Here is a 72,089-nt window from a genome sequence, read left to right as displayed (position 1 = left end):
GATCAAATAGATGCTGAACAAGAATACTATAGCGCCTCTTCATCTAATGAGGAATATGTGCCTGAAGAAGGTGATGAGGATTGGACTGAATCAGAAGATAATAATGAAGAAGATGCTCAGTCAGATGACGATAGTGAAGCGAACAAAGTCAACGAATTATCGAATTTAATGAAGCGATAATGGTAATGAAGCGAACACGTGAAAAAAAACGAAGGTTGCTAGATTTATTTCAAGTTAGGGAAGGGCAGTTAGGGTATTAAGTAAAACATTGACGTTGGTGTGATGGGGAGAAAACAGAATGGGTTTATGTCTAAGGAATCATACAATAGGGGGTTTAGTCTAAACATGTATATAAAATGGGGGGTTTAGTGTAATTAACCCGTTTTTAAAACTTGATTAAAACAATTTGTTAGGAAATTAAAACGGGTTAGCGACGAAAACATGAATCACGATTTGTTAGAAAATTTATATATGTATAGTTATTATTGTTTAGCAAGTTTTTAAAAGAGCACATGCGTATGCACGGATCTACTTTCTAGTAAATTATTTGTTTGTGCAAAATGTTGTACTCGTTTACGCTTCTATGTAAAACCGTTGCCTGTTAGAGTAGAGTCTAAACTAGTTAGTGTCATGTAATGCTACAAATGGTAAAGACGATTCCCAAAATCAATTACACCATAAAGGAGGGCCGGTACTAGACAACTCAAGTATAGCCACTATGCAAAAAAAATCTTTCATTCACATTAAGCCAACGGTCATTACAAGTCCACATTAGGTCAATAGTTGAGGCTAATGCATTTGAGAAGGAGAAGGGCTAAGGGGCTTTCTCAGTACTTAGAGCATCTCTAGGTCGTAGTATCACTTCCAAATTTGCATTGCCTCCACAATTCGGACTTTTGCAAAAAACCATCTCTAGGTGGAGGCAAATCTGGAGTTATTACCTGTCTAGCCGCATCCATTGATGCAAATTTATGATTTCAGATGCGGATACGGCGCGACAGTGGTAATGTCGCGCGCCACTCCTAATGTCGCCCATACTTTTTTTTTACTTTGACCAGCACACCACGCCATTGCCAATGTCGCGTGGGTTTTTTTTTTTTTTTTTAACTTTTTTAATTTGGCATGACAGTGGAAATGTCGCGTGGCTTTTTTTTTAAAACTTTTTTCAACTTGGGGTGACATTAATAATGTTGTGCGACAGTATCAATGTAATTGAGGAAAAGAATGAAGCATCAACAGACAAAGAGCCAGCTCATCAAAGGTAGTTCTAGAACATTCTTTTGTAACTAACTAACTCACGTAAGCTAATGACTATATAAAGGTGTAATCAAGATTGTTTTGAGTAATGAGAAAAATATTCTATCATTGTATCAGAGCCATTACGCTCAGTGCGATTTGATCCACCATTAAAGATCTTTTGAAGCCTTGTCTCAAATTGATTTCTTCATTCAATTTGAATTAATCATTCAATCATTCGTCTTCATCTAGATTCATATCAGTTTCTTATAGTTTCTGTGTATCAATATCAAGAAATCATCAAACCCTAATTCTTTCAAGAAAAATGGTTCGAACCAATCAAAATCAACAACCTTCTTCTTATACTGATGCGGTGCTTATTCAACAAACAATGGATCAAATAGCTCAACATGAACTTAATCATCAATCAAATGATCAAAGCAATCCGGTTCAATATCAACAAATTCCAGGTCAGAGAAATCAATTTCTATATCAAGATCGTAGTCATTCAATAATCAGTGATCAAGGTTTGAATTCAGTTAACTTCTCTATTCCAATGGCGGTTCCAACGTGTAATACATCATATTCATTTCAGAACATTACAAATCTAGTTACTCTGATGCTTAATAGGGAGAATTACTTGCTGTGGAAAACAGTTATCATGCCAGTTTTCATCAATTTCGATTGATTAGGACATATAGATGGTACAGATGTTTGCCCTTCTCGTTTTATTATTGATGAATGTGGAAATCCCACAAACAAGATCAATCCTATTTTTACTACATGGCTCAAAAGAGATCAATTGTTAATGACATCCTGATTACTGGCAATTTTGCAAGTGTATATCAAAATATTATTTCTCAGCTAGGCAATTGTTTTGCATTGAAAGATCTTGGCTCTCTCCATTATTTTTTGGGTCTAGAGGCTAAAAGAAACTCTACAGGATTGTTTCTATCTCAAACAAAGTATACCTTTGATTTGTTGACAAAAGCGAAGATGTTAGATGCTAATATAAGCCTATTGCTACTCCTCTTGCAACCAATTGCAAACTTGACAATCACACTGGAAAACTTCTACCTGATCCCATGGAATACATATCACTTATGGGTGGTTTACAATATTTAACATGGTGTAGACCCGACATTTCATTTGCAGTTAATATGGTTTGCCAGTTTATGCAATGCCCAAGAGCTCCTCATTTATCAGCGGTGAAAAGAATTCTCAGTCACTTAAAAGGGACTATACATCATGGCAAATGGTTTACAAAGAGCAATCTCATAATACAAGCATATAGTGATGCAGATTGGGCAAGTCGTCCCAATGGATGACGTAGGTCAATTACTGGGTTCTCAGATTTACATTGGTCATAATCATTTATCTTGGTCTACTAAGAAACAAAAGATCGCTGCTCGATCGTCAACCAAGCGTAATATCGTGGCTCTAGCTCAAACCGGTGTGAGATCTATTGGATTTGTGTACTTTTAAAGGATCTCAGGATTTCTCTACCTTCAGCTCCATTGGTTCACTGTGATAACATTAGTGTAATTTCCTTAGCTCACAATCCTGTATTTCACACAAAAACAAAACATGTGGAAATTGATTACCATTATGTCAGAGAATTGGTCACCAGTAAACTTCTCGATGTTCAGTGTCTCAACACCAAGGATCAGATTGTCGATGTCCTTACTAAAGCTCTTTCTTCTCAACGGTTTCATTTTCTTACCAGCAAGCTTTCAGTGCTTTCTAATCCCTTCAGCTTGAGGGAGGGAATTAAGCAAAAGAATGAAGCATCAACAAACAAAGAGCCAGCTCATCCAAAATAGTTCTAGAACATTCTTTTGTAACTAACTCACAGTCAGCTAATGACTATATGAAGGTGTAATCAAGATTGTTTTGAGTAATGAGAAAAATATTCTATCAAATGTCGCATGATATACCCTACTCCAAATTTGCGACTGATATTTACCTCCACCTAGAGTTGGTCAAAATTTGAGAATACTTTCTTCAATTTTCAGCCTCAAACATGTAGGTGATACCATAGTACAAAATATCCCGATATATCGCGATATTTAGGAATATCTATCTAGATTTCAGATAAAGATATATAAATATCACGATATGTTCATAGATATATACGACTGCAAATATCGGCGATATTTTGACGATATTTACAATATTTGTGATATTTGGAGATATTTGGCGATATTTTGTGTATATAACAATCTTATTTAATATTTACTATTATATTTCAAATAAATATAAATAATGTATCATGATATATCAAGAATTATCTACAATATCCATAATATTTGTCGATATTTTAGATATATCCACGATATTTGCATGTGAAACAATGTCAAATATCCCCAAAGAGGGAGATATATCCACGATACATATCCAGAAATTGAATATCAATAAATACCCATATCCTAATATTTTGTACTATGGGTGATACTACCACCACCTAGAGATGCTCTTAGACATTATTTTCTTAGCAGGTTGTTAAGTGAAAACACGACTATTAGAACTCTCCATGATCGCATTTGCATTGCACGAATTCGTAATCTACCTCGCAATTTCATTTTCACTAATCGAACAAACTACTTTGCATGGAAAGTTGAAACTCAATACGATCTATTTTGACTTGCAACGCAAGATCTCAATGTAGAACTGGTCAACCGCTTGCCTTCCAAGCGTAATTTAAGAAGTTAAATGTCTTAAATTGTTATCGTAACCCAAACTGGGGTTTTAGGCAGTCCCTGATACCATTAAATAACAGATACCATACAACCCAACCGTTTGCCATCTGCACATTAGCTTCAGTGCAAAGAAAAGGATTGCTACCAATGTTTTGAAAGTATTGTTACAAGAGCAAGGTGTAGCAAGACAGTCATCACGCTCTTGTTAATGTGAAAATAAGAATACAGGGTCATTGCCATCAATTAAAGTTTTCCAGTCATGCATTTGATTAGTTTCAAACTTTCAATTAAGATTGAAAAGTCCTCGTCACATTGCCATCAACTCTCGATGTTGGCCAAGTCAGCAAAGTAAGGGTGCTCCAAAGCATCCTTCGCAGAAATCCGCTTAGAAGGTTCATACTGCAACATCTGCTGCAATTAATAACTAGCACAACATAAGCCTTATGACAAAAAGGAGAACCATGAAATTAGTATTATTACTTAATTAATAACCACGCCAGAAGTGGTTAAATTAATCCATTGAATTCTCTAAAATTACATCTCAAATCATTAAATACAAACAGGTATGCAAGATCATAAAATTGTACATTGTATTCCCAAAATACCCAGCCCTCTCGTAACCAAATCGATTAAGGGGCTATTTGTTTTTTTGGGTTAAGTTATAAGAGGGTCTTATAAGACCATGTGTTATAAGAGGGTCTTATAAGATAGTCTTATAAAGTGGTTTGTTTTTCATTTTAAGTTCCTCTTACAAGTACTTGTAAAAATAGAAAAAACAAATACATGACATCTTATAGATGGTTATTTGACAAATATAACCCTACTTTACATCACATTTAACTTGAATAGATTAATTTGAAACAAGCGTATAGTTTGATTTTCGATTTCAAATCAATTTTGATAATTAGAATATCAATTTCAGAAAACTACCTTAATTGGCGGTGGTGGTAGTGGTCTTAATAGCACGGTGGTAGTGGTAGTAGTAGTGGAGGTGATGATATTGGTCTTAATAGTACGGTGGTGGTGGTGGATGTCTTAATAGCACGATGGCGGCGGCGGTGATAGTCTTAATAGTACGGTGGTAGTGGTGGTGGTGGTGGTGGTAGTAGTAGAGGTGATGATATTGGTCTTAATAGCACGGTGGTAGTGATGGTGGTGGTAGTAGTAGAAATCGTGGTGGTTTTAATAGCATGGTGGTGGTGGTAGTAGTAGTAGTAGTAGAAGCGGTGGATGTCTTAATAACACGGTGGTGGTGGTGGTGATAGTCTTAATAGTACGGTGATAGTGGTGATGGTAGTAGTAGTGGAGGTGATGATATTGGTCTTAATAGCACGGTGGTAGTGGTGGTGGAGGTGGTAGAAGTGGTGGTGGTTTTAATAGCACTGGTGGTGGTGGTAGTAGTAGTAGTAGTAGAAGCAGTGGATGTCTTAATAGCACAGTGGCGGTGGTGGTGATAGTCTTAATAGTACAGTGGTGGTGGTAGTGGAGGTGATGATATTGGTCTTAATTGCACGGTGGTAGTGATGGTGGTGGTTTTAATAGTACGGTGGTGGTGATAGACTTAATAGTACAGTGGTAGTGGTGGTGGAGATAATAATGGTGGTGGTAGTGGTGGTGGTGGTTTTAATAGTTTGGTGGTGGTGATGGTGATAGCCAGTGGTGGGTAGGGAAATAGAGTTATTTGGAGAAGAAGATAATGAAAAGAGAATAAGAGATAAATGAGGCTAGAGGTATATGGACGGGGGTGTTTGAGTCATTTTTCAAGTTATAAGACTTATAGAATTGAAGTAGGTCCAATTTTGGTACTTATAGAATTGGAACATCTTATAAGACATTTCTAGTATAATGCCTCTTATAAGAGGCAAAAAACAAACTAAAAAAATGTCCAAAATCACTGGGCCACATCTTATAAGAGGTTATAAGACCTCAAGGTCTTATAAGAGGCAAAAACAAATGACCCCTAAATGGAAGTCTCCACCCAATCACCAACGTAACTAGGACCAGGCCCTAATTTCTTCCAACTCTTCCAAAAAATGCAACCTGGCTTTCAAAGTACACTCTACTGACAAAGTGAAAGCACTAACAAGCTATCGATCTGGAGAAATTTTTGATTGGTTGTAGTGCGGATTAAGGAGCTGCTCCTCCATCCGTGTGGGAAGTGAAGGTGGGGCTGCCTCTCGATATAAGGCGTAAGCCACCGAGCTATCTGCGCCAAGTGTGTCGATTGAAAGAGGAGGGAGACAACTCAAATGCCGCCAGAGAAATAGAAAGAGTCGTGCCGCTCAAAGTGGAATTCTTCTAAGATCCATTGCTTTCGATTTTGCATGCTCTGCTCCCAAAATGCGAGAGACTTGCAAGGGCGATCCAGTTGGTTGGTCCGGAAAGTCATGGGAGAGACGGGCTAAGTGAAAGAATAGACCGGTGCCACTATAGAATCTTATGAATCACGACGGCACACTTTATATATCTCCTCCGTCCTACAAGGTAAACCGCTTAGCTTACAAAGACAGTGTGTATTCGCCACCACACCGGGCCGGTCGGTGCATTGGTCAGCCCGATAGGCATGACCCTTCGATTAGAACGCCCCGTATCTCGTCACACGCGGAGTGTGGCATTTCCTTTGAAAAAGTCCGTATAACTTCTAACCAAAGATGCATTCTTTATGAAGAAAGTACCATTCTAAGAGTGCATTGCCTCTTTGAGTGAAGAAGAGAAGGTCTTTGTATAGACACTCTTGAGCCATGTTCGTCGACCTAGGCTCACCATTATTTCATTTCATTTATTCTATTGATATAATTCTGTTCCGTCAGGGTTCTAGCTCCAAAGAACATATGCATGGAGCTATGTCGACTTACGTACGTCTCGTTAACCACCCGATCAGGTATACCACGTATCATCCCCTCTTTCCATAGAGGAGAGATAAAGAAAAATAAAAGATATAGTGATCGTGCCGTAGACCTTGTTTGTTTCTACTTGACGTTCGTTATTTTCCTAGGTTTTTTAACATTATAGCCCATGGTGCGGTCAGCCGTGATATACTCAACTTCTTATTTAGTAGGTTCATCTACAACATCTGGTGGTGCCCTCGTGGTCACGTTCTTCTCTGGGTCGGTCTGGTCTAATCGAAGTCAACTGACTCACATGGAATACGGGCTGAGTTTGAACCGAGCTGGTCGCTTGAGTCTATAGGCTACCTTGGCCAAGCCTGTGGGTTGTTTAAGTAGGTTGGGCTAGGTTTGGTTGATTTTTTTGGAGTTATCTCCAAGAAGGGTCGTCGCTCCCTTCATACGCCTTGCTGCTTCATCTAAGTAGATTTGGGCTAGGTCGTTGCGCTCCTGCCACCTCTTGGCAAAGTAGGTTGATGGGCAAGCCCCCTCCTGATGTGTAGATAAGACTTTTTAGCGTAGAAAGGCAGTAGGAAGAACCCTAAATCTAGCATTTCAAAATCATGCTCAAACTTCCATAAGACTTATAAAGGCTGCTCCAGAACTTTGTATCCAACTGACTTCCCTAAGGCACTTTTACAAAAATAGCTCTTCGCCACGGCTTCCACAAGTCTTTCCTCTCCTCTCACTGAGCAAGATCCAAACTTTAGGCCGTTAAGGGCTGTTGACTCCAGATTCTTCAGCTTCCTCCCCCGTGGGCATGTTCTCTATCCCCATGTCATCCAGACGGTCAGAATCGTCTGCACCATCATATATAGGCGGTTTGGATTTACCCTGCTCAAGAGTCTCTTTGAAAGTTCGTGTACCCCAAAAAGAGCTCAAATTAGGTGGTTGCGGATTGGATTCCTCCATCATAAGATCGGAACTAGGGGGCAGAGGTGAAGACATGTTCTCCATTGATATTGATGCGGGGATTAAACTCCTTCGTGCTTCACAAAAGCACTAATGGGCGCAGCTTTCTCGATCACATAGATTCCTAATATAAGAAGAAGAGAGAAGTTTTCTTTTTCTTTGTTAGACGATAATTCAAAAGTAAAATTCAAGTATCTATTTATTGAACTGACTCTTTTCTAGAAGGGAGATAGAAGGGGGCCACCTCACCACTGCCCTTCCCCTCAGATAAATTTTAATTCATGAAAGAAAAATGAAATGATTTAGATGGAGGCGCTCAAATAGTTCTCAGGGGCCACCTTCAAAGTAAAAACTAGACTAAAAAAGCAGACTTTGATTTTGTTTGGACAAATCCGTCATGAGCAAACTAAACATATAGAGAAAGACACAATTGCCACATTGTCAGTGAAAAATCCCATGAAACCTGGTCGAAAAGATTCAAGCATTCGATCTATCAGGCTGGAAAAGTAATAAATCATCCAGATAGATGATCAGAGGGGAAAGACAAAGCTTAGGCTTGCTAAGCTCCCTTCGATATGGGCCTGCCTTCGGTTGGTGAGTTCAATTCCTCTTAAAAAGTAAGAAGTTGGATACCAAGTGCAAACAAGTTGGAATGCATTTGCGCTTACCAGCATTCCTATCAATGAAAGAAAATGGAATCTAAGCCTCGCCGTCCTCTTGATCGAGAACCCGGATTGCTCGAGTTGGTGAGAAAGATGGTTCTATAGATGCAAGAGCCTGTACGAAGATGGGTGCCTATCGACAAAAAGAGACTTTGTGGATGAGCCGGGGGAAGAACCTTTAGATGCAAGAGTTCGATTCAATAGTAGATTTCGAGGCTAAAAATACTTTCCCTTGGTGGAAGAGCCAGAAGCACCGGACAAGATCTTTCGGGGTCTCCTTCCTTCAAGTATATTGAGAGACTCCTATCTCAAAGAAATGACCGATCCTCGGATCGTCTCGAAAGCCTTTGTCATTCGCAGTCAACTAAGTAGGGCCGAAAAGCACTTCAATTATGGACATCGGGAAGGCTTGTCACCGTGGCCATATCGAACTCCCCGCCTAATGAAATGAGTCCCTTTCCATGATTTCCTATCGCCAAACACTCGGATTTGCCTTTGCCTCAGACAGAAGAAAAAGGGATTGAACAGGACAGGAAACCCAGAAAGGGAGATCCATTTAAGACAGAAATCGTGTACTGATTGCCGATATGCTAATGCTGTATATAAGATTAGGTACTATATTGGGGGAGACCTCTCTCTCTGTATCATACTCCATGCTAACTCATTCAATTAGGAAAATAGCTGAGCGGAAAGATCTAATACAAGGACAATCCATTCTTAACAAAGCATTTGATCTTTCAGACGAATGGGCAATCTCATTAAAATCCCCGAAGCGAATGAGCGGATTGAGCATCAGCAATACTGCTCATCTCCCCCCACAAACGAAGGCGAGAGTCCGGGTTGGGGCTCGGCTCCCATACACGCCGGTCAACGATTAATCTGGGTGCAAGCGAACGACTGCATTCACAACCTGACTAAACGCTGCAGGGATGTCCACCCACTAGGCCACAAAAGCCAAATCCCTCCATTGAATCCAAGCGAAATAAGTAGCCTGGACTGCGCAGCATTCATATCGGAAATAGGAAAAAGAATAATAACGATCCCAGGTCGATCTTGCACAATAAGTTCATGGATCCTTTTTCTAAACTGGTCACCACCAGTAATCGAAGAAAACGCACACATTAGCTTAGCTGCAAGAAGACTAAAGCGCCTTAGTAACTAAGGCCCAAGAAGAAAGCTTTATTATAGCTATACAGGGGCGACCATACACGATAATTTTGGTCTTTTCTTTCGTTTGGGCATATAGGGACTCTCCTCTACAAGGCGCACGCCGCCTATCCTGTTCCGTCTCAACCGCATGTCATGTGTGGACCTCCTTTGGGCTGTCTTTCGTAAACCCGCTAATACACAAGCTCAAAGGGGGATTGAGCTCGTAAACTATCTAGCAAATGGCCGGAATTTGTACTAATCCTAGAAAAAAAGTCGATAGACTAATCCTCTTGACTACAACTTCTGGATCCCAGTACTTTTGTTTCATCGCACTCATTACACAATTTTCCATCATTCCACTCTGCAAGTGCTCAATCTCTCTCTATATATGTATGTGTCAATCTTGGTTGACAGATTTCAGTGTTAAATGATTCAGGTTCTCGTCTTTTTTTGGTGGTGGTTGTGATTAGTTTTTTTTTTTTTTTTTTTTTTTTTTTAATAAGTGAAAATTATATTGATAACGAGTTTTACAAATAATTAAGGCAAGCGTGCAACAAACTGTGTCGGAATAAGTGAAATTTTTATTTTTTTAATGTGGACTTTTTAGTTTAGAAATCTATTATAAGGCATTATTTGGCAGAAAAGTACTTATGCATTACTTGACGTCATTTAAGTTATGCAAATATTTGATGTATTACTAAAAGGATTAATGTTGAATATGCTATCACTTGGTTTAGTACTTTAACTTTAGCTACCATAGATATGTACCTTTTTTATATTAATATGATGTATTTTTTTGGGTACATAAATTTTGGCGTTCTGGTTTATTGTTGGCTTTCGTTGATTGGATTGTTTGAACTTTGAAATGTGTTTGCAGGTACAAACTTCATTTATCCACACCACGTTGCGTTCTACTTTTAGTCAAAAGGACTAAAGAGATCTATTTTTTGAGATGTACACATTAAAGAAACATCAACCTGCAATTTCTTCTTCTTCCATTACTAGGATCACTCACTTAAATAGTAATTTATTGGCTGAGATCATAAACAGACTGGCTATAAAGCATATGATTGCCTGCCAGTGTGTATCTAGATCATGGCACCATGTGGTTTCTACTATATGCATTCCAAAGATAACATCATTGCCTGTGTACGGTTTGCTTTTCAACACTCGTAGGATTTTAGATGGCCCCGGCATCGAAAAAGGTCCTTGGAGTTTTGCTTGCATAAATGCTTTTAATGAGAAGGTATCATTGCCAAATACCTCTTTAGTAGAATCTTGTCTTGGTAGAAGCTTACCTTTTGATCCTTCTCCAGATAGTTTTCTCGATTGTTGCAACGGAATGCTCCTCTTCTTTGATCGATCTTCTATGCAGTTTTATGTTTGTAACCCTTCCACCGAGCAATATATTGCTATTCCTAATTGCCCTTGGAGTCGTTTTGCCCCTGTTGATGGTGCTTTGTTTTTTGATCCGCACTTCAAAGTTGTAAACATCTTAGGCTCACATCCAAGATTGAATATTTTCTCTCGAGCTACTGGCCAGTGGTCGGTATATAACATACATTTGGATCCTTGTGTTAGTGATTGCTTTTGGTCCCCACGCTTTGTTTTCTTAGATGGATCACTCTATAAACTAGCCATGAGTGGACATCTGATGATAATTGATGTAGAACAGATAGCTTTTCGGGCAATCAAACTTCCTGATATTGTGCTGGAAAATGATTTTATTGGGTGTTTAGGGGTGTCGCAGGGCATACTCCATTATTCTTGGACTGACGAAGAAAGCTCAAATTTAAGAGTTTGGATGCTCGTTCGGAGATGTCACTCGGATGAATGGGTCTTAAAGCATACATTCTCCCTCGAGTACTGCTACACACATCCACTCTATAATTTTTCATGGTTCTCTGTCTTTGCATTTCATCCAACTTCAGATATGCTTTTTGTTAGTAACCTAGCGGAACTATTTTGTTATGATCCGGGTACGAAAAAATTGGAGAGAATTTGCAGACTAAGAGATGATAGTGTCCTATTTAGCGGCCAGTTTCTTGTTTTTCCTTTCTCAGTCAACCTGACTCCTCTATGTGCTTCCGAGAAAGAAATAGCTGGTGAGACAAAATATGTTTTTATTTTTATTTTTACTTTGAACTTAGTTCCTTACTTGCTTGCTTTAAATGCTTCAGTTTTGTCTTTTCTTACTGTATTATGTGCACTTAGGTATTTCTACCCATTCATTGTTAGTAGTGTTCTTAAAAACGGCCTAGGCAGCTTTCTTGGCAGTGCCCAACCTTCTCGCCTAGGCCTGAATTCGGTTTACCAAATGGTGGGCCGATTAGGTGGGTGTAGATGGATGACCAGTCAAGCTAGCAGACTTGGTCTAGGGTTTTTTTTTTGTACTGTCCACAAGAAAAGGCCAAAGAATGATTAAGATTTGAATTTGGTTTAAAAGACTAAAGCCCAAGTTGTTAAAACTTAAAAGATCACAAGTTTTTAAGGGATCAAAAGAGAGAGTGCATGTTTCACTTTGTCCCTCTCAAAATAGATCATATTCTTCAGTCCTTCGTTCTCTTTGTTCAACTTGAGTAATTGGCATTTCTTCCCATATAAAGTGTGTGTGTTGGGGGGAATGTATATGGTGCTCTTCCCTAAGAGATTGTTTAGACTTAGGAATTGCCATGCTTTTCTTTAACGAAGTGCATACGATGTGTAAGGTATCATTGTAGTTCTTACCCTGAATTGTGAAGTGGTTGTACATATTTTTTTATTGATAAGTTGGAACTTGGAACATGTTGTCCTGGTGTTGATAATGGAGTGGTAATTATGTTTCCATACTATTAAAAATGGACATCCAAGTTAAAACCAATTTGTGATAAGTAAAGAGGCCCCAAAACTTATATATTATTATGCATGTTTAACATATTTCATGTGGGACTAAACATCTTAACAGGTTCACATGTGACATTACTTAAGCCTAACACATGGACAAACATATTTAGATTATGTAGAATAAACAATGAGCTATTTGGGCCAAACACACTAGTTTGATACCATATTAAAGATGGATATCCAACTTAAAACTAATTGGTGATAAGTAGAGAGGCTTCAAAAATTATATGTTTTTATATGTGGCTTAACGTATCTCATGTGAGACTAAACTTCTCAACACAAATTATGGTTAGTTTGACACTTATATGGTTAGAATCTTTTTCTACATATATATTAGGATTTACATGGTCAATTTTGTTAAGCAATAAACAATAAATAATGATATGCATTGTTTTCTCCTTTGATTGATAATCATCCTTGTTTCTTTAGAAATTGTTTTTTTAAATTGATTGGCTAAAGCTGTGATTTTTTCAAGTTTCTTATATATTCTTCATGGGTGGTGATTCTCATAAGCTCCTTTGCAGGTAGGGAAGGACGAGTCAAATGGGAAATTGAAATTTGGTGGACTCAAGAATTTGAAATATGATTGACTGAGAAATTTGAGGTTGTGGCTACATTTGTTCTCTTTTGGAATTGAACAAGTTGCTAGTTTTAGTGCAAAAAAAGGCTCACGAAACTCATCTATATATGTTGTAGGAGGGAAAAAAACAGCAAGTCTCTTTATATGAAATATAGGGGGAATTAGTGATACCCCCCACATTTAAAGATCTCTTTTGCAATACCCCCCACATTTGAAGATCATTTGCAATACTCTCCATATTTACAATTTCTGTCAGTCAACAGTTAGTTGACCGAGTCAAATCGTAAGAAAAAAACCCAAAAAACTCGAAAAAAAAAAATCAAAAAAATCAATGGTATATGGTATGTAGCATTTCAAATAATGGATTGTATATAGTATGTATCATATTTATTTTGGCAGACTAAAATTTTCAGTAAGAATGGTGAGAACCAAGTGATAATGGTGCTCAAATTGATGATATATGGTATATAACATTCCAAATAATGGATGGCATATGGTATGTAACATTCTAAATAATGGATTGTATATAGTATGTATCATCTTTACTTTGGCAGACCAAAACTTTCAATAAGAATGGTGAGAACCAAGTGATAATGGTGCTCAAAGAGATGGTATATGGTATGTAGCATTTCAAATAATGAATGTTATATAGTATGTATCATCCTTACTTTGACACGTGGAGGGGTATTTTGGTAACCTCTACTATTTAATTAGGTCGATTTTATTTTTTTTTTTTTTTTTTTTTTTTTTTTTCGAGTTTTTTGGGTTTTTTTTCTTACGGTTTGACTCGGTCAACTAACTGTTGACCAACGGAAGTTTCAAATGTGGGGGGTATCGCAAAAGAGATCTTTAAATGTGGGGGGTATCGCTAATTCCCCCTTAAATATAAGTCTTAGGTTAGGAGGAAACTAGGAATATGAGTTTACGTTTTTCAGTCGTTTTTGAATTATTTAGTATAATTCTCCACTATTATCTATATTCTATATAATAAAACAGTTTGGTCTTTAAGGGCTTTGGCTTTGTCTGAAGCCTACATCTGACGCCTAAAAGTTTATACAATCAATACATCTCGCGGTACAACACGATAATATAATAATACAATTAAGAGATAATCGACTTACTCTTAATTTTAGGAAATGCACTTAAATAGGAAACAATCTTTAGGAAATGTATGCAAAGAAACGTACTCAAAGACGTATTCAAAGAAACCTAAAAGTTTATACAATCAATATATCTGAGGGTACAACACGATAATATAATAATACAATTAAGAGTTAATCGACTTACTCTTAACTTTAGGAAACATACTTAAATAAGAAACGATCTTACTCAAAGATGTATTCAAAGAAATGTACTCAAAGAAAACCCTTCGTTTCAAACAGAAGAAGCATGCAGGCTTTCTCCTTCTTTTTTGATAGTGTTGGTTCTATAACTCCGAAACTCTCCACGCCGTCACGTACCACCCACACTAAAGCTACAAAGTTTGGAGTATCCTATTTTCACGCGATTCACAGATCAAAGGTGTAGTACTGCTTGTGCCTCTTAAATAAGAAAAAAAGTATATCTCTTAATATAATTAAACCCCACATAAGAACTTCGACCTTTACTCTTTCCCAAGTTCCAAAACAACCATTACTTTTTTTTTTGCTTCCACACCTATGATCTAACGTTAACACCGATGGATTTGATGACGGTTAGTTGTAATGTCTTCGTTAATGCTATAATCAAATTCTTTCCATTTGTCCTTTGTTAGTTGCTTTTGTATTGAAGCTTTGCAATTATATTATAACGGCTTTGTTAGTTCACTTTTGCGTCTAAGCGAGGCTTACATGAATTGCAGCACCTATTCCTATGCAAGATTGTCGTTACTGACTCTTCACTTCAAAGAATTTGTATTTTTATTCGCTAATATCTACATTCAAGGTCTTGGTTGGGATACTGCAATTTTTTACAGTCATGAGTGCATAAAATGTAGTTTTGTGCGACATATTTTTTACATACTACTATTAACCTAACATACTTTCTTGATAAAATTTCCATACGTTCTTGATAAATTTCTATACCTTGGTGTCAATAACACAAACTATCTCTTTAACTCAAAAGAAGGAAAAAGAAAGAAAAGAGGGTCGTAAACCAGATGCCCTCTCTCTAGTTATTGGCTTTCCATTGACTATGTTAATAACTCCGCATAAAATCCTTAGCCTCTTTAACTATTTTTGTCTTTCTGCGAGCTTCTTGGCATGGAACAAGACTTCCACGTCTTCCCTCTTCAGCAAAGCAATATTACTTATGCAAAATTTGTGTTTAAGCACAATGTCAATTATTAAGTTTCATTCTATCATATTAGGCAAAGGCATGATCGACGGTTTATTGTCAAAGCGCTTCAACACTTATGTTTGGTTGAGTTCTACAACCTATCTTCTCCAGCACATCTTCTTTGATGAGTGTTGTTGATGTCAGCGTGAAAATCAAGTCACCCATCATGCATTGTAGGGGTGTGCATAAAACCGATGTATCCGACTAAACCGACCGACCCGATCCATACGGGTCGGTTATCCATTTAAGGCGGTTCGGATCGGTTTGTTAAATTGCAAAACCGACAGGGTCAGTTTGGTGCTCACTTTGGATTTGGTATAACCGACAATAACCGACCCGATCCGCAATATCTTAATATACTAGAATTAGTAGAAAATTAGAAATGTATCGTACCAAACTACCAAATTACCAATTAGTAAAAACCCATTAACTAGGGCTGAGTCGCTACATCCCCCCACCAGTCTAGCCGCCACCATTCCTTCACCACTCTTCCATCAGTCATCACCATCAACAAAGGTAATAACTAATTATTTTTATTTTTTTTTATTATTTTTTTTTTTCGTTTCTGTGTTTCTCTCAAAAACAGTAGAGTAGTAGACCAATCCAATTAATGAATTAACAACAACATCTGAATGAGCCAAAAGCATTGATGGCGTGTTTCTACAACAATATTCCCACATCTGAAATCCGGCCAAGTTATTATTGTTTCGTTTTTACTTTTCCCTCCACACTTGTTTGTTGAAACTTAAAAGTGGTAAAATAGTTTGCAGACTTGAAGTATCGTATTTGTAGTTTCTTATCAAAGTAAGTACAACTCAAAGAGGCAGAGTCCCAACTATCAAGCACAATATTTTTTTAAGGTATTTGACAGTGAAAGATTGGATGTGAATGTATTAATCAATTAGTTGCTTTAGGCCTTGGGGGTATTATTTTTTATGAAATCAAGTGTTGGCCCCTTTCTCATTGATATCTCATTGAATTCTAAGTTGGTTTATTAATATCAAAGTCTAGATAAAGCTTTTTGTTTTGATTTGAGCTAATTTACAAAAGCAGGTGGTCCTATTGTCACTTTATACTTTTAAAGAGTTATTATTCTATTTCCTTTCTTTATGAAATGGTGACCCCTTTCTCATTGACTACATATCTCGATTCAATTTATTTGTCACATGGTTCCCCACTTCCCACAATTAAATATAAATGAATGCACTTTCAGTCTTTCACACTTGCTAAATTTATCGATCTGTCACAGGCTTTTTGTTTTATCTCGATTGCTAATATGTGTCATTTTTATTAGATGGCTTCTACTGAGGTTCCTAGTGATAGTCCATCTCTACAGTCAACTGGCGAAAATCCTACGGATACGGTCGATCCTACTATGGCAGGTAATAAAAGAAAATCCTTATCTTCTCCTGCTTGGGATCATTTTCATAAGATAGAGGGTTGTGATCCCAAAAATCCAAGAGCCAAATGTAATTATTGCCCTGTTAGTTATGCTTGTGCATCGAATGGTAGTGGAACTTCTAATATGTTGAGTCATATGAAAGTATGTAAGAAGAATCCTAACAATAAGGTGGTGGCTGATAAATCGCAACAAATATTGTCTTTCAAAGATAAAGAGCTTGTTGCTGTTAGTTTTAGCTTAAAAGCTTGTAGAGATGCTCTGTCTAGAATGATTATTATTGATAAGTTGCCGTTTAGTTTTGTGGAGGGTGAAGGGTTTCGACATTTTGTGAAGGTTATACAGCCCAAGTTCACAAATTTGTCCTATCGGACTCAAGTTAGTAGGGATTGCATTGAACTTTACATGGAAGAGAGAAGAAAGTTAAAGAGTTTTCTACATGGTAATAGAATATGTATAACAACTGACACTTGGACATCTACTCAAAACTTAAATTACATGGTTTTGACTGCTCATTTCATCGATAGTGATTGGAACTTACAAAAAAGGATTTTGAATTTTTGTCTAGTTCCAAATCACAAAGGTGAGACCATTGGAAAGATGGTAGAGAAGTGTTTTCTTAATTGGGGTATCCATAGTCTTTTTACTGTAACTGTTGATAATGCAAGTTCTAATTTTGTTGCCATTGATTACTTGAAGAAAAGTAAAAAAATTGGGAAAGACACCGTTATGGAACATAAGTATTTACATATGAGATGTTGTTCTCACATCCTGAATCTTATTGTTTGTGATGGCCTGAAAGATGTAATGATGCTATTTTTCGAGTACGTACTGCAGTGAGGTATATGAGATCATCTCTATCTAGGTTGGCCAGGTTCAAAGAGTGTGTGTAGGAAGAACAAATAGAGTGCACCAAACTTTTATGCTTAGATGTGGCAACTAGATGGAATGCGACATTCATGATGTTAGAAGTTGCTGAGAAGTTCCAAAGTGCCTTTGAGATATTAGAGCTTAGAGACCCACAATACACCCTTTACTTTGATGATGACAAGATCAAGGGGCCTCCAACCTTAACTGATTGGAATAGTGCTAGATTATTTGTGAAATTTCTAAGAGTTTTCTATAAGGCAAAATTGCGATTTTTAGGTTCTCCTTATGTTACCTCGAATAATTTCTTTAGTGAAATTTTAATTGTTCAGAAGAAATTGATTCAGTTTAATGGAAGTGAGGATGCACATTTGAGATCAATGGCGCTGCGTATGCAAACTAAATTTGATAAGTATTGGGATATGGATAAGATTAACATTTTGTTATATGTTGGTGTTGTGCTTGATCCCTGCTTCAAGATGAAGTATGTGTCGTATTCCTTCAAACAGTTGTATGAAGAAACTAAAGCTAATGATGAAGCAAAGAAAGTGAAAGTTGCTTTGGTTGCGTTGTATGAGTGGTATGTTGGGCACTATCTTTCTTTAAATCAGCCACATATTGATGCGAACGTGAGCCAAACAGCAAGCTGAATGGATGTTGATGATGATGAGCAAGATCCTACTATACTAGCTGCCGAATTTCAGCAACACTTGCTAGAGGAAGCTAACTTACAGAATAAGTCTGAGGTTGAGAGGTTTTTGGCTGAAACTAATGAAGTTGGTGGGGATAAGTTTGACATTTTGGGTTGGTGGAAGATCAACGCTTCTAGGTACCGGTCCTTTTCTCTTGTTGCACGTGATGTTTTGGCAGTTCCGATATCTTTTGTAGCTCCTGAGTCTGCATTTAGCACACGGGGGGGGGGGGGGGCGTATACTTGACCCTTTCCGTAGTTCGTTAGCTCCTAACACGGTGGAAGCCCTTATTTGTGCACAAGATTGGCTTCGTTCTCCATCAATTCCAATTAATCTTCGACAGTCAATGGATGATATCGAGCAATATGATAAACTAGATGGAGGTAATAATTTGCATTGCAATATTTAGTCTACCATTATTTTCTTATGTTAAAATATGTACTTGTGTAGTTCGACTTACGTATGTATATGCTTGTGTTCTTTTTTTTTTGCAGAATTATTTGGATCGACTTCTTATGAGCCTAATGTTGCGGAGAATTCATTGGTAATCAGGTTTTTAAGTTTATTTTTTTGTGAAGTTCATTCACTATGTCTATTTGTGAACTTGAATAAGTTGGATTATTTTTTTTTGTTATGAAATGCAGTTGTGCTTAGAGCTTGATGGTGTGGATAGGCAGATAGATGTGGATCATGTGGATAGCTTTTGTTTTGATAGCTGTGGTTTGTGTGGATAGTTTTGGCCTTTGTGGATGCTATTGGTTTTTGGTTTTATAGTAAGTTATTTTTTGTTTAATAATGTTTACAGTGAAGCTGATTGGAATGGAGCATTTGATTTTTCGTCGAATTTGGATTTTTTATCTAATTACATTGACAAAACAGGTTTGTACATTTTCTACTAAACTAAGTTTAATTAATTACGGTCTTAATACGGAGTTGTGCAGTTGTCTCATACATAGTACAAAATATCACGATAAATATCGAGATTTCAGAGATGGATATATAAAAATCGCGATATTAGTTTGGATAAATATCAGTGTAAGTATCGACGATATTTGTTGATATATCTCGATATTTCGACGATATAAAAAGTTTTTGTTTTAATCACGATATTTTCGGATATAATTGGTGGTGGTGGTGGTGGTGGCGAGGAAAGAAACTTGGGAGGAGTATGTCCATCGAGCACCTAGAGTTGCTGACCATACGGAATATTGGACATTTGAACAAATATCAAACCTTAAGATTGAGGTACCTTTTTTGCCTATTTCCACTGCTATTCTCTGTGGTCTAATTGTCACCTTCATGCGTTTGTGCAGTCTAACCTTTTCTTCGGGTGTCCTCAGGCAATTGCAGACACACCGTCTTTTATATTCCTATGGGTTGGTGATGGTGTGGGTCTTGAGCAAGGCCGGCAGTGCCTAAGAAAGGTAAGTATTGTTTGGGTATATAAACATATATCATCACATGCGTAAAACACATTTTCGTAACTGGATTTTTGAGTTTGATATTCTCGTATTCATTTCACTAGTCGTTAAATCAAACATTCAAACCAAGAACTCTTAATTAGCAATTTTCAACATGTCCTCCGTCCTCTTTAATAGTTAGTGACTCAGTGCCAACATTTTTTTCTCTTGGACTATTTAGACATACAGAGAAATATTTCTTTTTATGTTTTGTGAGTGTTTTTGTCTCGAAATCTCCGGCCCTCTCATTGTATTATTTCGGTAAAGACCATCAGGTTTCACAGTATTACTGTTGGAGTTTCAGTAACTGGGTTTTAGCTTTTAAGTGTGATATATTTTCTCATACTCATTTTACAAAGTCCATATATCAAATAAGGAGCTCTTAGTCTATGAAGCACCAACACTCCTTTAGGGGCAACCGGCAACGTATCCGACACCGACACGCCGCGAACACGTGTCTGATACTCAATTTGGAGTGTCGGATTTAATAATTAATTTTTAGAATTTTAGACACTCTGTAGACATGCTGGGGACACTTCTACAGTTTATTCTTATTTTTTAAAAAGTGATTAAAATACTTAAAAGAATACATGACTTGGTAGGGGTTTTTGAAATAAGAAAAATGAGGCACAATGCACGATTGCACTTGATGATTGCCAATTCCCTTTTATATATATTTGTTATGAATCTTCCATAATTGTTATTTCTTTCGTTGGCATTAGCTTGCATTTTTGGACATGTCCAAAACTAGAGTTCATATTTTGATTTAAATTTGTCCATGACGTATCCGTGTCCTATCTTTTTGAATGATGTCGTGTCGTGTGTCAGTGTCCGTGCTTCATAGCTCTTAGTTAGCCCATTTTTAACATCACAATATGGGTTCTCTTTAGAATTTTAATCGTTCATGTCAATGATTCTTCTCTTGGAATATTTTGCTGTTTTCTTTTGTACCTCTTGTGAGAATGTCTTATCACAATTGCCCTCTGGCCGCTCTTCTCTTTTTGCATTATATAGCAAAGTGCCATAAGGTTCACAACAGCATTGCTGTTGGAGTTTCCTGATGGAAACAATGAACTCTCTTTAATTCTTATTATAATCCTAACTGAAAATGATTTAGATTTGATGGAGTCACCCACCATCATTCTTGGATTGGAATGATTCCTATGACCAAATTGGATATTATTTATTGGATACTTGGATAGTACTTCTGTACTCTGTAATTCTGTATATAAATTGTAATGTTGTTTATGCAGTGGGGATTCCGGAGGTGTGAGGATATATGTTGGGTGAATACGAACAAATCTAATGCAGCTCCTGGTCTGCGGCATGATTCTCACACTTTGTTTCAGCATTCAAAGGTTGGTTATATCTTCTCTTATGGTTTTTGACATTTGTCATTATTGGCTTCCACACATAGAAGTGTTGTTATCACTCTTCAAGACGACTCATTTATTACTTTTCGAAAGTCTCTTATCTGTAATGTAGGAACATTGCTTCAAGTTATATATGTTTTATATTTCACTCCATTGTGTATCAATATTCTGCTTATATTGCTGCTGAGCATGGTGCAGAATTTTGTAACCAATTGAATGGCAGGTTCAAGTAAAAAACCGGAAGATATGTATCGGATTATTGAGCATTTCTCCCTTGGGCGCAGGAGACTTGAGCTGTTTGGTGAAGATCATAACATTCGGTCTGGTTGGCTGACTGTAGGAAAAGGATTATCTTCTTCAAACTTTAATGCAGAGGTAAAGTATCTAACGAACCCACCTATCTTTCCTCCGAAGAGCATGACACAAGATCAATTGCATGTTTAATCCTAGGGAGTCAAAATCTGATTTGCTAAATCTTTTTGGTTGTACTTGTATCTTGTGTCTGACTTGGAAAGGGCATGACACAAGATCAATTGCATGTTAATCCTAGGGAGTCAAAATCTGATTTGCTAAATCGTTTTGGTTGTACTTGTATCTTGTGTCTGACTTGAAAAGGGTTTTCCCTCAAAAAATGCAGGGTTATATCAGGAACTTTTGTGACAAGGATGGGAAAGTTTGGCAAGGAGGAGGAGGACGGAATCCACCACCCAAAGCACCTCATCTAGTGCTGATGACAACACCTGATATAGAGGGCCTCCGACCTAAGTCTCCAATTCAGAAGAATCAGCAACAACCGCTGTCATCGTCCCTCTCCCAGACAACAGTCACTTCAGTCAACAAGAGACTTGCAGCAACCTCTCCACAGAATCGCACTATTATGAGCCTGAACCAAGAAGGTTCCAACTGAAACGCTTCAATGCCGGTCCAGTGGACATCACCAATGGTTGGCATTAAAGCACCAGATACAGTGAACGTGGTCCGAGATGACAAGTCGTTTGATGGTTATGGATATGAGCCATCTGGCGGACAAGCAATTGGAGACCAACTAAATTTTGTATCTCAAGGAGCCAGTAATTTGTTGTAATTTAAACTATAGTATAGCACCCAAATGATGTGCTATTGAGGCTGTAACTCTTTTTTCCTGATAAATGAATGGGAAGAAAGCCCTTTGTATCCATTATTAATTTTGTGCGTCTCTGCTATTTTGCTTTTTGTTGGTGATCATTTTCCTCAAGGATTAGAACAACCAAAAGAATCACAGGGGAGGCTAGTGAATCTCCTGCGCAGCTTTACTTTCTCCTCGGGGCGAAAATATGTTAACTTTGTCATTTTAAGGCGTTATTTCCCAAGTCCTTGACCGTCATTTCATTTTGTGAGTCCAGAATGTTACCAGAGTAGTAATTTGTTGTATCTCATGTACTGTAATTTCATTTTGTGTAACTTTTATTTATTTTATTTCATGTATTTTGTTATGGAAGTGGATATTTAATATGTTTGTTGAATATCTTGGAAGTGGAGTATATATATATATATATTGTTGATAAAGTGGAATATATATATACATATCTTGGAAATGTTGAATCAATGAGAATTGTATTATTTTGATTTTCAGGTTATGACAGGATTTACGTGTTTTAAATGTCGAAAATACTGAGGAGATTCTGCTGGATTTTATAAAATAAAAATGATGATTTATCATTGATTTTAATTAATTAAAATTGAACATAGTCCTATTAACGCCTTGTAATATTTCTTTAATCCTCTGAGGCGTTACAACCAGTGTAGTAATTTGTGTGACTTTTTAAATATTTGAAATTTCGAATATGACTTTATAACAACATATAATCATTCTAAATATGTACAAAGAAAATATTAAAAGTATGACCACATTCAAAGAAAATATAGATGATTTGTGGATATTTTTGCGATATTTGTCGATATATCACAATATATCGTAATATATCCATGATATTTGCAGTTAGCAATACCCACACACAGTTAAGTGATATTTTGCAATATTTGTCGATATATCTCGATATATCCACGATATTTGTAGATATCATAATGTAATATATCCACACAGAGGGAGATATATCCACGACATATATCCATAAATCAGGAGTCGATATTTTGCCATATCCTGATATTTTGTACTATGATCTCATATATTGTTTTGTGCGTGGTTTATGAATCAGCTGATCTTACACAACGATCTGTACAGCAGCGGAAATTAAGTTCTACTTCGGGAATTTTTTCGGAGGGGGTTCAAAGAGTACGATGGAGCTTAATCAGAATTGTAATTTCACATCATGGAAATCTGGATGTGAACCAGGATGGACTTGTAGTGTTGCCTCTAGTGAGAAAGTTGACCTTGAAAATTCTAAGAACATCCCTGTAAGGACTCTTGATTGTCAGGCTTGTTTTGAAGTTGGGCTTAAGTTGTTGTAGCTATTTAAACTTCTTCAGTATTATGGTGTTGGTATACTATCTGTTTTGCTTACTGTATATATTTATGCCGTTGGAATCCTCTTAGGCTCTTACCATATTATCATGTATTGTGTGCTGTTATTATTGGAAAAAAATGTTGTGTTGTGAAATGGTTAATATTTGAGACTCAGATGCTTAAATCTATTCTAGGACTGGACTGTCACAGATGCTTTTTTTCTTCACTGCTTTGATGCAGCATTCACATAAGAAATAGTTGGTTTAATGGCATTAGCCATAACACTGCAAATTTGTAGCTCCTATAGTCCTATCCCTAACCGAATCTTTGCTCAATCGGAGTTCACTTTTGCATGTCCTGATGTCCAGCAGAAGAGGGTACACCTATATGATTCTCTTCTATCGACTTGAAGTTGTATATCTACTTCCTTGTAGAGACTAACTTCCTCAATCCTCATGCAAGGTCTGTATCCTTTTTTCTTTGTAGTAATAGTGTATTTAGATATGGATCTCTCAAGTGTCAAACGTATACTTCACAGTGAAGTTGTCGTCAGCAAAGGTTGGAAAGCTACTGAAAAAGTGACCTTGTAAATAATCACAACTACTAGGATGACTCAATCCTTCTTCCTTATCACCCCCAACTATCTTAGTCTCCAAATCAACAACTGAAACAGACCCCAAATATTCACTACTTAAAGGCACACCACCCTGTCTTAGACGTCCCCTTGGCAAAATCTGACACTCCGCAATAGTACCCACATTGCCTTGTTTCATCCCCATCTTCACCAAATTCTCAGTATGCTTACCACCTCGTCATCTCTCCACAATAGACCCATCCACATTGTCTTGTTCCATCTCCATCCTCTCCAAATTTTCACTACTTAAAGGCATACCGCCTCATCTAAGATGCCCACCTTGCCGACTCCAATTCACTACAATAAAAGGTTTGAGTATTTAAAGGCGTTGAAGTATACACAGTCTTGTTTCTTCTCTTCAGATTCCACTTGAAGAATGACAACGATTGAAGTGACTTCACCAATTCTAATCAAATCCCCATCTCTAAGACTCATCCACTTTTTCGGATGAATCAAACAATGATTCAAAAGTGTGCCATTTGTGGAGCACAAATCACAAATAACCCATTTCCGAGACTTATCATCAAACTCAATTAATAAACTCAGATACTCCTTCCTCCTTGATTTTCAAACTGTTTTTCCGTACTCTACCAATTCGAATCCTCTTGGAAGAAAAACTGGGGTCACGTAATAAGGTTGCTCCTTTTCTTGGACCTTTTACCACCTCCAATTTCAAGACTGGTCCTCGTTGTTTTCCTCCTCCTTCCATCTAACCACGGTTTAACCCAAGTGGAGAAAGAAACGACATAATTTGCTTTTATCTTTTTTAGTTCAATAACTTCTGTTATAATCGGAATTTGATCACAGAGAGGTTATAAGAATTTGGAGTTGGGTCGGTTATAATCGGGTAAACCGACCAACAGTAGGTTTTGGTCGGGTAAATCGACAATCATCTAAAAAACATGGTTCATCTATCCGACGGCCATTGTTCTTCAAGCATCATCAACACCCATAACCATCGTCAACACCCATAACCGGCCGCCACCACCACCTCCTACTATGCTAGCATCAACAAGAGCAATGCTAGCATCCTTTCGACATTAGAGATCAAGTGGTCAAGCCAAATCAGGTCGCCGAAGAGCTGTTCCTGCTACATCCTAGAAGCTCGATCGTATATTTTGTTTTCAGCATGCACACGTCGAGAATTTTTTAGGAACAACAACATTGTTGAGAATCGAATCAAACCCTCTAAGCAAAAACAAGCAATCTTCTTTCCTCAACCTTTTCCTCTTCCCCAATCCTCCATTCTCCTATAAAACCCACAAAACAAAAACCACCAAACAAAATTATAAAAAACTGAACTTGAAGAAATATTCTCACAGATGGAGCTTGTAGATCGAGCTTGCGGTTTTCAAGAAGGGTATCGACACGATTACGAAGATTACTCCAATACTGTTTCTCTGAAGTGGGACTGAAAACTAGAGAAGTAGAGATTCTGTTGTTGTCCTGTAATCAATATTTAATATAATAATTCAGCAAAACCAATATAAGGGTACTAAAGCAAAACCAATATAAGGGTTCTATTGTTTGACCAAATTGGGTTGTTGGAGGTGGTGGCGGCGGCGGCCGGTTATGGGTGTTGATGATGGTTGAGGAAGATGATGCTTGAAGAACAATGGCCGTCGGATAGATGACCCATATTTTTTAGATGGTTGCCATTTGACCGTTGGATCATTCCCTTAGATATAAAAAGAAGACATCTGAGACATCATGTGAGGGCAAAAATGCCATTAAATTTTTTTGGATGGGAGAGATGACGTGGATTTTACGGATTTTACACATGTAAAAATGATAGATGCCACATAGGAAAAGAATTTGACACGTCGACATTCTGGTGCCGGAATTTTGAGTCCCAATCGGAGCTGCTTGCGTATTACAAGTACAAGGTTAAACTGCCTAAACTAAACTTCAGGGTCACCACTAATAATGTGTGTCAAGTTGAGGGTAAAACTGCTTTTTTCCCGATCCTCAACGCTCAAAGTACAGATCATAAAATAATGAATTCATGGTATATCCACTATTGCTCTTTAGAAGCACGCTCATAAGGAATCCGGCCTATAACTTGAATATTCATCAATTAAGTTGTTTCTTAATGCCAAGGCATGAACATCAATATAACAACTCAATTAAGTAGTACCACAATTGGACTTATTAGAAAATTAATGTTTTTAAAGTGGCATCCACGCTATGAAGAAGGTTGCATATTCCCTGTTAAACTCCAGGAAAATCGACTGTATCCGAGTGATCGGTGGTTTCTCAATGCCACATGACATGCCATGACATGAACATCAATATCAAAAGAGAAAAAACACATTGAAACTAACTAGCACCACAAATAATATTAATATTAATTAATAGTATTATTTTTAAGTGGCATCCATGCTATGAAGAAGGCAGGTGGTTGCCCATAGCCCTAGATTGTGTTGTCTTCAAAGTGGTTACCAAGTCAACGAGTGGAAGTGAAATCATCAATTTATGGTCATAGACTCATAGTAATTAGACATGCTATCAATAATAGCATGAGTGAGTGTCTCTGCTTATGAGTGAACAAATTATTCTCAAACATACATCTATCAAAGACCATTAATACTCAGTAGTTGAGAATGCTCCCAGTGACCCACGTCAGCCCCCCTTTTTTCTCTCACACTGACACATCAGATTTTATCTAAAAAAATGAATTCTACGCTCTTTTTCAATTGTTCGTAGCCCAAAATAGTTAAAAACCTATTTCTATACTTTCAAACTCTCTCTCTTATTCTTCTTCCAAAATAATTGAACTCTGAAGAACAGACAATAATTTCTTATGAGAAGCTACCACAAAGATCAAGTGATGAAGAAGAATGCAACTTTCAGGGAAGAGATATCTCCACCACCTTCATCTTCAAGTCCAGAAACACTAGAAACATTAATTCAAACTCTCTCAAGATGACGCCTTTCTCAGAATATCCTCCTCTGAAAGGATTGACGCCTTTCCACCACCTTCATCTTCAAGTCCAGAAACACTAGAAACATTAATTCAAACTCTCTCAAGATGACGCCTTTCTCAGAATATCCTCCTTTGAAAAGATGACGCCTTTCTCAGAATATCCTCCTCTGAAGTGTTCTTAATGACTTTGCGAAAGTATGATGACGCCTTTCTCAGAATATCCTCCTCTGAAAAGATGACGCCTTTCTCAGAATATCCTCCTCTGAAGTGTTCTTAATGACTTTGCGAAAGTATGAAAGCATGAAAGCATTATTGAAGGTGAAAAAAGTTCCTGTGCCTTATAACTGGTATTGCCCTTTTCTCTCTTACCTGCGGTCGTCTCGGACTCTCGGTCAATTGGATGCTCACCTATTTATGCTCTTTAAAAACAACGATTCAACTGTCTTAACACTTTTGCTAGGTATCACAATCAGTATCTACAAAATGCCTTGCAACAGTTAAGGTTAGAGTACCCTAATGTGGCAATATTGTATGCTGATTACTATCAAGCTTCTGAATGGGTTCTTACCAATGGTCCACAACTTGGTAAGTTTATACACTGAATATGTCTGAAGCAATGTCAAGTTCTAATTAATTAATTCTAATATTAACTTTGTTTCTTTTTCTGAATTTTAGGATTTGAGGATGGGTATGTTGGAAATCCTGAGGATTATGTGGATGCAGCTGGATATGAACAGTTGTTGCAGAATTTAGCTGAGCTTGATGGAGCTAGAAAAGGAGTTCCACCTGCGTCCAAGTCAGCGGTTTCGCTAAAGAAAGAATGGTGATTGCATTTGAGGAAGAGGGGTTGATGTGTTCTATATGTAAAGAAGGTGTGCCAGTTGGGGAGAAGGCTAAGAAAGAAATGCTGTGTGGGCATGGGTATCATGGAGATTGTATTGATACTTGGTTGGGGTCGAGGAATACTTGCCCTCTTTGTAGGTTTGAGTTGCCTACTGATGATCCTGAGTATGAAGAGCAAAGGAAGAAGAGGTCATCGAGTAGTTCTTCTGCAGTTGGTGGTCATTGGGTGTGTGAATTGATATGATGAAATTGTAGTATTGTTTAAAATGGATAGGTTCCATTACATGGCCATGGCAGATAACAGGCAGAGAATAATGCCCATGCCAGATGACCGGTTACCAGGGCGTAGTGAACCACTTGCGTATCCTGAAGCTGTTCTCTTGACTAATCCCATCAATCCTGATCTTAAAGGAGAGGTATTCTTTTTCTGCTGTATCTACCCAAATTTTGACAACTTTTTATTTCATATTTAGTCAAGCCAGATGAAGCATAATTGAGGCTCATATATCAATGCCTGCCTGAACCGTTGTATTCCGAATGCATTCATTATACATGAGAAATCATCCTACGTCTGCACATCTAAAAAACCATTATAATTAAGTTCAATGGTTTTGGCACTGAGACCTGTTGTATTTCAGAGTTCTTCATCACCTTTGCACATTATTTTGTTCTTTATGATATAAAGATGGAATTGTTGTTCTACACAAAAAGACGCACCTCTTGGTACTGGTATGAAGCTGCCAAAAGAGGTTCTTGGGTCCAAGTAGATATAATTAAGATGACATGCCTGATTTCATTGGGTGTGTGAATTGATGGCAGTTGAGCATGTGAGGGAGAGGCCAAACTTTTTAAGCCAATAGTATCGAGGAGCGTTATGATGTCTTTAACAAGAGGGAGACTCTTTATGATATAAAGATGGAATTGTTGCATGAGGAGGCAGAAAAGAATGATCAAGAATCGCGAGTCAGCAGTTAGGTCAAGAGCAAGGAAGCTGGTGGGTTTGTCATCTGTGGAATTACTGAGTTATTCATAATCCTGCTCATTCTGAACCAAACAAGCAACGGTTTCAGCGAAGTATCTGAAAGGTTTGTTTGGTGATGATTTTATTACTGAAGAATGGGAGCTGGACAGGTCGTTTTATGGCTATGGTCCCTTTTCCAACTGGTATCTTGGCGATGATGATTCTTCCTTGGCTGAACTGAGAAAATATTATAAGGAAGCAGGAATCTGTCAAGTGCTGGGGTGGTTGCTGGTATATATGTGCTGTAGATACATGCTTAACATCAGTATATTGTGATAATGACAGGCCTATACCAACCAACTGGAACATGAAGTAGCACAACTGAGGAAAGCCAATAAGATGCTCATGAATGAGAAGGTATGTATGTACTTTAACTAGCAGTTAGAAATGTCGAATTGTTCTTCCATCGAAAATGCAACCATTATTGTACTAAGTATACAATTTACTGTAGTGCAGAAGTGTGATTCCTCTTGATTTTAAACTAAGTTCAATCTACGTTTATAAAGTTACAATGCTTTCAGCTTCATGGTATCAGTAGTCTTCTCTAAATACAGATTGTAGGGTTGATTGAATTAATATCGTGTGACCACAAAATGGTGTAATTATTTATGAACCAATAAATAACTGTTTTTCTGTTAGTTACCACACAACTTTTCTATTAACTCACAAAACTATTTACATACAATCATTGGTTAGATTCAAGTTATTTGCAGTTCCACTGACAAAATATCCAAAAGATGTTTATACCAGAGGCTGTGATGGTGTTGTGAATGATAAGCATAGAGTTAAGCATGTTGAAGGGTCTTCAAATCATGTTTCTTTTAACTAACATATAATTTCCATCTTGAAGGGCGGCGGACGTGAATATCAAGCTCCTAGGTACCCTGCTCAGCCAACTCCTTCTAGGTATAGCCATTTCAGTTTCTTTACACAAACCTTCTATCCTCAGAAAATTCAATTTTCTATCTTCTGATAAGTTGTTCTCATCTCTCTCTTTCTTTTATCCAGGTTTCCAAATATTAGCAGCTCCATGCAGATTAGAATTCCTAACAGTACAATAAGCTCTGTTCTTGGAGCTGGTGGAAGCAATATTTCGAATATCGGACAGGTAGGCTTATTGTTGATCTTTAATCTTACGGAATAGGACAAAATGTGGTTGTCAGTTTCTTTTAGAAGTAATTTCTCTACAGAACAAAGTATGGGTATTGTTGAGATTTTGAAAAATGATATCTCAGCATATCCCCTTCTAATTTTGATGGCCGTGTCATCAGGATTTTCTTCTCTTGGTGAATCACACTTTTCTGCCTTTAATATTGTGACACTGAAAAGTACCGACATTAAATATTTCAATGCCGATACATGAACATTATTTTGATAGTTAGAACTTCGAACTTATATTTTATAACCGGTTATATACCTTTTCCCATGAAGGTGGGAATCAAACCCAAGACCTTGGGCCCAACATCCCAAGGCTTTGACCAGTACGCCACTGGACACCTTCATGAACTGAATGCGATTCATGAAACTATCGGCATATATCATGAAATTCATTGTATTTTGTGGAATTTGGCATACACCGGAAGACTCCTCTGCAATACCGGCGTCCCAAAAGTCATATTAGCTATGAACCAGAAGATATGAGCTTGATTCGAGTGTGTGGAACAGAGTGGGAGTCCATTGGTTATGACCCTGCAATAGACTATGATATGCAGGTACAAGCTGATGATGTTGGTAGTGTACACAGAACAGAACCCAAGATGATACAGTGAGGGATGTTAAGGAAGGGCAAAAGGAGTTATTCAAGGATAAGAAGTCAAAAGGTCAAGATAGTCTGGAGAAGAGGAAGATAGAGGCCACGACTAGGAAAGGGAAGCCCTCTAAGTTGAATAAATATTAGTGAAAATCTACCTCGCAATGGCACAATTCCAACGACAGGGAACATTTCATGATACTGCCTCAGATGCGTCTTATACTTCATGGATTGTAAGTTTCTCTTTTACGCTCTAATATAGTATCATTGAGAAAGTATACCGCTGTTTCTTTGATTATTGTGTATGTTTAATTCTACAAATGCTATCAAGTACCTTAAATAGGACACTCATAAAAAAGTTGAAAACGTAATTGTGTGTGTGTGTGTGTGTTTTTTTTGTGTGCATGTTTTCTTTGTTGAAACTACTGTGACTGTTATTTGACATTCAATTCCGCGACTAATGCAGAAGAGACATCCTTCCGCATTAAGCATGTTTGATTGGATGATGACACCAGCAAAAGGGAAAAGAGTCGTTGTGTTTTTGGATAACGACGGAACCCTCTCTCCAATTGTAGAAGATCCCAGTCGTGCTTTCATGTCTGATTCTGTAAGCATGTTATATAAACCTTTCCAATCAATAACAAATTTGTTTTTGTTATTACTTTTACTAATGGAAAAAGTGAATTGCAGATGCGTTCGGTAGTTCGTGAAGTTGCACGATATTTTCCAACTGCTATAATTAGTGGAAGGTCTAGAGACAAGGTACAATACTTCTAATTTACTTTACAGAAGTTTTGGCAATTCAGCAACTTAGCAAACTAGCTTCATATGACACTAAATTGTGTTAGATGGATCGGAACACTAGGTTATTGCTGACTTTTAGGATACCTAGAGAACATATTGCACAAGGACTCGACATTTTCTCAATAGTAAGTTTGATATGTTAATGTCAGCCACGAGCACAAAAGGATGATGGGTTTAAAGGTGGTCCTTTATTCCTTTTTAAAGCTATTTTGTTAAGAAATACATGGGCAGAGTGATACAAACATATATAAAAAATAGGGGTACGTCCCTTTGAAGTATAGGATGGTGTATGAGTGTACCAGTGTACCTAATATATCTGTTTACTGAAACGTCATTTGTATCGCACATTGTATCAGTTCACTGCATGCCTGCATATAAGCTAACAATATTTCATATTGTATGGAACCTTTTCATTTTATGAATCAAGTTTACCTTTTGTACATGTATATGAGTTTGTGAAGTTAACAAGTGTATACTACGCTGGTAGCCATGGGATGGACATTATGGCTCCAGTGCATCTCTAACCATTAGTGATGCTAAGCATCAAACTAGAGTTGTAGATGAACAGGTTAGTTAGTCATTTACATTTCTAATGGTGCAACTCTATCTAAATTACACTACAAGAATGAAGCTTTGAATGATCTGTTTCATGCATAATCACTAAAGGAAATGATGTTCCTTGATGTTATATAAGATGAACTTAGATATCAACATTTGAAACAAAATCCTGTTTTACTGAGGTTAGTATGAATAGACTGCTTAGTATTTCTCCTCACAATAACACGACTGTAATATGGCAGGGCAATGAGGGCATGCTCTTCCAACCAGCTAAAGAGTTCTTGCCTACAATTCAAGAGGTACGTCTATCGATATCATTATATTTGCTTCATTAATTTAATTTTGGTTTAAATGGTACCTACAAGTGGAGATATATTGGCTGATCCATCTATTCTAATTATGTTTAGGTATGTTATTTAATTATGTGAGTACGCTTTAGTTTGGCTCCTAAGTGTACCGGCTCATTTTGCTGATTTTGTTGCACTTACACGACTTTAATTTTTTAGCCCTATACTGCAGGGAGGAGCTTCTCCCAATGGCTGATTTTGTTGCACTTACACAACTTTAATTTTTAGACCTGTACTGCAGGGAGGAGCTTCTCCCATTTGAATTTGGAATTGGTGTTTTATTAATGGCGTAGTAGTATATTGTATAGTGGACTCAAATTGAAATTTTTGTTTGAACTATTATTTTCTTCAAAAATACATCAATTGGCCTAAGTCTCTTTCAGGACAACCTCACACAGCTACGTTTGTAGTGTCCCACTTCAACCAGGGAAAGGGCCATTTTCTCTCTCTTTTTTGTTTTGTTTTTATTGATTCAAGAGGCGTGTGAGTGAGGTTTTGAACATATTTCACAGAAGATAGGAGTTAGGTAGTAGGATATGATCAGCAACGTACACAAGCACATTGTCCACATAATAGATAGATAGAAGAAAACTTTAACCAGTTAATACATGAAATTATAGCCTTACAATGAAGTTTATCAGCTGCATTATACGTACAGCATCCCATCCGTAGTTTTCTAGGTTACTTGGCTTCTTCTGTTCGAACAGTTCACACACATAACTTCGAATATCATCATGTCAGAACTCATTTTACTTTTACAGCACAAACAGATTTTTATTTACATACCAGAACACTGACGCAGGTTCCATGTCCCAAACCTTTGGTGGCATTTGCTCATTATCCCTATCCATCCTCCTATTGCTTGCTTGCTTGCTTCTCCTGTACCTCTTATCAAGAAAACTTAGAAAGTTAGAACAACATTTAAACCTTACTTGCTAATCAAGTAATTACACAATTACTGAATAATAAATATGCCAAGTATATTGATGTGCTAGAATTATTGGTAGACTTCACGAGTGCAGTTTCCCATGTTAACTTGGCACGACTTCTTAATCTCATTTTCTGGAAAAAAAAAAAAACTTGGTTCTGTACTTCTGTGAGTCTGACACTTCCAGATATAGTCTGAAACCAAAAACAATGAGCAAAACACAAGACAAAATCTTCCACTCCAGTAAATTGTAAGGTTAAAATGGTAGCTCCCGAGCAGTAAAGAGAAATCAAACAGAACTTTTCTGTTATTCATGTGTATTACTCCCTCACCCTAAATGTGGACTAAAGTTTACTTGGTCCAATAGTAGGTGGGGAGTATCTAATATCAATCACCAAACGAATATTTATGCGGGTATTTTAATGCAATTCTTACTTTTTAGTGCCGATGAAAAATGTGGTGGTGTTGTTTTGAATTTAAAAGCTATTGAAGAGTTCCAAGATCTTATCATTGACCTTAGACTTGCTGATTTGGGTTGTATTGGACTAAAGTTTACTTGGTCCAATAGTAGGTGGGGAGTATCTAATATCAAAGGGTCAATTATTGGTTGAGGTGGACGTTGAGTCTGAATGAGGATTTGATTGATATAGGTCTTGAGGTAGCTGTAGGGTCGCAATATTATATGGCATTTGGGTGAGCGGATCCTAAAAAGTCAGATTCCGAGCTAATGTACCATGCTGATGTTGCTGTCAAGGGGTTTACTGAGGAAGGGATGCCTTTTGCCGATGATTACTATATAACCAAGTATAGTGAGTGTTTGATAAGCAAGGATGGAAAAGCTCAGGGTCTTTGCCTGGATCAAAGGATGAATTATTGGTTGAGGTGGACGTTGAGTCTGAATGAGGATTTGATTGATATAGGTCTTGAGGTAGCTGTAGGGTCGCAATATTATATGGCATTTGGGTGAGCGGATCCTAAAAGGTCAGATTCTGAGCTAATGTACCATGCTGATGTTGCTGTCAAGGGGTTTACTGAGGAAGGGATGCCTTTTGCCGATGATTACTATATAACCAAGTATAGTGAGTGTTTGATAAGCAAGGATGGAAAAGCTCAGGGTCTTTGCCTGGATAGTATCTATGAAGGATCTAATCCAGTTGGTATGGACATAGGAAGGATGGTGTGTCCTTTATTCGGTATCAATGGCCTTTGGATACAGTCAATGATAAGTATGATATACCAGTGAATCTTACTGCTAATATGACTGTTATATGGGCTTTAGGGTCTATACGCCCCCTGACACCCTTCACCCATTTTACCTCCCTTAAAACCATGGCGGTCCTTTGTTTGAAGCTTATGGGCACCTGGTTCTCAATGTCTCTGAGCGCATCATGATGTTGCTCTGTACATAACTTCTGATCCAATTGGTGGGAATGCGACTCTGAGAAACATTTCAGAGACCACATATGCCGAAGATCCAGATACTGAAGGTGTTACTGCCAATCCCACAGAGTTTGTTTGGTCTCCTGATCGGAATACTCCGTACCAAGTTTATTATCAGTCACTCTATGGCTAGAAAATTTAACATATTTTTCTCCTGATCAGAATACTCCGTACCAAGTTTATTATCAGTCACTCTATGGCCAGAAAATGGGCAGGAAAGTTCAGGTTGTTGATGGGAAAATAACCCGTGAAGCAGTCATCGCTTTTGTGGCAACATTTGTATGTAAACAAAAACTTGCAGACGGCAGTATTCAAAAATCTAATATCGATCCTAATAGAATACTAAAAGCCATTCAATAGTTGTTTATCGAGAAGAAGAAGAAGAAAAAAAAACCATTCAATAGCAGGGTGATTAATTTTTTTAGCGTTCTGGTGCGAGGGCATTGCGCAAAACAGTACTACACAGCATCAGTTTCTCCTTTAATGACTTTTTTTAGCTTCAGCCCGCAGGTATCACATTTGCAAGTTGTTAATATAAGTAATGTTCATGTGACGTGATACAAAATGTGGGTATGTAGTCTTTGATATATATTTAGTAATGAAAATAAGCTTGGTTAGTATACAGTCCCAAAGCAATTAATCTAATGCAATGTGTTTAATCACTATGTTTAGTTTGACATGTATTTCGTACATCTAATCTAAAGGTGAGGATATTAACATTTTATTTTTAGCAGGAGAACACCTCATAGCTCTTATCAAAAAGTTAGTTATGCGGATATGTTTGAAAGTCTTACTGCCACTTCGCAACGAACATATAAAGTGTAATTTAGCTTAAACTTACCGACTTACCATTGTGATATGCTACCAGTTTTGAGACCTAAAGCCACCAATTCACTCTCTCCACATTTCATGTCAACCATTTTTGAATTTCCTGAACTTCCCTTGAGATCATTAATTGAATCAGTGAGAACTTTTCTTTCTGTCCGTGTACGTATTGATGGTGCAGTCTGCAGCTATATATACAGAGAAATGTGATTTAACTATAACGTATAGTGGCACTTTTAACCACCTGGCTATACAGAGAAATGTGATCTACCAAAACAACCGTGTAACATCCGAGTATCAGAGATAACCACCTGGCTTCCACAGTGATAAGGAGCTGGAGCAGAGGAGTCAGGTGAAGTGAAAGAGGCTGGCCGAGTGGATGCTCCAGCAAAGCATGCCTGTTAGTTCAAAGAGATGTACGATAAGCTACTACTATACGTCCACTAAAGTTCTTCAAATAATATACAATATAAGTCCCAACGTATATATAGTTACAGTAAATCATACTTTGAACGAGGTCATTGGTCTTAGCACGAAAAAAGTTAAACATTAGAAACGAATGCGTACTATTTCTTGCCGAATGACTATTTATCAACATTAGATAGATATATAACACTATTATCTAGAGATAGAAAAGAACAGCATAGTTCAACATTTCTCGACTAATACTTACCAAGAACCAACTAACATCCTACCTAATTTACAAGTGCAAGATTTCACGAAATGTAACGTGCACTTTTGCTGGATAGATAAATCTTAATTTCTACATTTATTCAGAGAAATATTAGAACTATCATTGGGCATTGGGCTACATATGTAAAGAGATAATTTAGTTATTTACTGCTATTTGCTTCTTTTGGGAGGGATATGCCTACCAATTCCTTGGCAAAATCCCTATTCCAGTTAAACATCATCCACTGTTATAGCTAAATTTAGCTGGAAATACTTACAAACAAACAAACACATTCTAAACCTGTTCTTTAGGGCACACCATAAGCTGATGACTTCAGTTAGCATAACTTATCATTGCTATGTTAGAATTTCTTTATATAATAATAAATTAATAATACTACAAACCACATTCACAATTAATTAAAATCATCAAGCACAAATGTAAGGAATTCTAATAGCAGTACTAAGCTATGTTCACATTAAAAAAAAACATTTGCAAAATTGATATTCTAATATATCCAACCGGGGCAAACTTTTATTACTCGGTTAGCCTGAATTTTCAGCCATCTATCACTTTAGTTAGGTTCTTTTATTGAACACGATTTATCGCAATTCGTTCAATTTGCACATAGGAAGCATGTCAAACTTATCCTCCAAATGAAAATGAACCATAGTTTATCATCCGACTACATTTCTTAGAAATGTAGTTCCAAAACTAAGAAACTACATTTTCAATTAAGTTGAGGCACACGATTGCAAATATTTCACCCTATGGCTGAATTTTATTCTCCGCCATTATGACTTTTAATCTTTTGCGGAATCACTTTGTGCTAAGCTATCCCCAAAGACATAAGTTTTCTAAACCTGAATTACGAGTCCCCCGTGGTAGTGTACCATTAAATGAGAGGACCAAAGAAACGGAGAGAAAGGCCTTATTTCAATTATTTGTTCAAAGGTGGGATGTGAAAATTCAAATGGGTATGTTGGTCGACCGAGAAGGAACAAAAAGGTCGGACCAAATTCCTAAGATTATTGGTTTGGTTTCTAACTTCGATTCTAAGCAATGATGTTGAGTGTAGGTGTGGCTATACAAACCGGACATTGAATGTTAAGTATTGGAGGAACCTGCTTTAATATTAAGAGAGGGTGTGTTGTAAACAGGCCAGCAAGTCCATGCGAAAGATGTTTTTTTTTTTTCTTTCAAGTTTCTAATTAGAATAGTGTTCTTTGACATAGATATGTCAATACCTTGGTTAGAGAACAAGACCAAACTTCTAAATCATTCAACCTATTTTTTGTGTGTTCCCTAGCACAATGTGTTTTGGCATTTCAGCTTAGCATTTTTTTCTTTTTGAATGGATTCTCACTGTTCAAAAGTTCAATGAAGTGCAATTGTGCTCAATTGACACTTTGGAAACCATCGACCGATCTCGGTCCGGATGATGGGCCATAATTTACCATCGGTATGCCCGCTAGATTTGCAAAATTCTTTCCGGAGAATGTCTATCATAGAAAAGAGTTTTGGGTATCATGCAAGAAATATTTCTTTGACAAAACTTGATCTGCGGTGAAAGCAGACTTCATTTGGTTAGCAAAAGATTTCACATTTGCTTCCCAAACACGTTCAGTTAACATCAAATCACCTTCCTACACCGAGAACACCTGAATTTCGTGAAGCCACGAAAACCACCACTCAAGCAGAATTTTGGAGGGTACATTGGATTTAACAATATCATACAAGCGATCATAGAGTAAAATGGCAATCGCTCGTGGAAGCGGTGATAAAAAAACACAGACGTTGATTTTGAGTAGGAAAAGAGTGAATTCTATAAACCGCCCCACAGCTCAAACTAACTTCGGGTATTGTGAACTCATCTTAATACCATAGAGGCATAGTGTCATAATCAAGGAAATCGGTCAATTCTCCAAAGAACATGACCATAATCGACATGGATGTGTTGCAATCTTTCATATCATAATCTCTATGATAATCGGGGGAGTTAGGAATTCAAGGTAGCAGAATCTTAATTTCATAACCTATGTCGGAATCTTCAATTCTTCACCAACATAACTATATGGATGTTGCCAAAAAACTATATGGATGTTCTTGAAAATAGTTGGTTCAGTATGGTAGTTATATGTAATAGCTTAACACAAATATTTCAATGACTTGAGTATCATTTGAAAAAAGTGTCAATATAGACATACATCCAAGTTAAATGTCATATCCCACCCATCTTGCAACTTGGATCCAATCGAAACTCTCTATTCCACTATAGAATTCATTTGGATGAGATTTCTAATCATGTGTGACCTTTGGGATCTTGGCTTAAGGTCCCTCTCTATGGAGACATTATTTGTATTTTCTAAGATGAAAAAAACCTAAAAATACAAGGTAACACCGTAATTGAAAATTATCTGATTTAATGGTTTAATTGAACATTACAATATTAACCCTCTAATGGGTAAATTGAACGTAACCGTGCTTGATTTGGACACAACATTTAAGTTCTTCTTGATATTAGAGAAATGCATTTGGGGATATAAATGCTCAATTTCTTTTTGAACATTGGATTTTGACTAAGTAGCGAAGAATGTACATATATTAGATATTCAAGTAGACTTTTCGGCTATTGAATTGTTAGCTATCAATGTAGCAGGGCACGGCCAACAAAATCCTAATCTCCAATTTACATCTAATTTGGAATCAAGATTTACTTAAGTATTCTTCACTTTCTTCACTTTCTTTGGTATCGACTATATATTAGCATATCGAGTTGGGGTTAGAATATCATTATACTGTATCTTTTTTAATATATTTTTTTTTCAATAATTAATTGAATATTTAAATTTAATATCAATTGCTATCATATTCCTCTACCAATATTTAGATTGAAAGAGAAGGAGCGTAAGATCATTGTGAGGACTTGTTGAATCCCAACTTGAAAACACAACCAAATGAATGCGTAGAGATGACAATTTACAAAAGCTAATAAAGATTTAAAATTTTGTGCTTTTTTCTAATCTATTGATCAATTTGTTTATACTTACAACTCCTTGAAAGAATCATTATATTTACTCTTCAAAAGAATCTATCAATATACATATATTATTTATTCAAGTGGATTTTAGGCTTTTGAGTCATTAGCTATCTATGTAGCATGTCCGGCCATAGGCCGGGCCAAATGGCTAGTATAATAAAGCAGCTTGGTTTTTTATGCTGTTATATCGAGCGGTCAGGGAGAAAATAGTTTTGTAATGATCCTACGGTGATAAATCAAATTCTTTTAAGAGTCCTACTTATTCTTAGAAACTTGCCACCGAAATAAAAACCCAAAAACCCTTGCTTTCCCCTCTTTATAGCTGAACTAATAGTTAAAGGTGTGTAAACCTAAAAAGGTAGTGGAAAGCAAGCTGAGATGGAAAGCTGAAGAAAGTACAAAATATATATTATTAGTAGGGGGCTCACCTCTAATCAATCAAAGTTTGCGCCGCTATACTCCTTCTTAGGCAGAACAAGAATCTCAACCTTCGTAGCCAGGCCTATGGTTCAAAACAGGTCAAGTCATCCTAATCCTAGCTGGTATGCAAATTTGCTTTCCCCTATTCAGTAGAGATTGGGTTAATCCATTAGTTACCCGGGTGCAAAATATTCTATTATCTTACTTATCTGGTTCTGAAACCAATACTTTCTCCAATCCTACAAAGAAAAAAAAAGGATAGCCAGAGTTGCTGCTCGCATCGTTCTTCAATTGATTGATGTCATTTCCCAGGAAATGAGATCCAAAAAGCACACGGCGGAGTTACCTTATTGGTGAATCTTGGCCGGGTTAGTGTTTCAGGAAGAAAACTTTATTGTACGTTATTTCCCTTTTGTTTTGGTAAATCTTTGATGATCTATGATTTTGAACTTCCGGTTTTAATGAATAGCCTTACAGAATCTGTTTAAGGATAGTGTTTCATGCCATTGTTAAAAGAGAATGCTTACATAAACTGCAATAACAAAGGTCGGCTTTCAAATTCAGCAAGTACCATGTCATCATGAGTATTGCTACTGTCTTTTCTCTGCTTAATATGTTTCCTTTCTAGAGAAATTTGGTCAATCAAAGTAGTTCCTAATTGTTTTTCTTTTCTTTTTTCTTTTTTTGTCAGCAAATTTTCTAAGGTTGGTTTTCCGGATCTTCACATAGTCCTTCCAGGTACTCTTTTTTGCTCCAACTTAGCAACTAAATTTTAGTTTGTAATATCTGTTAAGTTGCAATTCCATAGTCCAATTCAATAGATAAACCCATATGTCCAAAATTAAGCCGTATGTCAAAATATATTTTGATAGAGAAAGCCTGCGTGCGTATTCTATTGCTTCCAATTTGAGTACGTTTATGGAAGATTGGTTTTTGAGTACGTTTTCATAAAGGTTTTATGTGAGTATGAGTATTGGTCTATATAATAAAATAGTTTGGTTTTTTTATGTTGTTATATCAAGCAGTCAGGAAGAAAATAGTTTTGGGATGATCTGACGGTGATTATAAGTTTATAATAACAATCAGGCTTTTAGCGAAACGGGCTTTTAGTGCAAAACCATTCGATCTTTGACTTTTTCCTCTTCCTCACGAGTTCGCCAACCCTTTCTTCTTCCAGTAAGCTAACACCTGGCGGCACACCCCTTCTTTTCGCCCTCTCATGTTCAAGCACAAGGATCTCCACGCAATCATCAGTAAGAACCCTTTGTTATTTCTCTTCACGCAAGCACTCGGTTTTTTTTTTGTCTTCACGCTAATCGACACTCCAAGTTCAACTCTACTCTAATTTATGGTATATATATTTATATAATGGGGGAAAAAAAAGATTTTCATTTTAGTAGTTTTTAATTTAGGAACCATAAAAAGTTTTTTCTATCAATGGCGACTATGAAAGTGAAATGGTTGGTTTTATCAATCTTTTTCGCTATCATTTGTGTTAATGTTAATGGAGATGCTGAGGTAGAAATTGTAATTGCATCTGATGTTGTTTCTAATTCGTCTTGGAAATTGGAAATATAACAACTTAAATCTAAGATCTCTGTCTTAGGTCTGTCTTAGGTTAGTTTAATAACTTCATTGAGCATTGTGAGGTTGGAGAAGGTTGTTGATGAGAAAGTTGGTAGTATTTCATCTTTGCAGGGAGAGATTGACTTGATTCAGGTAAACGTTTTAGTGTGACATTAAGTATTGTTTATTCAATCATTATTTGGTTATAAATGTAGCATTTTTACAATGTCAATTTGTTATTGTTTAATGAGTATAAATATCGTGCGCCTTTAATTTTATGCCCAACTTTTGGAGAATCAATTCAATCGATACTAGATTGATAGTTGGCTTATATTTATTGTGTAATCATTTCTGTTATGATTGCTGTTGTTTTGGGCGATTGACATATCACGGTGAATTCATCTCTTCGTAATAATGGTTTCGAAGAAGTTATTAGGGTCTGAGATGTTGGACCAAACAGTTTGGGTTTGTTTATGCAGGTTGATGAATATATTTCAGTAGTTTTAGCACAATATTTCTCCCCAAATATTTAGGAAGTCTTCCAACAATCTTTCATATAGTTGGTCAAAATATAATAAGTAATTCGAATTTTGTCTTAACACTGTTAGTTTGTCTATGTATGTAGAAGAAAGGCTCGGTAGCTACTGAGGAGTAGGTCGGAAAGGCACATGCACGCACAATTGAACTTGAAAAGCAGGTTAGTTAAGGATGGAATTGAAGAAGACTCCACCCTCTTGAAAACGATTATAAATGTTTAAGTTAGCTGATTATAAATGAGTGTCTTTTAACCATTTATTTATTTATTTATTTTTGTTGTTTGCTCTACGCACCTTAATTGAAAGTCGCAACATCTCTTTGAAATAACTCTTTTTCTCCCCACTTTACTCGAGCAAAAATATATGTACCCACGAAATTAGGAAATAAGAATAAGAATCCTTCGTATGGTAAAACTTTCCAAAAAACAAACATACTACTAATCACCTAGAAAAAACAGTTCGTTCAACCCCTGTTTTTACTTTTCTTCACCGGCAAAAAGCTTTTCTTCACAACCCAAAAAAAAAATCCCATTAGAGCAAGTTCGACTCTCTTTAGTGGTTTCTACAAGTATTCCAAGAGCAATCCAAGTTCCACTCTTTAGTAGGTTTCTTCAATAACGGCAATAAAAGGTGTTTTCATCCAATTCTTATGTGAATCTTTAATTCTTAGTTTGATTGTCACCTTATTGCCTTCTTTTTAGCAATTCACTGATGCTATCCCGTCGACTTATACTGACTGGCGACTACAGTCCACTATATTCCTTGAGAAAGCTAGCTAGAGTATTTTTATTATTATTTTGTATCGATCAACTTTACAATCTAGAATGGAGCATCTAAATGAGTGTATGACTGAACTTTTAAGAAACTTAAAATAAGTGTTTTGGCAGGTTATCTCATGCAAGGAATGGACTCAATTTTTAATACTTTGCATGACTTTGAGATAATGTAGTTCAAAAGGTTATTAGTTCAATAGTACTATGTATTTACGTTTTGGAATGTCCAAGCTAGGAACACCAATTCATCTCAAAATTTCTATTGTACATTAGACACCAAGGTATTTGTGTTGGATGCTCACACTCTTTCTATCAAAGGTGTATACACTAGAAAGTTAAGGAGTATGCATGATCAGTGAAAACCTTTAAGCACTATTGTTTTTGTAGGGTACCATTTGAACATTGATTATTTTTGGCCATTATTTAATTGGTTGTGTGATGATGTAGGGAATCAAATGAATATGAAATGAAGCCTCTCTATTTTTCAACTTCAAAATTACGAATGAATAACATTGATCAATAGAAAAAACTATTCATACTTGTTGTTAATCTACGATGCTTATTAGTTAGATTTGCATATGGTTTCATGTGCCATCATAACTAATGTGGGTGCTTAATGTATATTTTTTGTTCTTGGTGGTTTGAATTGCTTAATGATGACGAATTGGAATTTTCGTTAAGTTATTGTCATAGTTCATAGTGTTGCTTTGTAATTCTTTTCATTGTCTTCTTAGACATTTTTTGAGTTGTTGTATGTTTTGAAAAATGAATTTATAAATAACTAAACTGGCACATTGTCGTGTGAAGTTATTTATAATCCATGTCATGTCTAATATCAATATGACGCATACAGGTTCATTTCATATGTAAAAAAAAAAGGGGAAATCATGCCAAATTCTTAAAAAATAAATTGATGTAAAATGGCGTTTGATTCAATAAATTCACCCATAATAATCAATCGAGTGGCATCGCCATAGGTTAAATTCTAGTCTATATAATAAAACAGCTTGGTTTTGTATGTTGTTATATCAAGCGGCTGTGGAGAAAACAGTTTTGGAAGATCCTACGATAAACAATCAGTTTCTTATAAGAGTCCTACTTACTATAAACATCTAGCTAAAAACCGAAATAGAGTCCTACTTACTATAAAACAAAACTTGCCAAAAACAAAAAAGGCTAAGAGATATTCGTACACTAAACCACCGAAATAAAATAACAGTTTACAAAGTTTGTCCCTTCGCCACTTCACCCATGTTCCTTCTCTTCACGCCGGAAAAAAAAAAAAACTCCAAAAAAAAACCCAAATTTTCTTCAGTAATAGGTACCCTCTTTGTTAATGAAAGTTTTTATGGGGTTGATATTTTTATTTCTTGGATAATTATTTGAACCATATGAAATTCAATCTCTGTAGTCTATAGTCCATTATTCACGTCTCTGTATTTTCAAAGCTAAACACTAGATCTCAATACAAATTATTCATGTCTCACTTTGTTATAGCAAATGTGATCGCGAGCATGGATTTTTTGCAATTCTCAGTACTTTCTCTCTTTACTTTCTCAACTTCTGATTGTATGATTCACCTAGTAGATAATTACTGCCCGCCTATGCCTTCTTTTTTATGTTGTTTGTTTGGGTTGAGTTCTTATATTATATGGTGTTTTTGTTCATAGGGTTGGAGACATCATTGGGAGAGTCATGGTGATCATACACATGGGCATGGGCATGGACATAGAGCAGGTTTTTCTTCCATGTAGAGGCCTTATGAGTTCCCTAGGTACTCCCCAAATTGCGAGTACTTATAGATATTGGCCTTTTCTAATAAAGCACCAAATCAATCCCCTTTCATATCAATTTTCATTGAAGGGTTGTGAATAAAGCTATAAGAGAGTCCTACCATGTAAACGTTGTCCTTTTTAGTATGTTATATTCTTTAAGCTTTAAGTATTTAATATTTTTTTTTTTACTTTAGGTATCAATATCACTTGGATTCCCTGTTCCTAAAAAACGTGTGTTTATTTCTCTGGGCCTCAAATATAACATCAACTCATACCATTTTTTGTCTTTAAACGTTGGGCATCCACTTTTAATTCTTATTTTGATTGTCGCCTTATTTTGTTAAGCTATCTTTCCTTTAACATTAATTGTCGTGTGCAGGTGATCGAATAATTGCACTGCGGCCACAATACTAATGTCCTAAGTAATATGTGTTGTTTGATATTTCTAATATATATTTAAAATGCTCATATTGCAGTAATAATAATTTTCATTTAGCTTTGAAGTCTTTGTACTAACTTTAATTTTGTACAAGGTGGAGGCGGTTGGGTCTACCAAAAACTGGCGCATCGGCGAGAGCCTTCGGTCTAGGTTCCCTTCGGGGTTGATGAGCCTACGGGCAATGTAAACCTTCGGACTAGGGTCTTTCAATGTAACCGGTGTGGGGGCGCATCGGCGAGAGCCTTCGGGCAATGTAAGCCTTCGAGCTAGGGTCTTTCAATGTAACCGGTGTGGGTCTGCCTTAACCCTCTAAATATTTCAAAAAAAAAAAACTTTAATTTTGTGGATTTTATTTTTGTTTGTTTATTGCTCTTTTCGATTAGGCTCCCTTCAATCCAATCATTCAGGTTCGTTCAGGTACTTCATGTTCAAGCTCTTTGATGTACTATTACGGTTAAAACTAATGTGTTTGGTGATGAATGAAATGTGTGAGAGCTGCTGCTCTTTCAAGTAAATTTAGTAGATACTGTTTTGTGTACATCTATTTATAGATTATGTAACATTTTTTACATATGGGAATCTATATGTTATGTATCTATCTATATCCTTACAAATCTCTAGATATCTTATGAGTTATATATAAAGTCTGCCATTGTGCACCGCTATGTGTGATCAGTGATGAGTACATACAACATTGTTAGCAAGTTCATCTGCTGCTCCATTATATCTTTTGAAAATATGTATCGTTTAGTTTTTGGTATGTTGTAGTTAAAATTATAGCTAGAATTTATTGAATTATAGCTATAAATTTCTTAAGACATATATTTTTGGTCTGATTCGATGAGAGATTTCTGAAGGCGTAAGCAGAATCCAAGTTAGAATCCAAACTAGAAGATAAGAATGAAGTGTTTTTCAGCTGGACTGGGTGTTCCATCCTTTTAACAGAAGATGAGAACCAACAATATGATTTGCAAATATGCTAGAGTTTTTTCGTCATGCTTAAGGCTATTCTAGGCAGTTAGGTTGTGCCAAAGCCTACCTAAGCTTCTGAAGTTCTGCATGTACCAAATTAATCTGTTCATAATAGTTATAATAACACATTGCATCTTAGATCATCATTTTAATTAGATCTACCCCTTTGCGTTCATGCAAATAATTTACATATAAAAATATTTTCTAACAGCAATAGAATGTGTTTTCATCCAATTCTTATGTGAGTCTTTAATTCTTAGTTTGATTGTCACCTTATTGCCTTATTCTTAGCAATTCATTGATGCTACCCTGTTGACTTATACCAACTGGCGACTACAATCCACCATATTCCTTGAGAAAGCTAGCTAGAGTATTTTTTTTTTCATTATTTATTATTTTTTTGTATCGATCAACTTTACAATCTAGAATGGATCCTCTAAATGAGTGTATGATTGAACTTATCATAAACTTAAAATAAGTGTTTTGGCAGGTTATCTCATGCAAGGAATGGACACAATTTTTAATACTTTGTATGACTTTGAGATAATGTAGTTCAAAAGGTTATTAGTTCAATAGTACCATGTATTTACGTTGTGGAATGTCCAAGCTAGGAACACCAATTCATCTAAAAATTTCTATTGTACATTAGACACCAAGGTATTTGTGTTGGATGCTCACACTCTTTCTATCAAAGGTGTATGCACTAGAAAGTTAAGGAGTATTCATGATCAGTGAAAACCTTTAAGCACTATTGTTTTTGTAGGGTACCATTTGAACATTGATTATTTTTGGCCATTATTTAATTGGTTGTGTGATGATGTAGGGAATCAAATGAATATGAAATGAAGCCTCTCTATTTTTCAACTTCAAAATTACGAATGAATAACATTGATCAATAGAAAAAACTATCCATACTTGTCGTTAATCTACTGTGTTTATTAGTTAGATTTGCATATGGTTTCATGTGCCATCATAGCTAATATGGGTGCTTACTGTATATTTTTTGTTCTTGGTGGTTTGAATTGCTTGATGATAACGATTTGGAATTTTCGTTAAGCTATTGTCATATTTCATAGTGTTGCTCTGTAATTCTTTTCATTGTCTTCTTAGACATTTTTTGAGTTGTTGTATGCTTTGAAAAATAAATTTATAAATAACTAAATTGGCACATTGTCGTGTGAAGTTATTTATAATCCATATCATGTCTAATATCAATATTATACATACAAGTTCATTTCATATGTCAAAAAAAAAGGAAACCATGCCAATTTTTTTTTAAATAAATTGGTGTAAAATGGCATTTGATTCAATAAATTCACCCATAATAACAATCGAGTGGCATCGCCCCAGGTTAAATTCTAGTATATCTATCTATTATAATAAAACACAATGGCAGGACAAAGAGAGGTTGGGATCGTCTGGGGATCTGAGTTAGATTGGGGTAGATGTACGATAGATATAGTTTTAAAACCCTTTCCAGACTAATTCTAATTGATACTTAAAATTTTTATTTAATGAATTAAATGTTTTGTAAATGAATTAAGAGTTTCTATGAATAAAATGGTTTGTAAATTAAATGAATTATTACATTTGGAATCACAATATATAGTTGGGTTTCGGGCTTCAATTGTGGGCTTCAAGGTGGGTTAAATTAATGCCCATTTAATGCCTAATTAAAAGCTTAAGAGGATTGCAAGGGAAATGAATGTCTTCCAAATAGGGGTGCCAATGGGTACCCGATTATCCGGAACCGAACCGAAACCGAAACCGAATGTTTCGGTTCTGGGTCTTAAAAAGTTAGACCCATTTAAAATGGGTCATTAAAAACCGAACCGATAAAGAACCAAAACCGTTGAACCGAATAGTAAAAAACCCGTGGGTACCCGAACCGAAACCGAAACCGATTATTATGATTTCGATATTTAAAATTTAGTATTATATTACATTTAATATAATCAAACTCATACATTATAATATAAAATATATTTTTTACGTGTAAACGTCTATTAAATATATATATCATAATAGTGAATGTGTATTGTTAAATGTATATTTTATAACTATACGTTAAACAAGTGTATCATAGATGTTAATAATAATGTCAATGTATATATTATGAATTAACTAATACATTTTATATTTATTAACTTATATACGTGTATATTTAAATAGGATATACATGCTTGATATATTGTAGTACACACACTTATTATAAACCAATTTGTAGTGTTCATGTTAAAAATTAGTGATGAGATGTAATTGTAAGATGCATGTACTCGTATGTTCGATTTAAAATGCGAGTTAATACACGTGTAAAAATATATGTGTATGCACGTAAAATATATCAAGGTAACAAATATATATATGATTGCACGTGTACACGATCGAGTTAATACAATGAAACAAATATATGTGTATGCATGTAAAAAAAAATCAAAATTATAAGGTTAGATATTTGATTATTTTAATTTATATATCAAAGGTTTAAATTATCACATGAATTGTAAATGTTTTAACGTGTATGATTGATACGTATTCATAAATTGATATAAATATGATTGTTGATGCATCACTAATTATATATAAAATATTATCATGTAGGAAAATAAAAAAATAAAAATAAAAATAAGTTTGAGTGTTTAAATGATTGTAATTGTTTAATAATCCTAATAAATAATAAAGACCCGAATTAGAACCGAAACCGATAAAAACCCGTGGGTTTTTATGGTTTTGGGTCGGGTTCTATAATTCTCATACTAAAACCGTTGATAACCGAAATCGATAAAACCTCAAATAGTAAAACCCAAACTGAAACCGCTAAGACCCGACCCGAAACCGACCCGTTGGCACCCCTACTTCCAAATTAAAAACGGGTTTTATTAAAAAAATAAACCCCAACGCTCAATAGACCCGCGATCTTCCAAGCACCACCAATTAAGCGCCCCTTTCATGGAGTCTCTTCAATGTGCCTCTTAATTGTACCACTATAAATTCTCACCTTGCCACTCTCTCTCTCCAAAGATAAGATGTAACGATGTCAGGAAGGGTCTTCAGAAGGTACAACTCGAGAATTTGTTTTTCCTAAATTCAATAATTGATTCTTATGGTTTAATTGTTCTGCTTTTGTTTCATTTCGTCCAAATTTTAAACTTTATTTGTTACATAGCACCTTTGACTCAGTACATAGCAAAAAATGTGAACACTACATTTGATTAATGTGTTTCTATGATTGGTTCTTCATATATTTTTTGTTGCTTCAACTTTTGTTTCACTTTTGGTTGGGTAATGCATAACTATAAATGGTTGGATTTTGTGTTTAGTGAACTGTCAAATAGTTGTTTGCGTAAAGGTTGAAGAGAATGCATAAATGAGCTATGGGGGTTCTACGTAACTGATCTAAGCATTCTATGTTGAGTTTGAGTTTGTCAATCCGTTTTTGTGTGGTCGTTTTTGAATTTTAATTTTTTGCTCAATGGTAAATCAATGTTCAAGTGAAAAAGTTTATAAGAGTAAAAGAGATAAAAACCAAGGAATGGAGTTACATAAAGGAAGTCATTCAATTATAAATACATGACTAAATTACTAAAGCAATTTGTCAACTCTGTCCATTGCTTTTTGGTTTGTATATATAGTGATGTTTTGGAAGAAACCTAAAATAGATTATGTTTATAATCGTTTTATAGGGAACCTGATGTGCATATAGATTTGGGTATTTTCACATTCGTTCAAGACTTTCATTTTTCATTTCTATACTGACTTTTCTTCTCCTTCTACGATTATCTTTTGCAGGACTTTTTTTTCTAGCGCAAAGGTTCCTTTTCCGAAGATATGAACTCTAGATAAGGTGAAACGTCTTGCATTCGATTCCCACCTTCATAGTAGAATTTATTGTCATTGTGAGCTTTCATACTTTTCTATATTTATCTGTTTGATTTTTTTTCATTTTCTCTCTCTACTTGAACTTAATGTGAAATTGCAGTGTTATTATAGTGTCAGGTTTTAGAATATTTTTAATATTTGACAACTTAGTTGATTACGTGATTTGATAACTCCAAATCAAAATTTAGCATTCTACTTTTTTTAAAAGTCTAATTGCTAATTCATTTTTGCCTCACCTAATATGCGAACCAGAGGCATATAACCACCTTTTGATGTCGAGGTGTATGGACACTTATATCGATACATAAAGTTACTCTTTTTTTCTGTGTTCACCGATTAGCTTAATTATAAGATCATACTGGGGAAGCTTCAAATGATCTCAATACTTGAGTGTTTACATCTATTAATAGTTAGCTTAGCATTGGATGTTGAAGGGGCTTTGGAGAAATGATATATATTGGCACTTAAGTTTCATTTCATATAGTAGTAGACTTAAAAAGTTATGGATTATGTTTTTCACTAAATAATGACACATGCTTTAAGCCTTTAACACACATTTGGTCTTAATTGGTTTTTTAAGTTTTAGTTGTTTCGTCACATTTTGTGTAATGAATATATGCCAATTCAATTAAATATTTTAAAAATGAATTGAATGAATTATGTTTTGAAACCCATACCGCTTCTCCCCAAAAGAAGTTTAAATGGTCCAAAAAAATGAAATGGTTTTTAATTAGGTTGCCCCACTCTCTCTCATGTATTACTTTGCCAGTGTTTCCGTCACTCTTTTATTATTTATTATTTTTCATTTTTTTATTTTTTTTTTAGTTTTTTCCCTCTCATGCATCTTCCTGAATATGCACCTTTATGAATTTTGTAAGCACTCTTTATGCTCTTTATGTGAGATTTTATTAATTTGTTCTACTAATTTGTTATACTGATTTGAAGAAAGCGGGCTTGGCAACCAGAAATCAAATTCAGGTGTGTATTTACTTACTCATAAGGCTTTTCAAGAATTTGTAATTAGTTTATCACCTTAATGTTACCTTAGAATTAGTTCATTTCTTTCCAGGGTCATATGGGTTTATGAGTTCAAATTAAATCTGGCATAACTACTGCTTCCTCTAGCTTTGTTTAGGACACTTCTTTTTTGGTAGTCTTTAAAATGTTGATCTCAGTCCGTATCTTCTTAATTATATATTTGAACGACTCATTAAGTGATTTGTGAAAATCAAATGGTTGGTGTAATTGGAAAAGGCGCTTTAGGAAAACAATGTAACTCGCATAAATTTGAATTGTTATATTCGAATAGTTATTTGAAGTTTTACTGCTTTGTAATTTATCTATTTTTTGCCATCAAAAGTTACTTTCTAATATTTGTTGAACAATTATAGGATCCACTTGAGGATTGATACATCGCAAATCTTTATGGATTGCACTCAGCGTAGGTGTGTGACAGTGTTGTTAGGGGAGTTAACGAGTGATGGAAATAGAATTAGGAGTTGGACATGCTATATGGTGGAAGTTGTGACTCGGGCGTATCGATACCATAACAGAGGTAAATAAATCCGATTTTTTTAAATTTAAACAAACCATCTGATTTGCTCCCTACAAAAGTATATCATCTTTTGCAGGATTCTTTTCTAGCGCAGCATTCTGTCTTCCAAATATATCATTAGCTAAGGTTGGTCTATTTTGAATTTTATATCCACTTCACTTTGGGTTTGAGTTGATTTGTTTCTTGCTTTGATAAACAATATTGCTTATTTGGGGTTTTTTTTAGTTTTCTCCACATATATATATTTTTTTTATCTTAGTGTATCTGTGCATTCATAGATATGCCTCATGTTGTGATGTCCATGAACACCATGCCTTGCTTATTCATGGTACTATTTTTCCCTTCCTATTTGTCTATGCCTTTATCATTTGTCCATAGGTACCACAAATCAATTTCATAACTATCGATATGTTTATACCATGATTAACTTTTATGTACTGCATAAGTTTTGGCATATCTATGGAGCTTCATCATCTCATTGACCCTTTTAGTTACCTTTGAAAGTTGAGTTCAAAGGTAGATTATTCGTGCTATGAAAACATTCAATGTCTAATATCCAGTTTGGTTCACAGTTGCAATCGCAATGCATTAAATTCTCATTACAATATATATATATACTAGATATAACCCGTGCCGACGGCATGATTGGTTATGAGGTGCTTATTATGTTGTTTGTGGCACTGAATGTAACTCTACCGCATTCAGTATACAACGTTTTACCATGACTATATCCCAATCATTCTATTGATTTTATGCAAACCTTTTCTCAACCAAATGAGAATTTGGGACATTCCCTGGATACCTTTTTGGTTAATACATGTTGATAAGTATATTCTTCTAACAGTAGTACTACACTAGTCAAAAACTCAAAGATGATAAGGAATTGAAGGAGTTCTTTGAGAAGAGCATGTACCTCTATTATAACCAAATTAGAACAAAGATCCCCGCTTGACTTTTTAAGAAGCTTCAACATTCATGGTTTTTTCAAAAGCTTTAAGAAATTTGTCTTGAAACTCACTTAATGGGAGACACTTCATGGGCACTTCTTCATGCAAGAAATGACTCAAACCAAAACCCATTGAAGCCCTTCCACAGAATTAAGGTGTTGGCAACTATTTAATAGCCCCTTAATTTTGTTAATAAGATTCATCAAATTCATTCATTATATACTTAAATTTGGTATTGAAGAGAACCTTCAAAGCTTTTCGACACCCACATTGGAACATATTAACCGGTATTTAAATTTGGTTGGAGTTGGCCAGTGCATGGCAAGTTGAAGTTATCTCGACCAGTGGGCTTTTTGAGGACATCTTCCGACCCAGTCTCATGGCTTTCAGTTAGGAAGAGGACGTTGCATAAATAGGTAAATCAAGTTCATGCTTTAGATTCTTGAATCTAAGGTCTTTGTTGAATTCACGATCTACGATCTATACTGTAAATTGTAAAGGTGTTCCCCTAGGTAGTACCCAATTCCTAAGCATATACAATGCAAATATTTGAAACGACAAAATTTTTGTTCATTAAAAGTTGCACAGTTTGCACATACTTTTTTCTTTGTTGAGTGTTCAAGTATTTACAGTGGTCAAGGAGAATAGTTATTTTTTCGACAACTAACGTCAAGGAGGATAGTAACATAGATCTACTCGTCTTTATTCCAGTTGACATGAGACTCATTTTAAGAAAATCTCACACTTAGTATTCTAATTCTCCCACATTTGAAGTCATGTAGGTGTCACTTTATGTATTTTCTTGGCACATTTCGCTGCATGCCGCATTAGATGTTACATCCACCATATGTACAGAAGTTGGTATCTTTGAGGTAATTTTCAAGACATTCATCAATCTTCTATTGACCTTGAATCTGGAAGGTAAGCTTCTCGAATAGAAAAAATGCATTCAGTGCAGTTGAGGAATTAAGTAACATTGCTAAATCGAAGAGGTCAAGAGTTCAGATTATTACCATTAAAAGTGGTTTTGATCTAGCACTGCACTTCACAGTAACTGCACATCTCCTTGCAATTAGCTTAGGGTGCGTTATTTCTTCTTTTAAAATTTTGAAATATGAAACATTGGAAGTGATTTCGAACTTACACTTGATATAGCACTACACTTCACAGTAACGGAACATCTCCTTGTAATTAGCTTAGAGTGCGTTGTTCTTTCTTCTTCCAACTTTTTTAAATTTGAAACACATCTTAGCACTTTTCTTCTCAGTGGATTCATGAGCGCCAACATAGTTGTTGATTAGCTCCCAATAGTCTCTGAAAAGCCGACAAATTTAGTTGGTTATTTTAGGAGTTATCCCATTGTTCAATACAAATCACATCTGGCTAGACATTCTAGAAAATAATATTAGAGCAAAATTAGAAGTAACATATTAAAGCAACATAAGACTAAGAGCATACTTTAATCAATTCAACTTCCAAGAGTCATAAACATGTTGGACTTGTCAAAAGAGGGCCAAGCATCCAAGGATCGTGTATTCTTTCTATCATGTCTTCAAAACAACTATATATATATATATAACATGGCACAATCAAGTAGTATATATAGTAGGAACTAAATGTTCAAATTGAAATCCAACCATTATTAAAGAAGAGTTCTATGTAACAACATTATTTGTCAAAGGAGTCGATGTTTCTTGAAACCTATAAATAAATTGTGTTAAAGTTTCTATGTTCCCATCAATCGAATTTCTTTGGTATAAATTATCAAGGAAACATGCCATGCCATCAATATTTCATCATACCATCTCTTATCAAATGGAACTTGGTTGTGTTATTTGTTGTATTGCGGCAATAACCAACTGAGGAAAATGAATCAAAGTCCATCAAAGTTCTCCAAACTTAAATATTAAGACAAATAACTAACTTCGAGCTTATAGTGTTATAGACCCCATCGATCAAGAGTTTTTGCAAAGTAATTACAGTATTGAGAAGCACACATTATGTATTCCCAACACTGAACTCTAACTATACACCCAGAGTAACATTCCTAGTATTCACTTGCAATAAGGAATAACATCTTTCTTCGTTCTGATGTAATAATTACTCCAAACAAAGAAAGATGTTGCTCGATCACCTTTTCATGCTAGTCTTATGATAGTATCAATCTTGTTCTAATTACATACTATTAATTATAAATTCTACTCACCTGTCTAAACTTCTGAACACCACGTAAAGTTTGGTCCAACCACACATCACTTGAGAACTACCACTCTAAACACAATCTATGGATTTCAAAAATTGCATATATCAACCACGTACTTCATATGTGATGAAAGAGAGGCCGTAGTAGGCACAACACAAACCATAATTGTAAAAGAAATGTCTCATTACTCCATTGGTAATAGATGTCTCGTTACTCATTTTGCATTAAGCAATATATGAGAATCATCAAAGATCCAAAGAAAGGACCGATGTACCAATCAATAATCCTAAAAACACAGGCAACACTAACTATAGCAGATTACAACGGTTGAAAAATAATTTAACACTTTTAAAGGTTTGACTCCCTTCAAGACTTGATAATCCATCTATGATGCTTCAACGACTCGCTGAAATTAAAATATGGGCAGTCAATAACCCCCAACCCTTTGTTTGTTAAGTTAAAGCTGAATCTCCCAGTTGAGAAGGCCATGGGATTCTCTACCCATTGTTGAACATCCCCTAATATTCTCTACACATTGTTGAACATCTACCCCCTAGTAAATCTCAAAGTACTAATTGTTTAGGCTAAAGAAGTTGTCACGGTTTTACACCTTACTTATGCTTATATCCAATATCTCAAGTTCACATAGTAAGCAAGGGATAAAGGGATCAACAATTTCTAATCCATATAGGGCCACCCAACGGGGTTTCAAGAAACTTGAATATTGTATGAGTGAAACATTCTAAACGACAATTCTACTCGTCCAATAATGTCATTTGTATTAGTAAGTATGCAAGATTTCAAAGTATCTGAAAATACTTGACTAATACAATGCAAGAATGCTTCCTAGAGCCGAGTATCTTCATCTCTTAGACCACTTTCAATGGACATTGAAGATCAATTTGTGCAAGGAACTTACAGTAATAAAAAATACTATAGATGAATAGCTTACTGCAAAAGCAAGTATAAGCTGGGATCACTGAAATCAAACACATATTATGCATTTATGCACACTGAATTCAACACGCTCTATTAAACAATTCTTTAGCAACAACACTTGGTTCCACCAAATTATGCCCTCTTACCTATTCACACCACTTGAACACAACATGAAAAAGATCAAACCTCTTTGGTGCGCATTCCGCAAAAACTACTTTTATATCATTCTTTTTTTGGTTGGGGTGGTGATATTTTTTTGGGAGGCTAGTCTCACTGAAGTACTATTGTACCTTGGTTTACACTATCCTTGCTAGGAGAAACAATCAATAAACCATTTCCAATTTAAACAACTCAAAATACAAACACATTAACTCTTAAATGGCTAATTCACAATTTCCTACCAACATCAACAAAAAATATATATAAAAAAAAAAACATAGAGAAAAAAATGATCAAATATAGTAATAGATTCAACAAATAAAGTGACACTTGGATTTCTTAACAACAATTTTTTAGTAAGCATCATTTTAATTAAATCATCCAATGGAAGTATACGAAAGAAACAATACCTTAATTTGAATTTCAATCCAATGATGAGGGAAATGAAGAAAATGTACATGTTTTCCTCGTGGCTTGATCATTTCCCGCATCCTGGCTTGAAGTACGTTGCCTTCTAATTCAATGCCCTTTCACTTTTGCAAATTTATTGGTTTGTTTTTAATGGACAACAGAAGGTAGTTACAAACTTGCAATATACCTTAATATCTATCAAAAAACAAAAGGAATAAAAGGTTTAGTATGGATAGGCAGGCAACAATTAGGAAGTATGCATAAAACCTTTGCTGGGAATAAATAAAAAATTAAAATCTGACAACAATAAGAAGATATATAATTGCTGAAAATCCAATAAGAAAACGGGTTTTAGAAGCCCACACTGGTATGTGACATACTGACATCCTTACACAAATATCAATGAAAAGTACATGTTAAGTAGCATATTGTACAAACACGTAAATAGAGCACTTCTTCACCTCACATGCCCTTATTAGATATAAGGCTTAGGCAATCCCTAGATCTGAGAATCAGGTTTTGCTCCGGCTTTTGGGAACATGACGTGATCTCAGAGGCGTATAGGGTTGGTCGCCCATTCCGGGGTTTTGACCCTTGAGTTGCTTATGAGAATGCCTCTATTTTGAGCCCAAAGAATTCTTTTTCTCAAACTAAAATGAGCATAAATACCAAAAAGAGCCCAAAGAATTCTATTTTTGTGTTGTACAATGCGCTATTAACATGTACTTTTCATTGATATTTGTATAAAAGAATCTTAGGCATTACATATAAATGTCATAATAGAAATCTAACTGAAATCGTAGTCAGTTATTGGTAGAGGAGAATTCTATATGTGGTCATTAGTCATTATATATAAATGTCATAACAAAAATATCTAACTGAAATCATAATCGTTATTGGTAGAGGAGATTGAAGGCAATGGAATCTTTAGTTCTTGATATCTTGCAATGAAGGATGCAAGAGGGCCAATAAGTTGTCAAACCTTCATGAAGGACTCGGAATGAGACTTCATTAGTGGGTCCACTATAAGTCAAATTTGTTTATTGCAATTAGCATTTATGAAAACACACTCTCAATTATATCTTCAATCGATATTTCCGCAAACAAAGGGGGAGTGCTTAAATTCTTGAAGGTTAAGAATGCATAAGATTTTATTTTTTATAGAAAAATAGTATCCACGCATGATTATGGGAAAGAAAGGATGCTTTAAAACATGCTTTAAACAGTAGAGAAGTTACAAATAACGTTGTATGCTTTAAACACCATTTATTTCTTCAACACATTAAGCGTTACAAACCACTAAAGTCGGTAGAGAAATTGCATACTAATCAAATTAACTCTTATTGAATGGGAAAGGAAAACGGAGAGAAACTATCGGAAGGAAATAATCAGTGGTGCTCTAACTCTCAATAAGTATGCGAGAGGAAAAAGATGAGTAACCGATGTGTACTAATTAATTGGGTGTCTATTAATTTTTGGTGAAGGAAAAGGAAATTGGCTAAAATTAACCTCTATGAACTAAATTTTTTGGGTGTCTACCAACATAATGCACTAAAATTAACCTTTATGTAGAGGATATGAGAGACAAAGTGTTCTAAATCTGCTACCCCTCTAAGCCCTCTTTTTGTTAAAAAAAAATAGTAGCTCAGAATCACTTTCAAAAGAGAAAGGATTTGAAAAGGTAGAAATCAGTGGCGTCAATACTTCAACATGCACAAACTAAACAAACAAATAAATTGGGATGCATGCTGAAATTGTTTAGGTGCTCAAATGAGATTGAAGACAATTACTCACAACAGAAAGTATCCCAAAATGGTATCGAAGATGCAAAGCAACCTCAAAATTTAGAACATAACGGGAAACAACAACCCAAAAAGGAACTTTGCATAGAAAATGTAGTAAAACAAATCGTAAACATATAAAAAAAAACCGTGTGCATCACTGAATTGGCCTAAAGAAGTAAAAGAAAAAACTAAAGAATGGAAATCAAAATGGGTAACTTACATGAGATGAAGTACCTAGAAACCTGGATTTTGTAGGTCGACAAACACCCCCACATTAAATGAACACAATAAATTTCCCAAAGTCTAGCATGGAATTTCACCATCCCGAAATTCATATACCGGTGCCTTCCCGAGCAGTAAATTTCTTTAAACCATTGGCTGCACACGTACACTCCAGCACATAATCTTCTATCATAACCAATATATAATCTTGGTCAATTTATCAAACACGTACACTCCATCATCTTTTAGGTTCTTCAAGTTTTAAAATGCTGACCATAAGGAAAACTAATGGATTAGAAGTGTGAACAACCTCTAACTTTGTAAATGAGCCGAGATAGGCCTCCCAAAAAGAGCAATGAAATGCTTATAAATAGTCATGCTAGGTATACTCAGATTGGTGGCTTGGCATCAATTAAATCAATACAAATTTGTAATAATGTTCTGGGTTCATGTAATGATCATGAATCACTCTGCCATACCACTATAAGTGCAACTTTTTCATCCCGGCCGGTACAATCATCTTCTATTTATGTCTTTTCTATTTATGCCCGTCCATTCAAAAATAAATCCTGAAAGAAACTAAAGGATCTGAATAAGGTGTACCTTTGTAGTGCCTCCATATTTCTTTTGGAGCCATTATAAGTACACTTTTTCTTCCCGGGCATTACAATCATCTTCTATTTATGTCTTTCTATTTATGCCCTTCAATTCAAAAACAAATCCGAAAGAAAACTAAAGGATCCGAATAATGTAATGTTTTACACCCTTTCACTGAGTGAATGCTTACAATGTATAGTGGATGAGGATGCATTAGGTTGTATTTATGATTGATTTCATTAATATAATTTGGGGGTAGCCGGTCTTAACCCTTTTAATTACTTCAAAAAAAAAAAAATGGTCCAAATAAAGTGTAGCTTTGTAGTGCCTCCATATTTCATTTGGAGCCAGCAATAGACACTCTACTATGTTGTGATTTTTTTTAAAGTACCATACCAGTGTAAAGGGATGGGAACAGAAACAACAAACACAGCAAGTGAAAACTTCAAAACAAAAGACAAATAGCCAAGACATAAAACACAAACAAACTTAAGCTTTTAAATGTTGTTACGTGCTAACCAAGTCGAGCATACATGCATATAGCAGCTTGAGATACCAAGAACCAACATTGTATCTACTGACTTTTAATAGCATGAAAAATAAATTAAAGTAGACTAACACCACATCACATGAATTTATTAAGGAAGAAAAAGGAAATGTACCTAGCTGGAGTATGGTTCTCGTGGTTTAATATTTTTCCTCATCCTTAGCAAATCTAATCAAGGTAAAAACATTGAGTTCCTAGCAAGACTTTTGTGTAATTTCTTTCACGCTCGTGCTTGTTAATCGCTTTTCTATCTTGTTCCATTTAACTGTGCCTTCCTAATCCCAACAGCTCAAGTCTTCAGAACTATCATACATTAGGCAAAATACGAAGCATACTAAGAACACCAATTTTCCTGACAAACCGAATAGACGACACCATGTAAATAAGATGTTTGTAAGGATTTCTAAATCACAGCAAAACAAATTTATCCAAAAAAAACATTTGAAATTGCAAACCTCAATTTGATTGCATTTTTTTTTACGTAAATTTGTTGGATTGGAAGAGGAACCTTGATGCCAGAAATTGGGATAGAGAGTTTTATACAGGGAGTTGAGAGAAGCTAAGTTAGTAAAAGTCATACTCTACTTTAACTCTATTGATAAATTTTGGTAGTGGAGCAACGTAAGGTAACAATCACTGGTGCTCTAATGGGTGTACTAATAGTGTCTTGATTAATCCAATCAATTTTGGTGAAGAAAAAGGAAACTTCGGAGGTAGTAATTGGGGAGAGGATACGCCATTGGATGCAAGTCCGTTTGAGTCTATTAGATGCCCAAGCCTACAAACCCGGCCTTTAATAACATTTTAATGTGTTAACTCACAACCGATTACATTTAATCAATTAAACCCAATAGTTAAGAATTATTTTATGTTTTTATTCCAACTTTAATGAATTGAAAATCTGTTAAACCATGAACAATTCACTTGAATTAATAAATATGCAATCTGTTAGGCCAATAAAAATATAGGTATGTATGTATATATGGATCCGGCAAAGATGGACATTTGCAACTTCAAGTAGCAAGAAACAATAGAAAAGAGGTTTGTTATTGATCTAGTCTAGAAACATTATACATACCGGCGACTAAGCAAAATAGTTCAAGTGTAATTGATCTCGACAACAACATAGTTCAAGCCCGATTAATGAAATTTTGTGCATAGTAACATATTTGTCTTTCAAGCTTCCCGATTGAAAATCATTGAACTGGTAAAACATAATAAGAGGAATTGCATAAGCTACTAAAACCCAACTACTAAGAATAGAAACTTGGAGCAGAACCAATTCAAAGCATCTTTGGTAGGAAAATTAATCCAACACCAGGAAGTGGAAACCATGTTTAATCCCAAAATTAAATTAGTCGAATACTTGAGATAGATCAAACACAGTACCTGCCATCGAAGGTGTGGAGTGAAGCATTTAGATGAACAAAGAAGTCGATGGTGCATGATTTTTTGAGGTGGGTTTTGATAGTGGTAAGCTATCAAGAGAGAAAGAGAGGGTTTTGATAGTGGTAACGTTTGGGGTTGATGGTCATTGCGAGTATTGGGGATCAAGCCCACTTTTAAAGCAAAACGGCAATTAATACAATGCAAAAAACGTTTTCATTTTTCATAGGGTAGCCAACTCTTCAAAACCAAGCCGATCCACTGAATTAGTATTTATTTTTATTTTTTGGTAATCCTTGGCATTTATTTAACCCCACTTTTGAAGCCTTTAGCAGTTTAACCCAACTAATTGATCAACTCTCTACTACACTGTAAATTTAGTGGATGCTAAATGGGTTTTCTATTTTAATTTTGGTAACCGAAGCTGAAGTGATTTAATGTCTGATTAAATGTGGGCTATTAGGAAGGTCATGGGGTGTTTCAAAATTAAATGCATTCATTAATTTATGGTTTCAAAATGCTCTAGATCGTACATCTGCCCCAATCTAACTCAGATCCCCAGACGATCCCGACCACCCTTTGTCTTGCCATTGTGTTTTATTATAATATATATATATACCAAATCGAATTCTAAAAACATATATAAATAATCTTTTATGTTAGTATAATGTTCTAAAAAAACTTGGTCCAAACATCTTATACTTGAAGGATGCTGCTATTGAAGATTACTTGAAGGCTTGAAGCTAAGCCAACAGATGTGCAAGCGACAAGTATTATGGATATGCAGGCTCGTTAAGGGTGAGCTGAAGAATATGAAGCTGGGAAATGGTTGACGTCAAGCAACCACAAGCTTTTATGGATAGTTGAAACATCAAGTGAAGATGCAAACCGTTGCAAAACGTCAAACTGGTGAAATTTGATCCGTCATACATACTGAATTACTGATGATTCCAATCATTTTCAATTTCCATTTTTCGGCGTCTATTTCTTACATTGTTTGTCGTATTGGTCTATTTATTTATTCACCTGGAGAAAGACACTGAACTCAACTAGAATGTTTTGTGGATCCCCGTTTTGTACTGATTAGTTGTGTATTTTTTAGCAGTCCATTCTCTGATTATTATCACAAGAATACAGGTTACTTCAACTAAACTACAAAGACAATGTCTTGTTGACATCATTGTTTTTTACGAGCTTCAAATCACATTTGATTATTTCATGTAACCATTGATGAACCCTTTTAAAGTTTTGCATGTTGAATTTGGGTGGCTTTTACTTTGTCTAGTCTATTTGGGTTTTGTTTTTGTAAATGTACTTAATTTGTAGCTAAGATTAAATAGCTATACAAATACACTATCACTTTTCCAAATAGTAACTGACTTAAAAAATTGAAGAGGAGTCTCGAGATCTCATCTTCTCAAGCTTTTCTTTTCTTTAGCAGTGCAACTATTTTGCTAATTTCACTGCACATTCATAGAATGTTAGTACTCGAGGTTTGATGGGTGGTGTGTGGCTCATAATTATTTTCAAAGGTAATTACGCTATCAAATTAGCTAAGCAGAAGCACATGACCAAGATTAATGGCACAAACAAGCACCTCATAACAAACCGTGCCACAGGCATGGGTAATATCTAGTATTATAACAAAACAAATTGGCAAGACAGAGAGTGGTAGGAATTGCGTGGGGATTTGAGTTAGATGGGGTACACATGTATGGTTTAGATTGTTTTGAAACCCCTTTTATGCTAATTATTAATAACATTTATTAAGTGCTTTTAAGGGTTAAGTTGTATTAAAATAAGTAATTAATTACCAACTAAAACTTATTTAGTACAATAATTTCCAAAAGAAAAGAAATAGACAGATGGAGATGGAGAGGTGTACGTTAGTTGGGCTTTGACTAATGCCAATTCAATGAATGATGGGTCCGTTACAACTTCTTTCTCTCCATTAGTACGTCCTATTTCTCTTCTCCCTGTTAATTCGTTATTGAAGCCACCCATTAGTACAGGGGTCGCGGTATTGACACCCCATTTTTTGGAATTGACACCCCTTTACCAATTCAAAGGTACTAGCACCCCTCCATTAATCACATAAAAAAACACTCACGCGAGATCTCACAATCCACGGCATCGGGTTGCCGTGAGATCCCATATCCCACGGAAAGTGGTTGCCAGGGGTCATTTTTTCTCTTAAATTTATTTTAATAGCCACCGTAAAAAAAGTTAGTTGCCACGAGATGGTTGTGTTCACTAAAATAGAGTATTTGCTTGTGTTAATTATCAAAACTCTTATTCATTAATTTGATATCAAGTTTTTCTTATAGCATATGAAATATATTTGCCACGAGATAGTAAAATTATGCTTCGATTGTACATTTTTTTTTTTTGTCATGGTTTTGGTGTTGTTCTTGGAGTATATAAAGAAGCTTTAAAGAAGAAAATGATGTATCTATATGTCGTGTGTGTTCAATATGCAAAATTTAAAGTGAAAAAAAAAAAAAAACACAAAAAAAAAATGTTCCGCGACAACTCCCTGCTGTGGGATATGGGATATCGCGGCAACCCGATGCCGTGGATTGTGCGATCTCACGGCAACTGCCTGCCGTGGGATATGGGATCTCGCGGCAACCAGATGTCGTAGAACTATCGGGCATGTGGGGTGTAAAAGGACATATAAGGAATTACTATTATTTTTTTACTTTTTGCCAAAGGAGTGCCAATCCAATAAAGTGGGGTGCCAATACCGCACCCCTTAGTACAGTCATTAGAGAAGCAGTGATTGTTTCCTTACATTGCTCCACTACTATCAATTTCAATGCAATTACTTAATAGAGATAACGCAGAGCATGACTAAGTAACGTATCTCTCAACTATCTGTATAAAACCCCAACTCCCAAAACTCTCTCTCTCAAATTTTGGCGTCAAGGTAAGAAATAAATGCAATCAAATTGAGGTTTGCAATTTCAAATATTTTTTGGGATAAATTTGTATAACTTTTAGGTGTCTATTCAATTTATCATGAAACTTGGTTTAAACGCATCCTTTGGTTTGGTACGTCACTTTTATTTGCATATGCTTTAGTTTCATATTTATGGATTTTACTAATAATACCTAACCCACTTGCAACAAAATTCACTGGAAGCATTGGTTTAATTTATGGCTTGGTTGGGGTATTTGTATTGAAATTAATCCACAATTTGATCCTATATAAGTAGTAGTTAGTGTTATTGGCATGAAGTATTTGATAATTTTTTTACCTGCGCTAGCTTTTGATTCTTTTTTCTTTTCCTCATTTTTTGCATAACATGTCTGCTTCTTTTCCCCACTCCAATAGATGTTGCCCATGTAGGTGTGTTGTGATAATTTTTTTGCTTCTTTTACAAGTTTTGTTGTTACAGATAATACAGCCTTACCAAGACCTCGATAGCCAATGTAGTGTAACAGACGGATGGAAAGTAAGGGACACATTACAAGATTATGGGACTCCACTAATTTGAAAGGTTAAAAACAGCTCTTGGACTTGGAATTTCTGCTATTGGATTCAAAAGTAAGCACTTTTCAGGCTTCATATTTATTAGTTTTTTAAAGTTTGTGTCGCATTACTACCTTATTTTTTCTTCCGGTTACGGCCAACTAATACATTCGTCGAAATCTTCATCATGGACAGGGTACTAACGTTACCTTATTTTCTATTTGTGGTTGAATGTTGCATATAGGGAACAACAATGAACTTTGGGGAAGGAGGTTTACATTGGAACATAATTTAGGAATTTTATTCCTTTTCACTTTACATTGGTAAGCCGTTACCATTACCTTCTCTCAGAACTTTAAGACTCTAATATATGTTAATTACAAATCTCAGAACTGTGGATCAAGTAATCCATTTTGTTCTTAGGATTAATGTTTGAAAGCAACTTTAATTTTTAGATTATTTAGTTTGTATATGAGGATGTTTCAGTTCAAAATTTGTATGGAATTTTTTTATTAACAAACTGGGGATCGAGAGCGTTCCCGAGTTCTTAGAACGTATAAAATGGTGAGTTCACCTTCACAAGTAAAACTTGGCTTTGTGTTGTATTTTAAAGATTTTTTTTCCTGTTAATTCCTTGAACTAAGTTCTATTGTAGACCTCTCCATGTCATTGCTAGAAATTACAAGCTTGCATATATGTTCTGGGTTTAGTTTAGAATACTTTGTGATACGTTGGTTGGTTTTACTGGATGTGGCGCTCATAGTTTACTAAGCTTCGACATCATTTTATTTAATTTCATTTCATCGCTCTTTTTCTTTCCCCAAGGTATGACGCTAAGGAACCCCAAGGTATGATGCCAAGGAATAGTTCTATTTCCAAGGTCAATTGTACTTAAAAACTCTAACTCTGAGTGCTTATCTAATTTTATGTCAATCAATTTGTGAATTCATAGGAAATACTAATGCTTTGACAATGATTCAGATTAGATGGATGCGCACATACTATGAAATAAAGAAAACTAAGAAGATATGAAATTAAACAAATAGAACACTAACAGTTATGGGAATGGCTTACTTGCTTATTGAAACTTCAACTGGCTTTTATAAAGCCTTACAGATAACTATGAAAGAAAAACAAAACAAACCACGTTTATAGCCTAGAGACGTGGTAACAACTATGACTTACTCAAATGCAACAACTACTCAAACTACCCTGAAGAATCGGGCTACAAGGTCTGACCTCTTCATTCCCTCCCCTAAACTAGACTGTCCAAAAACAAACTAGTTTATCAAAGATGCGTCACAAACTCCAAGATGCTCTCTCATTCTTTGAAAAGACTCCAACTTCAGTGGCTTAGTGAACACATCAGCCACCTGATCATGTGTACCACAGTGTCGCAAATTCACGACTCCATCATTTGCAAGGTTACGAAGGAAATGAAATCACACTTGTATATGTTTGCTTCTTCCATGTAAGACATGATTCTTAGCTAGCTTAATGGTTGAGCTATTGTCACAGAAAATGACTGTGCTTTCATTCCCTTCATACCCCAACTTCTCCAACAACCTCTTCATCCATACTACTTGAGTTGAACATACAGCAGCAGCCACGTATTCTGCTTTGGTTATGCTTAAGGCAATGATCGGCTGCTTGTGTGAGGACCAAGCTACTACAGCTGAGCTTAAGACAAAAGCATAGCCTGAGGTGCTCTTCCTATCTTCCACATCACCAGCATAATCACTATCAGTGAATCCCATCAGCTCTTTATTTCCATCCTTCTTATACAATAGTCTAAAACCAGAAGTTCCTTGTAGATAACGTAAAATTCGTTTGGCAGCCAAGAGATGAAGCTCCGTTGGTTTCGACATATATCGACTAATCAAACTGACTGCATACATAATATCCAGTTTTGTGGCTGTCATATACATCATGCTACCGACCAATTGTCTGTAATAAGAACCATCTACCTCTATTCCATTATCATCTCGAAAAATCTTGAAACCCGGGCAGATTGGATTTTGAACAGAGTTACAGTGTTCCATACCAAATTTCTTTAGAACTTCCAGCACATATTTCTTTTGGCGAATAAAAATTCCTTCACTAAGATGCAAAACTTCTATCCCAAGAAAGAACCTCATTTTACCAAGATCTGTCATGTCAAATTCATTCATCATCGATCTCTTAAACTCAACGACCATATTCTCATTGTCTCCAACATAAATCAAGTCATCAACATAAAGTCTAATAACCAAGAGTTTACCTTGTTCACTGACCTTGGTGAAGAGTGTTTGTTCACTTTCACACTTCTCAAAGCCTTCGTTCAAAAAATAAGCTTCAACGCGGCTGAACCATGCCCTCGACGCCTGCTTGAGCCCATATAATGCTTTATTGAGCTTATAGACTTTGTGCATTGCAGTTTTCATCTCATAGCCTCTTGGTTGATCGACATAAACATCTTCGGTCAAATTTCCCTGAAGAAAGGATGATTTAACATAAAGTTGATAAACAGACCATCCTCTTTGTGCAGCTAAGGCAAGAAACATTCGAACAGTATCCATACGGGACACAGGTGCATATACTTCCTCATAGTCAATGCCGTACTTTTGTGCGTAGCCTTTGGCAACCAAGCGGGCTTTGTATCTTTCTACCTCACCGTGCTCATTGATTTTTGTCTTGTAAACCCATTTAACCCCAATCCTTCTAGCACCTGCTGGCAACTCCGTCAAGTACCATGTATTATTTTTCTGAATGGCGTTTATCTTTGAATCCATAACTTCTCTCCATTTTACATCAGATGCTGCTTCCTCATAGGTCATTGGATCGGTAGTGACAAGAAATGCCCAATTAGCCACAACATCTTCATCAAAAAGCTCTTCTAATGAGACATAGTCCCCCACCCATACAGGGGTTATTCTCGTTCTCACACTTAAAAGTCCAGAAGTTTCTGGGTTCACAAGATTTGGTGCAGCTTCATCTTCGTTGCTTCTTGCGCATTCTCATCTTCTGACTCATTTGAAGTATGCAACTCGTCATCGTCACCCCACTTCAAATCAAGAGCAATCTTCTCTTCAAAACTGTCATCCCAGTTCCATTTCTTGTCTTCTTCAAAGACAACATCCCGATTAATTACTACCTTATTCATAATAGGATCATAAAGTCTATAGGCCTTCGATTCTTCACTCACTCCCAACATAACATAGCTCCAGCTTCGTTCTTCATGCATCCGGAACATGATAATGTGCAACACTGCCAAAAACCCTGAAATGAGCTACTGAAGGTTTAACCCCACTCCACACCTCTTCCGGTGTCATGTCTGTGACGGATAAAGTGGGGCTCCTGTTGAGAACATAGAGACTCCAGTTGACCGCCTCCGGCCAAAATATTTTGGGGACACCTTTCTCTAACAAGAAACTCCTCACCATGTTCATCACTGTCCGGTTTTTCCTTTCTGCGCCGCCATTTTGCTGCGGTGTGTATGCTGCAGTCAATTGCCTTTTAATGCCATTCTTTTTATAGAAATCATTAAATTCATTCGAAGTAAATTCCCCACCATGGTCTGTTATTAAACATTTAATATCAAGACCTGTTTCTTTCTCTACACAATTCTTAAATAACTTGAAAGAGGCAAATGCATATGACTTATCAATCAGAAAATGTACCCAAGCTTTTCTACTATAGTCATCAATAAAACAGATACGGTACCTCTTGTGACTGTTTGAAATAGGAGTAACAGGCCCACATATATCGGCATGAATGAGTTTGAGTTTCTGAGAAGCTCTCCATGTACTCTTCTTTGGAAAAGAGTCTCGATGTTGCTTTCCCTTTAAGAAATCAGTACACACAGCCCTAGTATCTCTGATCGTAAGCAAACCCTTCACCATTCCTTTCTGCTGCAATGTTTTGAGGCTTTGGTAACCAAGGTGACCATACCTTCGATGCCAAAGATCAGTCATGTCTTGAGTTTCTGCTTGCAAGCATACCTCCTTCTTCAATTGCTTCTCTGTTGGCTGTGACTCAGATAGCAAGGCAAACATTATATTTGCAGTCATGTCAGTGTGGATAAACAAGCCTCTTGAGGGATGATAAATTTGACATTCATTGGATTAAATCAGCACAGCTAGGCCTTTCTCTTACAACTGACCAATGCTAAGAAGATGATTTTGTAACTCAGGCACATAGAAGACCTCCGTGACCACGTGACTAGCACCCTCCAGAAACAGTCTCACATTCTCTTTCCCAACCACATTCATCCTCATATTATTTCCGAGCCTCACTATGTGTGTGAAACTCTCATCCAAATCACAAAATAAAGAGCGATCACCGCACATATGGTTACTACAACCAGAATCAAGGAACCATAAATTATTTCGATTACCTCCGTGCATCTCCACATATGCGCCATAAGCAGCAGTTCCTCTGACTCATCAAACTCCACATAGTTCGCCTTTTTTTCCCCCATTAGACAATCATATTGATAATGTCCAAGCTGGTGACATTTGTAACACTCGATCGTAGCTTTGTCATAGGTCTGTCGGCCTATTCCTCTGCCCCTTCCTCCTCGAAAGGTTGTTCTTCCACACCCCTCGCATTACTCCCTTCGGCATGAGTGACTTTGAGTGCTTGTTCTTCCCCGCTTGAATGCCTCCAAAATTTCTGCTCATGAACTAATAAAGAGCTTTGCAATTCATCAACTGACAAGCACTTGATATTCTTCAACTCTTAAATCGAACATAAATATAATTGTATTTCTCAGACAAGGAGCGCAATACCTTTTCAACAATTTTTGCATCCTGCAAATCTTCTCCTAAATTATGCATACTGTTTGCAACAATCATCACTCTTGATAAGTAATCATTGATTGATTCTCCCAATTTCATCTCAAGCACCTCAAAATCTCTTCTGAATGTCTGCAGCTGTGCATTTCTGACTCTCTCATTCCCTTGATATCTTGTTTTCATCGAATCCCAAATCTGCTTGGCTGTGTCCTTCTGAAGAATGGTTTTCAAAGTAGGTCTTGTCTATGGCCTGGAAAAGGTAATTCTTTACCTTTAGATCCTTCAGCTTCATCGATGCAAGATCTGCTCTCTGTGCACCATTAAGAACCTCTCCTCTTGTTGGTTCTATGACTCCTGTCTCCACCAACGACCACCATTCCTTCGGGCGAAGCAAATTCTCCATGAGCATAGCCCAATGCTCATAGTCACCATCATGTTTAGGAATACTCAACAACGAATCCTTCTCTGCTGCCATCTATACCTTGTTATGTTTCCTCACTTTCTCTTGTGTTTACATTCAAAACTTAACGATCAATCAGACCCCTATGATTTCGGCTCTGATACCAAATGTGAAATAAAGAAAACTAAGAAGATATGAAATTAAACAAAGAGAACACTAACAGTTATGGGAATGGCTTACTTGCTTAATAAAACTTCAACTGGGTTTTATAAAGTCTTACAGATAAATATGAAAGCAAAACAAAACAAACCACGTTTGTAGCCTAGAGACGTGGTAACAACTATGACTTACTCAAATACAACAACTACTCAAACTGCCCTGAAGAATCGGGCTACAAGGTCTGACCTCTTCACATACTATGTCAAATTTAATAAAACTTGATCCATAGACATTAGGATGTAGTAAGTACGTATTTAAAGTAAGGGTTACCGGAGTTGAACTAATTTTATGAGAATAAATCAGAGATAAACTAGAACTTGTTATGAAATTGTTTGCCCGGTGCTAGTTTAAAATGTACTTGATATTGGCTTTAAAAATGATGTAACCTCTGGTAAATGTACTAATAATTGTGATGTCTCTTGTAGATGCCGTCTTTTTAGTGGAAAAGTTGGGAAATAGTAAGTCTCGCGGGACCTACTGTCATGTTGACAAAGGTCCCATCCTCCGTTCTCTTCTGTGAGAAAACAATTTCTTATAAAGAAACCTATTATCTTTTACTAAATTTTGGTATTTGCTAGGTTATAGGGCACGAAGTCGACACCGTTTTGTTGTGGAAAAGTTGGGAATGGTAAACCTCCCGGGACCTACTGTCATTTTGACAAAGTTCCCATCTTCTGTTCTCTTGTGCCTCAACTTTTCCACTGGGAGCTGAAGATGAAGAGGGGATGATATGAACAAGAAATCAGGAATATAAACAAAAAGTGAAGATTGTAGATTTTTCCAAACATGAGTATGCATTTTATTACAGGGAAAATTGTAGTTAGTTTTATATTTATCTTTTTAAATAAAAAAAACTCAGGTGTTCGAGATATTTGTGGCTTTGGAAAGTTATTTCTCTTCTGTGAGAAAACAATTTCTTATTAAGAGACCTATTATCGTTTGCTAAATTTTGGTATTTGCCTACATTTTAGGGCACGAAGTCGATGCCGTTTCTGTAGTGGAAAAGTTGGGAAATGGTAAGCCTCCCGGGACCTACTATCATATTGACAAAGGTCCCATCCTCTGTTCCCTTGTGCCTCAACTCTTCCATTGGGAGCTGAAGATGAAGAGGGGATGATTTGAACAAGAAATCAGGAATATAAAAAAAAAGTGAAGACTGTAGATTTTTCCAAACATGAGTATCTGTTTTATTACAGGGTAAGTAGTAGTTAGTTTTATATTTATCTTTTTTAAATAAAAAAAACTCAGGTGTTTGAGATATTTGTGGCTTTGGAAAGTTGTTTCTCTTCTGTGAGAAAACAATTTCTTATTAAGAGACCTATTATCGTTAGCTAAATTTTGGTATTTGCCTACGTTTTAGGGCACGAAGTCGAGGCCGTTTTTGTAGTGGAAAAGTTGGGGAATGGTAAGCCTCCGGGGACCTACTATCATGTTGACAAAGGTCCCATCCTCTGTTCTCTTGTGCCTCAACTTTTCCACTGGGAGCTGAAAATGAAAAGGGGAAGTTTTGAACAAGAAATCAAGAATATAAACAAAAAGCGAAGATTGTAGATTTTTCCAAACATGAGGATGTGTTTTATTATAGGGTAAGTAGTAGTTAGTTTACATTTATTTGTTTTTTAAATAAAAAAAGCCTCGAGGTTGAGATATTTGTGACTTTGGAAAGTTATTTCTCTTCCGTGAGAAAATAATTTCTTATTAAGTTGCCTATTAACTTTTGCTAATTTTTAGTATTTGCCTACATTTTAGGACACATAGTAGACGCCGTTTTTGTAATGGAAAAGTTGGGAAATGGTAAGTCTCCCGAGACATATTATCATGTTGACAAAGGTCCCATCTTCTGTTCTCTTGTGACTCAACTTTTCCACTTGGAGCTGAAGATGGAGAGGGGATGACTTGAACCAAATTAGGAATGTAAACAAACATCGAGGATTGTAGATTTTTCCAAACATAATGATGTGTTTTATTTCAGGGTAAGTGGTAGTTAGTTTTTATTTATCTTTTTTAAATAAAAAAACTCGGGTGATTGAGATATTTGTGACTTTGGAAAGTTTTTCTCTTCTGTGAGAAAACAATTTCTTATTAAGAGACCTATTATCTTTTACTAAATTTTGGTATTTGCCTACGTTTTAGGGCCCGAAATAAACACCGTTTTGTTGTAGAAAAGTTGGGAATGGTAAGCCTCTCGGGACCTACTGTCATGTTGACAAAGGTCCCATCCTCTGTTCTCTTGTGCCTCAACTTTTCCACTGGGAGCTGAAGATAAAGAGGAGATAATTTGAACAAGAAATCAAGAATATAAACAAAAAGCGAAGATTGTAGATTTTTCCAAACATGAGTATGTGTTTTATTACATGGTAAGTAGTAGTTAGTTTTATATTTATCTTTTTTGAATAACAAAAACTCAGGTGTTTGAGATATTTGTGGCTTTGAAAAGTTGTTTCTCTTCTGTGAGAAAACAATTTCTTATTAAGAGACCTATTATCGTTTGCTAAATTTTGGTATTTGCCTACGTTTTAGGACACGAAGTCGACGCCATTTTTGTAGTGGAAAAGTTTGGAAATGGTAAGCCTCCCGGGACCTACTGTTATGTTGACAAAGGTCCCATCCTCTGTTCTCTTGTGCCTCAACTTTTCCATTGGGATCGGAGTGGAAGATGAAGAGGGGATGATTTGAACAAGAAATCAGAAATATAAACAAAAAGTGAAGATTGTAGATTTTTCCAAACAAGAGTATGTGTTTTATTACAGGGTAAGTAGTAGTTA

The 72,089-nt window shown here is 35.9% G+C and overlaps 3 protein-coding genes and 2 long non-coding RNA genes across 47 annotated transcripts; 3 read left to right on the top strand and 2 right to left on the bottom strand.

The window, feature by feature from the left end:
* Positions 1-10,424: 10,424 nt before the first annotated feature.
* On the top strand, positions 10,425-13,443 carry LOC147480198 (putative F-box protein At1g33530). Of its 2 annotated transcripts, none has more exons than XM_086579857.1 (2): positions 10,425-11,648; positions 12,951-13,443. In XM_086579857.1, exons 1-2 carry the CDS (start codon positions 10,496-10,498, stop codon positions 13,010-13,012), a joined length of 1,215 nt encoding a protein of 404 aa, XP_086435983.1. In that variant the 5' UTR covers positions 10,425-10,495; the 3' UTR covers positions 13,013-13,443. The 2 variants fall into 2 exon arrangements, with proteins under 2 accessions (XP_086435983.1, XP_086435982.1); XM_086579856.1 differs by having other exon boundaries at positions 12,955-13,428.
* Positions 13,444-26,775: 13,332 nt separating this feature from the next.
* Positions 26,776-37,271, top strand: LOC147480196 (putative trehalose-phosphate phosphatase 4). Of its 38 annotated transcripts, XM_086576522.1 has the most exons (11): positions 26,776-27,701; positions 27,792-28,375; positions 28,598-29,044; positions 29,266-29,337; positions 29,831-29,886; positions 29,989-30,088; positions 30,412-30,963; positions 31,197-31,337; positions 31,421-31,492; positions 32,335-32,391; positions 33,810-35,424. In XM_086576522.1, the coding sequence occupies exons 4-7, from the start codon at positions 29,320-29,322 to the stop codon at positions 30,619-30,621; spliced, it is 384 nt and encodes a 127-aa protein (XP_086432648.1). In that variant the 5' UTR covers positions 26,776-27,701; positions 27,792-28,375; positions 28,598-29,044; positions 29,266-29,319; the 3' UTR covers positions 30,622-30,963; positions 31,197-31,337; positions 31,421-31,492; positions 32,335-32,391; positions 33,810-35,424. The 38 variants fall into 38 exon arrangements, with proteins under 38 accessions (XP_086432648.1, XP_086432623.1, XP_086432647.1 ...); XM_086576497.1 differs by lacking the exons at positions 26,776-27,701; positions 28,598-29,044; positions 33,810-35,424 and adding an exon at positions 35,889-36,025 and having other exon boundaries at positions 27,944-28,375; XM_086576521.1 differs by lacking the exons at positions 26,776-27,701; positions 28,598-29,044 and having other exon boundaries at positions 27,944-28,375; positions 29,831-29,859; positions 30,007-30,088; positions 30,693-30,963.
* LOC147480197 (uncharacterized) lies at positions 32,954-36,788 on the bottom strand. 4 transcript variants are annotated; one of them, XM_086576528.1, is made up of 4 exons: positions 36,140-36,788; positions 35,944-36,030; positions 35,657-35,820; positions 32,954-33,324 (listed from the first exon to the last, which is right to left on the bottom strand). In XM_086576528.1, the coding sequence occupies exons 1-4, from the start codon at positions 36,152-36,154 to the stop codon at positions 33,195-33,197; spliced, it is 396 nt and encodes a 131-aa protein (XP_086432654.1). In that variant the 5' UTR covers positions 36,155-36,788; the 3' UTR covers positions 32,954-33,194. The 4 variants fall into 4 exon arrangements, 2 of the variants coding, with proteins under 2 accessions (XP_086432654.1, XP_086432655.1); XM_086576529.1 differs by having other exon boundaries at positions 35,657-35,814; XR_015204012.1 differs by lacking the exon at positions 32,954-33,324 and having other exon boundaries at positions 34,211-35,820; positions 36,328-36,788.
* A 7,080-nt stretch (positions 37,272-44,351) lies between the features above and the next one.
* Positions 44,352-45,133, top strand: LOC147480195 (uncharacterized). The gene is made up of 3 exons (XR_015203893.1): positions 44,352-44,414; positions 44,795-44,837; positions 44,949-45,133. It is a non-coding gene; the product is annotated as an uncharacterized LOC147480195 (long non-coding RNA).
* A 7,637-nt stretch (positions 45,134-52,770) lies between these two features.
* LOC147480194 (uncharacterized) lies at positions 52,771-58,761 on the bottom strand. Of its 2 annotated transcripts, XR_015205125.1 has the most exons (4): positions 57,924-58,761; positions 55,919-56,114; positions 53,221-53,521; positions 52,771-53,133 (listed from the first exon to the last, which is right to left on the bottom strand). It is a non-coding gene; the product is annotated as an uncharacterized LOC147480194 (long non-coding RNA). The 2 variants fall into 2 exon arrangements; XR_015205124.1 differs by having other exon boundaries at positions 52,771-53,521; positions 57,924-58,724.
* Positions 58,762-72,089: the final 13,328 nt, after the last annotated feature.

This window comes from Coptis chinensis, chromosome 8 (genome assembly GCF_015680905.1).
Source record: "Coptis chinensis isolate HL-2020 chromosome 8, ASM1568090v1, whole genome shotgun sequence".
Taxonomy (NCBI): domain Eukaryota; kingdom Viridiplantae; phylum Streptophyta; class Magnoliopsida; order Ranunculales; family Ranunculaceae; genus Coptis; species Coptis chinensis.
This window is presented reverse-complemented; position numbering and strand designations above follow the sequence as displayed.

What these genes read in the sequence shown, in the direction of transcription:
- LOC147480196 (XM_086576497.1), top strand. Translation starts at nt 28,226, where the DNA reads ATGGATAGGTTCCATTACATGGCCATGGCAGATAACAGGCAGAGAATA. An exon ending in AGATGCTCATGAATGAGAAG is followed by an intron (nt 29,338 to 29,830) that starts GTATGTATGTAC and finishes TCCATCTTGAAG; the next exon opens with GGCGGCGGACGTGAATATCA. An exon ending in ATATTTCGAATATCGGACAG is followed by an intron (nt 30,089 to 30,411) that starts GTAGGCTTATTG and finishes TTTCCCATGAAG; the next exon opens with GTGGGAATCAAACCCAAGAC.
- LOC147480197 (XM_086576528.1), bottom strand. An exon ending in CTTATCACTGTGGAAGCCAG is followed by an intron (nt 35,821 to 35,943) that starts GTGGTTATCTCT and finishes CTGTATATATAG; the next exon opens with CTGCAGACTGCACCATCAAT. An exon ending in ACTGGTAGCATATCACAATG is followed by an intron (nt 33,325 to 35,656) that starts GTAAGTCGGTAA and finishes TCTTGATAAGAG; the next exon opens with GTACAGGAGAAGCAAGCAAG.
- LOC147480198 (XM_086579857.1), top strand. Translation starts at nt 10,496, where the DNA reads ATGTACACATTAAAGAAACATCAACCTGCAATTTCTTCTTCTTCCATT. An exon ending in TTCCGAGAAAGAAATAGCTG is followed by an intron (nt 11,649 to 12,950) that starts GTGAGACAAAAT and finishes GCTCCTTTGCAG; the next exon opens with GTAGGGAAGGACGAGTCAAA.